Source organism: Sitophilus oryzae, unplaced genomic scaffold (assembly GCF_002938485.1).
Source record: "Sitophilus oryzae breed Bouriz unplaced genomic scaffold, Soryzae_2.0 scaffold_1167_pilon_pilon, whole genome shotgun sequence".
NCBI lineage: Eukaryota > Metazoa > Arthropoda > Insecta > Coleoptera > Curculionidae > Sitophilus > Sitophilus oryzae.
In genome coordinates, this window is record NW_022145801.1 from 2,800,006 (window position 1) to 2,850,643 (window position 50,638).

The 50,638-nt window shown below is 33.5% G+C and overlaps 2 protein-coding genes across 2 annotated transcripts; one reads left to right on the top strand and one right to left on the bottom strand.

The window, feature by feature from the left end:
- Positions 1–10,093: 10,093 nt before the first annotated feature.
- Positions 10,094–24,199, bottom strand: LOC115887984 (fibroblast growth factor 1-like). The gene is made up of 4 exons (XM_030907563.1): positions 23,776–24,199; positions 18,158–18,393; positions 17,053–17,159; positions 10,094–10,609 (listed from the first exon to the last, which is right to left on the bottom strand). The coding sequence occupies exons 1-4, from the start codon at positions 23,913–23,915 to the stop codon at positions 10,415–10,417; spliced, it is 678 nt and encodes a 225-aa protein (XP_030763423.1). The 5' UTR covers positions 23,916–24,199; the 3' UTR covers positions 10,094–10,414.
- A 334-nt stretch (positions 24,200–24,533) lies between these two features.
- LOC115888684 (wiskott-Aldrich syndrome protein family member 2) lies at positions 24,534–44,334 on the top strand. Its single transcript, XM_030908467.1, has 10 exons — positions 24,534–24,697; positions 30,739–30,948; positions 35,948–36,140; positions 38,305–38,513; positions 38,614–38,769; positions 38,859–39,016; positions 39,067–39,088; positions 39,211–39,427; positions 41,453–41,863; positions 43,098–44,334. The coding sequence occupies exons 2-10, from the start codon at positions 30,806–30,808 to the stop codon at positions 43,293–43,295; spliced, it is 1,707 nt and encodes a 568-aa protein (XP_030764327.1). The 5' UTR covers positions 24,534–24,697; positions 30,739–30,805; the 3' UTR covers positions 43,296–44,334.
- Positions 44,335–50,638: the final 6,304 nt, after the last annotated feature.

The following is a 50,638-nucleotide window of genomic DNA, read 5'->3' on the forward strand; positions in this document are numbered from 1 at the left end:
CTATATAAGGACGCAAAATCAAAAATAAAGGTAGGAAAAGAGCTTACAGAAACATTTATAACCGACAAAGGCTTGCGTCAAGGTTGTTGCATCTTCCCTAATCTTTTTAAAATATACGTTGCAGTCGCTTTAAAAAATTGGAAAAGAAAGATCCGTGGTATGGGCATAGAGATTGACAATGAATGTTTGTTCACACTTCAATTCGCAGGCGATCAAATAATAGTTGCCAATGACAAAGATGATATGCAATATATGCTAAGAAAACTTATTGAAGAATACGGAGAATGGGGCTTGACAGTTAACATAGCCAAAATAAAATATCTATTTATAGGCGCACAAGAAGGAAACTTGAACTTGGACAACGGTCACGAAATTAAGCAGTGTCAAGAGTATGAGTACCTGGGAATTACATTTGATAACACTGGAACTGACGGCAGAGAAATAGAGAAAAGGATTATCAACGCGAAAAAAATAATCGGATGTCTAAATGGAATCTTATGGAGCAAATCAATAACAAAGCGAAGAAAATTCAATATATATGAAACCATGATAAAGAGCAATCTCCTGTATGGAGCAGAAACATGGAGAATAACTGAGAGATACAAGAAGAGGATAGAGGCCGTAGAAATGGATGTCATTCGAAGATCAATGGGAATTTCAAGCCAACAACGAATAAGAAATAATACCATAAAACAACAAATGGGTATAGAAGGTACGATAACACAGGATATAGAGAAAAAGCAGCTGATCTGGTACGGACATGTAGAGCGAATGAAGGACACTAAATGGCCCAAGAAAATAATCAATTGGCAACCAAAGGGCAGAAGAAAACAGGGAAGACCGAAACTGGAATGGCAAAAAAGCGTACACAAAGCGATGAGTGAAAGAAACCTGTCAACAGAGGATTGTACGAATAGAAATTATAGGCTGGAAATTGGATATCGGACAACGTAGAAAAACGTTCTAAACCGACTAATATATATAATAAAAAAACCTCTTTTATTTTTCTTTTAGAGGCTATCGCTTCTTTCATTATAATTTTGGCATTGTTAAAATCTAACCTGTGCCCTGTGTCCCATGAATGCTGACAAATGTTAGATTTGTGTTCCCTCTCTTAAATAATCTTTATGTTCTTTATTAATTCGAACATCTAAACCCTTAAATGTCCAGTTAGTGAAAAAAAAAGTAAGGATAATATGGATGTTCCTTTATCTTAAATGCGACACACTGTGTATGGTACATATAGGTAAAGTGCCAACAACAACATGAGTCCTTTTTTAAAATAAAAGTGGCCTATTCCTTAAAAATCATATATAAAATTAATAATTATATAAATTCTAAAAAATAATCTTTATACCTATAAGTTAATGCAATGTTTCTAAGCAATCAGGTAAACATTTAAGCTCAATTTACATATCTGTTTAAACAATTATTATGTTGCAATAATTATAAATATTCAAAATTATGAGTCTTGGAATATGTGGCATTTTGTTTCTTTTAAAAATTTTCTTTTCAAAAAATATATGCATAATTCAATTATTGTAAAATACCAGTAATAAAATGATTTTGATCACAAAGTTCATTTTATCATCGATAATAAAATGCCTTTCAAAGAGAAGAATACTTATTAATATCTAAAAGATATATTTTCCTAAAATACTTGGAAATAAAACGATACACGATATACTGTACTATAAAAAACGGCGTCAGAGTTGGATTCGAAATGAAAATCGCTATGTTATCGATATGTAAAATTATATGCCAACTTGACGCGCGTTTTTTTATCATATGGTGTTATATGTACACATTGACTAAAACAAAAGTAATATTTTGTTCATAAATGATTCACTCTATTATAGATTTATGTAAATATATCAGGTCTATTTCAAAAAGATAATTATTTTGTAAAAATAGTTTGAAAATTGATTAAGAATACCTGTCTGTGTATAAATATAGTATAATGGTATCAAAATATTTGTCCTTTAGACGACTATATCTTTTTAACTAATTATAAAGAAAATTTTTGGTTTATTTTACTTTGGTTGTCATTGCGACTATACAGGGTGGTCCAAACTGTATTTCGGAAACTTCGGCAGCGTATTCTGCAGATAAAAAGAAGTAAAAGAGTCCGTATAAATGTATATCCTAAAATGCTTAGTTTCATAGATACAGGGTGTAGAAGTTTCATTTTTATTTCGATTTTTTTCAAATAGTTTCTGAAGTAAGGTCAATATTTGGATGAAAATTGGTGTCTGGGAGTTTTTTGACATGAGAAATTTGATGTCAGTATGACTCCTACTTGTAGAGGGCGCCATCTACATATTTTTTAACTGGTTTGAAGAGTAATAACTTTTCGTCCGTACCTGTATAATACTACTGGGTAAAAAATATACATTTGCGATGTTTTTTACGTAAAAAAGATCTCTTGGTAAAAATCGATACGAGTAATGGTTCTCGAGATATTTGGAATAGAAATTATCAATACCTGTCATTGACATAAATTAAACATCTGACTAAATAGTTATTAAACTAAAATCATAAATTTGAATTTTTTTTTGTCAAAAGTTCAACAGAAACTTTTTATCATCACTTTTTCAAAGAAAAATTTATGATTAATTTAAAAAAAAGAAGTTCCCAAATTTACTATTTAACTATAATACTACAAATAACTACTACTAATAACTATAATCCTTGTTTATATATACAGGGTGTTTCAAAACAAATGCGAAAAACTTCAGGGGTGATTCCTTGTTCAAAATAAAGGGTAGTTTGCATCATAAACGTTGGGTCAAAAGTCAACCATTAGGGAGATATCGCGGTACAAAGATGGCGGAAATATGTCTTATTTTTTATCTTGAAAACGAAAAGAGATAGACTAATGAAATTTTATGGAAAACTATCAAAATTAATTTTTTTTGCATGTGTTTGATAAGATTTTTCTTTAAATTTCATTAACAAGAATGATGGGGGTAGTTTATTTCAACCCCTTCCACTCATTTTAAAAAAGTGAAAAAATTACCAGAAAGTGTGTTTTCGTAACAGTAATGTTTCCGTAAAATTTCATTAGTCTATCTCTTTTCGTTTTCAAGATAAAAAATAAAAACATTATTTTTCCGCCATCTTTATACCGCGATATCTCCCTAATGGTTGACTTTTGACCCAACGTTTATAAAGCAAACTACCCTTTATTTTGAACAAGGAATCACCCCCTGAAGTTTTTCGCACTTGTTTTGAAACACTTTGTATATATCTATAATTTACTCATGTTTATTTTTTGTCGTAATTTTGTCGTTTTGACATGTATTGACTATTTCCGTTCTAAGTATCTCGAGAACGGTTGCTCGTAGCCATTTTTACCAAGAGATATTTTTTACATATAAAATCACGGAAATATATATTTTTTCACCCAGTAGTTTTATACAGGTACGGACGAAAAGTTATTACTCTTAAAAACAGTTAAAACACATGTAGGTGGCGTCCTCTACAAATAGGAGCATATTGACATTAAAATCAAATTTCTCATGTCAAAAAACTCCCAGACATCAATTTGCATCTAAATATTGATGTTACTTCAGAAATTATTTGGAAAAAATCGATAAAAATTAAAATTCTACACCCTGTATCTCCGAAACTATGCATTTTAGGACATAGTACATTTATACGAACTTTTATACTTATTTTTATCTGCAGAATATGCTGCCGAAGTTTCCGGAATACAGTTCGGACCACCCTGTATATTAGACATTGCTTATACCTATAAATTTTATAGGTATGAGCATTTCATAGTCTGTCCAACAAATCAGAGAAGATTTCGACAGACGACATCCAAAAAATGATAGAAAATACAATTTGCCATGTGTGAATTAAAATAAATAATAAACAGTAAAATAAGTAATAAACACACACAACTGGCACTGTCGGGAATCCTGTGGTTGAACAAACAAATAATATTATTATTTTTTTAATTTCGTTATTGCAGAAAAATTCTTGTATATATGTGAACTCTAAATATGAAAATTATAATTTTAAGAACTAAGAAAATATATTTTTTTGCTAGATTGGGTACATTAGATATAATATAATTTTTTGATGCCATTGTAGGAATATTATATAAATAGATACCTTAAAAAATTTTTGACAATTTTTTCTAGACTTCGAAGCGGAAATGCACTTTTGAAAAGAAGAAACAAGTCCAAAATTATATATCGTTTCTATTATTGTAGTAATCAAGGTAGCAATAAAGTTTTTTTAAGAAAAATAGATTATCAGAAGTGAAATAGTGATTAGGTCTAGATGTTTCGATGTTTCTGTTGTCTAATAATAAAAACAATTATATTGTAAAGTAATAAAATTTTTGTTTCATTAAGATTAAATGACTTTTATTTCCTAACTTTCAATTTTCTAAAAACCTTCAACTCTCAGAAATGCCCACACTGACGCACAGTGCTTCGAACATATGGCTCTAGAGGACAAAAATGCAAAACTTCTTTTTTATTGTAGGCAATTTATTCAAACTAGGTTTATTTGACACAAATTATGAGTACTCTCATTGTACTAAATGATGATGTTCTTAGTCCCACGTTTATGAAAAAAAAATCTTATAAATAATAAAAATGTGGGAGCTGTGTTCCATCTAAGGAAATAATAATTTATAGTATGAAAACGGTGTAAGTATTAAATAAATCCCTGTGATAAAAAAGAATTGGAATAACATTAGAACATGATTCCTACAATATAAGCCAATATAAGATAAAAATGTTTTTCTTTAATGAAAAAGAAACATTAATGCTATATTTAATTTAAAAAAACTTAAGATACTATAAATTTACTTTAGGACAACAAAATGCATAGATCGTAACTACTCTGATTCAGAAGAATCACTGCTGACAGAATCTTCCAAATTTATAGTATTCAAATCACAGGTAGATAAAATATCCTCACATATAAGATATTTCTGTACATAATTTTCTAATATGTTACTTTTTCGCGTTGTTACTGTTCTTTTTGTTGGTATGAGGGGTTCGGATGTCAATAGTTACCTCTTAGACCATATCAATATATTATTTTTTCGTTTTCTTGGGTATAAGGTTTCATAATAAATTGAAAGATGGAAACTATTTTATGCGACGTTTCGCTCCAAAATAGTGGGCTTTTTCAGGCACAAATGGTCTCATTTGACTGGAATGTTCATCAATATCTAATAAAGAACACATTTTGTGAAATACAAATAATTTTGAGTTCTTGTCAAGCCAAGTATTAACCAGATCGGCATTGCTTATCAATTTTACTCCATATGAAAAGTATTATAAAATAAAGTTCGTCGCAAGCAGACGCAGGTGAACTATACAAAAATTAAGTGTATGAATATGACAACAAAAATATTCAATAAATACGATATGTTTTGATATGTTTTTTTTAAATGCCTTTTTGAAGTTTGAAAACGTAAAATTTTTATACCCATTTAAGAATCATTTTAAAAAATAAATAAAAACTAAACAATCACGAACTTGTTTAGAAATAAATTTAAAGTACATACCTTGTTTAACAATATCCATAGTGGCTTTCAATTAAGTACGTACTAACTCGTTTACGTTTAACTCCATATACAGAACTACTATGAATGTTATTCTTTTCATTGATATAAGATAATAATCGCAAAATTTACTTTTAGTGAAAATATTTGCTAACAAAAAAACGCTGTTTATGAAAAATAATATACAGGATGGTTGAACATTGCTATAAGTATAAAATTACATATTCAGATATTAGTAAATTTTAACTTTTAACGATTTTTGTCCATGGGACGCAGCACTGTGTGACGGGAAAACAACTGTTTTAATTGGAGAATGTGGTATATAAAATAAAACCTTAGATGATTACAAGAAAGCGTTTTTTAATATTAATAATAAATTATTTATCAATACACAATTTAATAGACGTATATAATATACGTTGGAGGTAGATGCCGAATTCGGTTCATGTCCGAAATAATTAGACATATGGCGATTTGTCCATACTAAACTTGCCAGATGCGTGCAACTTCGTGGTTATAAATAGTCTTTATATAACTTTTTGCGGAGGGGTTAATGTTTTTTGGTATAATATAACAACAAAAGATTAACACCCTCCGCATAAGAAAACCAATGCAATCAAAACTCTTCCGCGTAACTTTGTAGATATAGGTAGGTATATTTAATTATAATTACCATATGTCTAATTATTTCGGACATAGGCCGAATTCGGAATCTGCCTCCAACATATACACTTAATAGTTAATTTTAAATATGACAATAAAATTAATAAAACTCTAAAGCTTAAACAAAATTTTAGCAGCACTATCAATATCAAAAATATATTTTTATATATGGCTCTATACCGAAATTTGTCATTTCCTGAAATGCCTAGTCGTTTCACGTAATATCGGCAAACATCGTATCGATGTACCAATTAATAGTCCAGGAGGTAATGATTTTTTTGTACTTATTTTCTCAGTGAGTAAATATATAAAAGTATGTTCGGATTATACTTAGTATTTTATCAACAATTTTATCAACTAGAATTAGTTGCTCTCTGTATACGGTCAACGTAGGTACATCTGCACTGCTTGTCTGTGAAAGGAAAAGATTTTCGTGATATTTCTCTATACATAATTGTGTTATATGTTTTTTTTTATGTAAGTGTGTTATGTGTTTTAAAAGGAAAAAAGGGATATATACCACTCCCCTCTATACCATCCGTGTATTAATGGATATGACTAAGAAAGTCCAGATTTAAATGTGAGTAACATATACATATATTTTATTTAATTGTTAACATTAGGGTAGTTTTACCAATTGTATATGTGTGGAATTCCACTGATATGTATTTTGGGTTGTTTGTTAAATTTTTGAAAAAACTTTTATTTGATTGTATTTTTTGCTCTCTTAACTTTGTAGTGTCCTGAAGATGCAAATAAATTTTGCGAAACGTCGACAAATTTAAACAAAGGACTTCTGTTGATTTCTTTCGATCCTAATCCAATTTATTAAAAAAAGAACACATTATATATTATTGGATCGACAACAATAAAAATTATAATAAAAAAAAGAATGCCTGGAGAAGCTGAATAAATTAGGGAAAGAAAATAATCTTCTACCCTGGGTGCCCGCTCACCAAGGGATAGAAGGCAATGAAAAGGCAAATGAGATGAGCAAATGATCTAGCTATAAAATGCGAACACTCTACTAACTGGACCAGAACAGTGCGTTACCTGGAATGGGAGTCCTTCAACGGTCTAAGACAAAAGTCCACCTCAGTAGGCTGAAGCTGAGAAACAACAGCGAATGCAGATTCTGTGGGGAAAATGGGGAAACACCAGAACACCTTATTACTGAGTGCACCGAGGCGACGACCATTCGTGCCATGAACTTTGGTACGGCTGATGTCGAGGATGGAGAGCCGGCCTCTGTGGAACCGTCTCAGATACTGGCTTTTATTAAAGCCATGAGACTGTATGATGAGTTATAACTCGTTATAACTCAAGAAAAAGGAAAACACAATAAATATGTAATGTCGCGGTGATTAACTCCTCTCCTAAACATTCTACATTTTCGAAGATAATATCAAAGACAATTTGTGAGTCTGGCTGAAATTTTCGGATGGTTTCACTAGATAAAAATAAAAAAAGTCCACTTATTTCTCATATTTTCCCAATATTTGAAATTTATTAAAGCGAATCATTTTATTAATGGAAATAAGAGTCTGGCACATCGCAAGTGGAGGTCAGTTTGGCTGAAAATTTGCGGATGCAAAAATCTGAGAGATTTTTGAAAACCGTCACCCTTATTTTCCCATGCTAGAAATTTAATGTATCATTTTATATTATTATCATAAACTACCTATAATCAAAAACAAGTCTGGCTGATTTACGAAATTGACAAATGAGTCAGTTACAATATTTTTGCTCTTATTTTCCCAAATTTGAAAATTTGTCACATGATAAATAATACTACAATTTCGTAGAAAGTAACGTATGGTTATCATTTACAATCACGAAAGCCTCGCCAGACTCACAAGTCAGTGAATGATGAGAAATGAGGAGAGGAAGCGGCATTGTATAATTATTGAACATACCGAATTTAGCGCGCCTGACGAGCGTTGCACGAGTCTAGCAAAGCTTTCGGGATGTTCCACAATAGGCAACCTATATTTGCAGCTGTAATTATAATATTAACTATCATCTCACAAATGTTTAGGACTGCAAAAAGTGCAATGGTTTCAATAATTTTTATTCAATTTTTCACCTGCCAGGCATATTACCCATTCTCGCAGATTAGCCAGATTATTTTTTTTCTTAACTGCACAAGATCTCTTACTAATAGAACTATTTTTATCGCTGGCAAAAAAAGTGCAGTATATTTGTACTTTCTAACGCATTTTCCGCCTTCGGAAAACCCCCTTTATATATACTGGGTGCGTTTCAAAAGTGGCTCACCCCTATAACTTTTTTATTTTTTCAGATAGAAAAACGAGATTTGGTGTGTTAGTATATGACATAAATTAGGATTGATTGACGGTATTCAATTGTTTTTGGTCACTTCCTGTTTCATCGGAAATAACTACAACTTTTTATTTTTAAACGGCACCCTCGATATTTTTTTACTATTTTCGATAGAAATATAACACTATGAATAGAATGACATATCATATATCAACTTTTGACATTTTCGCATATGGTGTATTGGAAATTATAACATGCGGTTCATAACCAAACCAAATCTCGTTTTTTTTTACTGAAACAATGAAAAAGTTATAGGAGTGAGCCACTTTTGAGACGCACTCGGTATATTAAATTTGCTTAGAATAAAATACCAAATAATTCTATTGATGTTTGGTGACTTTGACTGACTTGTTTGGTGACTAGGCATTTCAGGAAATGACCAATTTCACTGTTTCACGGCGACATAATAAATTAATAATGACTATTTTTTGATTGATGGTATGCATATTGTGACAGGTACATATAAATACTGTTTAAATTAAATATCCAAATTATACAAAATATGGACAAAAGATAACAATATAATATTAGACATGTTCAGTTATTTTTGTTCAATCTAAAGCATGGTTATAAAGTTCTACCGTAAAGTTATTAAAGCGTACAATTAATACTACTAGGTAATTTATGTTACAAACAGATATATCTGAATAGATATTCAGATATTTATCCTTATCCTTCACAGATGTGAAGGATAAATATTTGAAATGCGTTTTTTGGAATTCTAAAAATAAAAGTTGTGTAACTGACTGGTTTTGTTATAATACTCAATGGACTTTCTTACATAGTACAAAATAGATTTAGTACCTATCTAAAAATAAATGTCAATAAAAATTAAAATGTTAATGACGTGGATAATAAACACATTATATTTATTTATAAAATACATAAAATTATAAAGTTTTCTTTATAAAACTTTACTGAATTAAAAATATTCTTAATTCTGTAAATTTTGGCTTTATATAAATAGTTATGTAAAATATTTGGTATTAAAATTAACACCTGGAGTAGCTACGATATTTTATAATACGGGAAAAGACTATTTTTAAAATACTATTATTAGAAATATACAGTGTAGTCCAATGTTATAAAGTGGTTTATAACTACTATTCTGATTTATCGAAAATAGGCCATAAAATACTCTAAGAACACATAGATTTTTTCAATACTTCTCCTTTTTAAACTAAATTCACCATATAATAATACCATACGGTCGAAAAAACAGACGTCATAGTTGGCTCGGAAATGAAGATAGTTGTCATTTTACAAGTATAATTATACAGGGTGAGTCTTAAGTAAGTGCAAAATTTTTAGGGCAATATATTTTTTCCCCAGAAACACGATAATGTTTTTTTTCGAAAACGAAAAATTTGGAAAATCTGAAAATCTTTTGAAAAATTTTTTGCAAATTTTTTTGGTTTCTAGCAAAAAACATAATTTCTTGATAATATGGCAACATAGGTATTAGATTAAATTTACAACGAAGAAAACCCAGAAAAGATCCAGTGGTTCTCAAAACTTAAGCAAAAAATAATTTTTTTGAAAATTTTGAAAATAAAATTACTAGGTTATTTTGGACTTATTTGAAAAAACGGTAAAGAGAAGTCCTGTATAGTGAATATCATCGATGGTCATTTCCAAGTCAAATTGGCAACGTTTTTTTCTCGTACAGTACTTTACAATTAATTTGTATTTCTGTAGAATTTTATAAAATTACAATAAGAGTGTTACCATACACAATTACAAAAAGAGTGTTACCCATACACAATTTTCGTTTTTTTTTGGAACTTATAAAAGATATACTTTAAAATTTAAAGCAACGATTACTTGCCTTTTCAAATCTTTATAACCCAATAAGAGCTATTTTTGTAGTTTGTTTTATTCAAATCGACTTCTATTCGGTAGAAACTTAACGGCTTTTTGTCCATATTTTGTTTTAGGACCTTTTTTGAACTTTCCCGACTTCTTAATGCCCAGGTACCATCCCAGATGGGCGAAAGCTCTGGATAGGTAGGCGTTATAGGATCCTTGGAACGACTCGACGAATACAGTAGCTGGAGAGTTGGGATCTGACTATAAATATAAATAGAATTTATTCTGTGTTATAAATACAGTCGTTAAATGTATCATTAATAGATTAAAAGTAAATTTACTACCGTAATAAACTGAACGTAGTAATAAAGTAACGTAATTTTTGATTGAATAATACATTAATAGCTTACAGAATGCCTAAATGCATATGGCAAATTTGAGTTTAAAGTGACATCAGCTGCTTTTGACACACTAAGAGCTCTTTCAGACGAGGATACTGTATGCGAGATTCTGTATACGGGATACAGAATTACAGTCGAATACTATCGAGATACTCTTTTGGCATACTTTTTGTTAGGTACGAAATAATATTCTAGAATATACATACTCTAAGTATGAAAAATGGTGCACCGAAAAAAAGTACACAACTATGGAAATGAAAAGGTACTCATAACATATTTTTCCAATTTAGTGCAAAATAAATGTTTTAATACAAAATATTTTTTTCTCTTTGGTAGTCATCTAAACAAGGAGTGCGGAAATGAAAATGCGTGAGTTAAAAAGCTCTTAACTCACTCAAAATGCGTGAGTTAAGAGCTTCTTAACTCACTGATGTAGATAAAATAATATTAAAAAATATTTTTGAAGAAATTAATTAAATACAGTAGAACCCCAATTATCCGAGTCGCAATTATCCGAGCTCCGGATTAACCGATCCAATCTAAAGACCCCGATTATCCGAGGTCGCGCGTCTATGCTCCGTATTAACCGAGCTTCTAAAACATACTATATGTATATTTACATATTTCCCTTTAAAATCGTTGGGACCGACGGGAAATCGCCTTGGCCCGTGTGAGTGGTTCCCCTTATTTATATTTTTAGACTCTTCTAGCATGTAAATTTGAGTGAATGCACTTCGTTATTCTACGGAGAAGTAGTATACGTATGTACTCGCATGATTTATCTGGGTGGAGTTCTAGTTAAGTGTATACCAACTGCTTTGTTTAAATTTTCGTTTGCCGTATTATAATGGAACAAAACAAACGTAAAAGAATTGTCGTTCCTATTGAAGAAAAATTAAAAGCCATTAGGAGAATTCAAGCAGGAGAGACAATTAAAATTGTTGCACGAGATTATGGAGTAGATAAGGTAACAGTTGAAGATTGGAACAGAAACCGCACTAAAATAGAAGAATGGTGTATAAAACAAGCCTCTTCGTCTTCAAGAAGAAAATCAATGAAAAAAGGCGACTATGAAAAAGTTAACGAAGCTTTACTCACGTGGTTTACTCAGCAAAGATAAAAAGGTATGCCTCTGTCAGGTCCCATTTTACAGCAGAAAGTAATAATGATTAGTAAGCAATTTCCAGAGACATATAGGTTTACCGGCAGTTCTGGATGGCTTAACCGCTGGAAACCTGGACGGTACGGTGTACGACAACTGACTATATGTGGAGAAAAACTTTCTGCTGATGTGTCATCAATTGAAAAATTTAAACAAGACTTTAAAAAGCTAATCAAAGATTGTGGGTATACATGTGATCAAATTTATAACTGTGACGAAAGTGGTTTGAATTATAAAATGCTTCCATCAAAAACGTTGGCAGGTTCTCGACAGGAAAAATTAGTTCCTGGGCACAAAAGAAGTAAGGAAAGATTAACCATAATGGCATGTTCCAATGCATCTGGTAAGCACAAAATTACACTTATGGTGATTGGCAAGTCTGCACATCCAAGAGCGTTAAAAGACATCTCACCCAAAGCTCTACCAGTTTATTACAAAAGTCAGAAGAGTGCATTTGTGGATGCGACGTTATTTACTAACTGGTTTAAACAAGAGTTCGTGCCATCTGTGACTAAATTTTTGAAGAGAAACGGCCACCCTATTAAAGCAATTTTGTTAATGGACAATGCTCCCTCTCACCCTGGAGAAGGACTCCACGTGGGCGAAATTGTTGTAAAATTTTTCCTCCAAATGTAACCAGCATAATGCAACCAATGGACTAGGGCGTCCTCGAAAACATAAAAAATTATAGGCGTTTATATCTTGAACATCTACTAGAATGCACAGAAAAAGAAGAGGGTATTATCACAGGGATAAGATAGATTACACTACAAAATGTTATTTACTGGGTAAGCCAAGCTTGGGATTCTGTACGCGGTTCCACTATTCAAAAATCTTGGTCGAAAGTTATTGATATTGAGGACTATAATGACAGTGGCGATGATAATTCATTCCATTAAATGAATTGGCTTTGAAATGGAAAACCCGTGGAGAAATGTCCTGTACAAATTTAAACGAGACAGAAGAAGAAGAAAGTTTATTAGAATTAATGCAAAACTTAAAAGGTTGCGAAAATGTGAAATGAACAAGACGTTGATGAATGGGTTACAGCAGATGATTTAGAAGAAGAAATGAATATTGAAGAAATAGCGAACGCCTTTTGGGAAACCGAAAAATCAGATGACGATAACTATGACGAAGAGGTGGATGAACAGCCTTCCACTAAGATTACACATCAAGAAGGTTTTACTTCTCTGGAAACAGCTCTGAGGTATATCGAACAACAATCAGAGGCAACCCCAGCGGATTTGCTTCTTCTTAACAGGTGGAGAAACATGGCAGCGAGAAAAAGAAGATGCAATATGAAACAGCAGCGCATAGATACTTATTTCACTGTTTTATAATGTAGATAGAGTATCTACAAATATGTTATGTAGGTACTTATGTATTTACATGTTAAAAATGTTAATAAACCGTTTAAAGTATGTATTTGTGCTTATATTTTAATAAATCCGAATTATCCGAGTTTTCAGTTATCCGAGGAGGGTTACGTTACCTCCACGTTACCTCGGATAACCGAGGTTTTACTGTAATGCGGAAAGTGCCAAAAAAATTAGTTTGTCATGTTTTATTTGTAAAATGTTAGTTCCATAACCAACAACGTGGATAAATAATAAGTGAAAAAAAATCTCAACAGAGACACCACTCGTTCTTATACAGGGTGAGTCTTAAAAAAAGTGCAAATATTTTCAGTGATGGTAGATCTCCATAAAACAAACATATTTTCTCTTTGCTGTTTTTTCAAATAAATCTAAAACAACCGAGATATTTTACTTTCAAAATTTCCAAAAAAAAGGATTTTTTCTAAAATTTTGAGAATCTACTACCTATGTTGCCATATTGTCAACAAATTATATTTTTTAACTAAAAGCTAAAGAAATTTCCAAAAAATTCCAAATTTTCAAAAAAAAATTTCGCGGAAAACCCCCTCATAATCGTGTTTCGATATTACGATTATTGTCCCTATATATTACCCCTAAAAATATTTGCACTTATTTAAGACTCACCCTGTATATTGGTTATGGAACAAAAAATATTGTTTATCTCGAAATAATGATTTTGGTACTTAGCACATTATTTAGTTCATGTCTTCGTTTTATTACAGTTTAAACAGCTAGCGTAAAGATAGGTTTAGGCTGGTTTAGTCACAGTCAGGCTGATCGCCGCCGAACGCCGGATCGCCGTTTCATAACAAAACATTTTTAGTCACGATTAATGATGTCAATCCCGGGATCTCGGAATCCCAGGATCCTGGAAGAAAATTTGCCTCGAAAAATTCCAGGATTGGATTATATAAATACCGATTTTTCATGCCATAGAGTAAATTGCTTAATTTCGGAACTAAAGTAATTTTCGTAAAATCCGACAACGTTGCGACCTGAAAACAAAGCGACCTGTAAACTCTGAACCAAGTCAAAGACCGCTGAAGGAACAGGAGCTGGAGTATTTGGGGAAAGACCAAGGGTAAGTTTATCCTTTTCCTTGGGTAAACACTCAACCGTATTCCAGACAGAAATCTTCGCCATTCTACAATGTGCGAGAGAAAACAATAGAAGAGCTTATTCAGACAAGCTCATCAATATATGCTCAGACAGTCAGGCGGCACTTGGGGCGCTTATGAGCCCAAAGGTATCGTCGAGACTCGTCTGGGAATGCCTAGGTGAACTGGAAGCTCTGGCTCGACGGAACAGAATTAAATTATTCTGGGTGCCGGGCCACAGCGGCATCCAAGGCAACGAAAAAGCCGATGAGCTAGCTAGGCAAGGATCATCGGCATCTTATCTTGGTCCAGAGCCAGTACTGGGAATACCCAAATGTATGGCCCGTAGTGCACTAAAACTCTGGATCAGGGAAAAGCAGAATGTCCACTGGAGAAACAGACAGGGGCACAGGCACAGCAAGGCTTTTATCCAAGGACCTAGCTCCAAAATCGCAAAAGAACTGCTAATGCTTAGCAGGAATAAATTGCGGATTACAACAGGCCTCTTGACAGGACATATGGCTGTCAAGTGTTACCTGAACAAGCTCAATCTGTATCAAGGAAGTCTTTGCTGCAGACTCTGCGATAAAGATCCTGAAACAGCGGAGCACATAATATGTCACTGCGAGGCTCTGGATCGCAAGCGACACTTTTTATTTGGGAAAGCTAGGCTAGAACCGGAGGAACCATGCTCCCATCCTATCAAGGACCTGCATAAGTTAGTGCAGGGCACAGGGATAGGAGAACGGGTGCAGATATAGAAAGGGGACAAACACAATAGGCCTCACAGGTCGCAGTGTTTCCGACAGAGGACGGCCCCTTATTGTGGAAAAAAAAACTCTGAACCAGATGATTGTTTCAAAACATCAAATATTTCCCTAATTAAATCAGAGAAAGAAAAGCTTTTAATCAGACTAGAGCTGGACAATTCATCAGATACTTCTAGAGGAACCAGCAACGACAGCGAAGAGGATGAGCTTCCCATTGCCGAACTTCTGAGAAGGGAAGATAATGAACTTTTAAAGGTTAAACTGCAGAAAGCATTATATCAATCTTCAAAGCCGATAAAAAGCTAAAGAAGTAATAAGACGCGATTGTCCCACATTATTACCCAAGAAATTGAATTATTTTCAAATGGTGGTAGTCGCGGGGACGTAATCTCCAAAAAGCTTTTCAATTTTTATCAACCATTCAAGCCACCAGCGTGGAATCTGAAAGATCTTTTTCTTCGGCAAGGATCTTGTGTAGTAAGATACGTTCAAGACTGGGGCAAACTGGGGGATGAAACTTTGGACGCATTAAGCATCATTCAGAACCTCCCAATTAGTGGAATAAATTAGTGGTTTCAATAACACTTTATACTTTTTAGTTTACGATCATTCACAATGTCTAAAAAACACAATTAAAATTAATAAAATATCTTAGCAACAGTTTGCGGCAGTCTGTTGTATCCATAGAGAAAGCATAATATTTAGCTTATAAAACAATAAACTTTTGATTTCTAACCAAGGTTTTTCTTGACGGGTGATAATTAAAGGCCAAAATGACATTCCTCGCAAAAGTGTAATTAGTGGACAAGTCAAAGGTTTGTTAACTTTTTCCACTAATTGAAAATTACTACCACTAATTATGACGTTCTGAATGCTTACATTAAAATTAGGTGAACAAACTTCTACGGCTAATTGAAACTACTAATTTATTCCACTGATTTCGAGGTACTGAATTTGTAGCTATAATTTGTAGCTATAATTTGTTTGCTAAAATTTGTTTGGTGTTCATATGATTTTTTTAAAAAGTTTTTTGTTAATTTTCATGTTTTGTTATATTTATGTTATTTTTTTTTTTTGATATTAGGTATTTCATTGATAATTTTAAACCCGGGATTTGTCGTTCAAATCTCGAAAATCCCGGGATTTTGAAAACCTTTCGGGATTGACATCACTAGTCACGACGCATATTTGATTATAAATAAAACAATTGGCTTCTCTTGACACGTTTTTGACCGAGACAAATGTGCGTTCAGCCTCAGTGCTCTGTTTTGCAAATTGTGTCTTATAATATATTTTTTAATTACTTAATCTCTGATTAAAAGTTTATAGTTCATCGCTAAACCATACTAGGGCTGGCATTTCTGGTCTTGGGTGCCGATTTTCGTGTGTACGAAGAGTACGGTCAACACGCTTAGCAAAATAAGATATACTGAATAAAGACAGAAGGCAAGTATTTTCCCAAGCGCATGGAATCTAGCGTGAGATTAAGTGATTATGTAATAAAATACTTAAGTATACGTATTTTTGCTCTCTCAGACTTACTAGATTGCCATAGTGATTCACTCCTATATACATGTAAACGCCGACCCAAGGTTTCACTTGCTAAGAGGGTATAAAATATCATTTGAAAAATATTAAGTGTTTAAATTATTGCAAAAAAATAAATTATACAAAAATTAATTCTTTTTTAATACTGAAAGTGTTTGGTTTTGAAATTTTGAAAACCCTTTAGTTCAAACTGTCAAATAAAACCACATCAAATATAATAATAATTAATAAGTAATAATAAAATCGTACTTTAAAGCTTCGTAACATATTCTATCAAAAAATGAACAAGTAGGTTTAGAAAATACGGAAATTTTATAAAATATTATATAAAAAAATATCCTTACTTCAGCGTACAGTCTTCCTTTTTTGTTCATGGCAACGTACATGTTAGTTAGTAATCCTTTGATCCTCACATGCTCAGGCAATCCAGCACTAACTATTTCTAAAAAAGCTGAAGAAAAAACAAAGAATGTAAAAAGAACTATTTAAAAAAATGGTAACATCCACTGAGAACTTTAGCATTAGCGTAACTAGCAATTTATCCTGGGGTGGGCCTGGGGGGGGGCTGGGTTTGGGCCCAAAGGGGGCCTAGGGCTTTTGTTTTTTTTTAAATGAAAAATAACTTTAAAAAACACATTTTTTGAATAAAACGTTTATATGAATTTCTCTATCAATAAATTCATACACTTGGTTATCAAACCGTGTTCCCGTAGATTATTTAAATACCTACAAATGTTCTAAAAAAATAAAAATTAACACATTTTTAGAACACAACAAAATAATATTAACTAAACAAAACTAGAAAACGTCATTTTTACTGCATTTCAAGAAAATAAAAATTAATACGTAGCCAAGAGTCATAATTCAGGATTTCTCTGAGGGGTGCCCAGCAGTACCTAGGGGGGCCCGGCACCCCCGGGCCCACCTGTAGTTACGCCAATGAACTTTGGTCTATTTCACAGGAGACATAATTATTTACTTTATATAACCATTATCATTTCCAAGCCAACTCTAACGCCGTTTTTTTTTTCGATCGTATCGCTGGTTTTGATATATAATATATTGTGTCTTTGACTGAGTTTTCAATAAAAGATTTTAGAACACTGTATAGCCTACTATATCTACGCTAGAGATTTTTTCATATACATTTTACACAATCAGATCTCTGCCTTAAAATACTTTTAAGAGAGATCACACCAAAAATACGGTTAATACAAAGAAATATAAATCCTATATAAATTAAGTTTATTTTTGATGTAGATCAAGATCAGAATATATTATTATAAGAACTAAAATATTTTTAAATAATACTCAACGAGAGATTTTGTAATACAATATACAATGATACAATAATGTACAAAAATTCTCTATTTTAGGTAATTTTTTTCACTAGAAACTTTTATTGCAAACTTAGTCAGGGTGTAAAAGTTTTGATTAGCTTTTTCTTACAATGTGGATCAGCTGCATCTCTGGTTCCCCGTACTTTGCCGTCTGGATAGACGGCCAAATAATATCCCGTTTGCGAGAACAGCTGCATTTTGGAGCCCAGCTTCGGGTTTCCCCATCTCGCGTTTCTGGGATCCACATAGCCACTTCTGAAGCTGGTCTGAGGGTTTGAGGTCGGTGGCCATACCACTCGTCGTAGAGGAAAAATGGGAGATCTGGATGTATTTCCAACACCGCACCTAGAAATAACGGTGTATATCTAGTTAAAAATAATAATTATAAATAATAATAATGATATTATGCGAAATGAAGGCAGGGGTCTTTCAAACCTAGAAGATATTTGCAGAAAACAAGTAAGCAGTTTACAAAAATATTTTAACAGCAAAGAAATAACTGTACACCGAGCACTAAGAACCGCTGACTCAGGATATTCAGTCTTAAACCTAGCTAGAAATGAAATCACTGATAGATCACCACTGAGTGTAGGCGACATAGTGCAGGAATTAAAGGGCAAGGCGCTGCATGGAAAATATTTTACTGAATTGGACGCAGATCGTGTAGACAAAAGTAAATCACTAAAATACCTAACGAAAATTCAACTTACCGATGAAAAGGAGAGGTTTATATGTGCTATTCAGGATCAGGTGATAGCTACAAGATCACACAAGAAGTTTGTTCTGAAAGAAAACATAACGGACAGATTTAGAATGTGTAACCAAATTTCAGAATCCGACACATAAGTTCTGGTTGTCCCACGTTAGCACCAACAAGTTATACAGAAAGGCATAATAACTATATTGGATACACTTATTCTAACAGATAAAAACAATATTACATAATACACCCGATATACTCTGGATAAACAAGGACGAGAAAGAATGCTTCATAATTGATGTAGCCGTACCATTAGACCAGGATCTTCAAAAAAACGCAACAGAAAAAATACAGTAATAGTAAGTAATAAGTATCAAGATCTTGCATATGAATTATAGAGAATATACCAGCTCAATAAAGCCATGGTTTCACCTTTTGTAATCTCTAGATTTTGTAATGGACTTATTTATAGAGATTTTACAAAGAATGCGGAATTATTGAAATTAAATCCAAAGCTTACCAACGAGTACTTAAAAGCAGCCATATTGGGAACAGTGAGAATTGTCCGACAAGTGCTTAATATTTAATAGATCCTGAACTAGAGCAGTTCTGGTAAAAACCCCAACCCAACCGAGTTAATCGTGAATTAAAAAAAAAAATAAATAGTGTTATAAACTTATAAACAGGTATATAGGGAAGATAATCATAAAATAATATAATAAAATATAGATAAAACACCACCACTGAAACGGTTGCATATTTATGAATTATCATATAATTGAAATCAGAAATATGTAAAGCAAACTAGAACATCAATAATAACTAGATTTAACGAGCAAATAGCGCAATTAAGATATAGCAGAGCAGATTAATCTTGTGTTGCCCAACAAATTTTTAATAAAGATCATCAAAGAAAATAAAGTCCTACTCTGGGTGCCCGCTCACCAAGGGATAGAATAAAGCAATGAAAAAGCAAATTATCTAGCTAGAAAAGGAGCGAATAGTCCACTAACTGGACAAGAACCGTTCTGTTTTCCAAGCAGAAACCAACTAAAGGCGGAACTGGGAACCTGAAAGACTCTATCCGTTACCTGGAATGGGAGCCCTCCAACGGTCGAAGACACTTGAAAAAGTTCCTCACAACTTACGACCGAGAAAAATCAAAGCTTTTCCTTGATTTAAATAAAAACAATCTTTGGATTGTCACGGGATTTCTAACAGGAACAAAGGAAGTGCACCAGTCTGCTGAAATTACCGGAGAATTTCACTATTGGCTATCGGTGAAAAAATTTTTGCAATAGTTATGTCAAACCTCCTGCACCCACATATAGAAAAAATCCTTCCAGAATCGCAAACGAGTTTTCGCACCAACCGTCGATTCCATATTTTCCATCCGCCAGCTACAAGAAAAAGTAAAAGAGCAGCAGTCTAAACTTTATGTTGCATTCATCGACCTAACAAAAGCCTTCGACTCTGTGAACAGAGATGCACTTTGGGCAATTATGAAAAAGTTTGGAGTATCTAACAAATTTCTTACAGTGTGTAAAAGCCTCCATAACAACAACAAGTCAAGAGTATCACCATCATGGATCACTGAGCGATCCCTTCCTAACAAATACAGGAGTTAGACAAGGTGTCTTAGCGCCTCTCCTATTCAACATATTCATGGCAGCGCTCTCCATTATAGTGGACAGCAAACTGCAGGAGAGAGGATTGGGCATTAGATACAGATACGACGGCGCGGCGGTCTGTTCAAATAAAAAGACTCAGGGCTGCTCAGGGTAAAAACATGTACAAAATTCATCACAAAATTTCAATACGCTGATAATTGCGCTCTAGTTGCAAAAACGTTACAGCAATTACAAGAAATGTTGAACACATATACCTGAGCATACGAGGCTTTGGGTCTTAAGCCAAACATTGACAAAACTAAAATCATGTGCACCCCCCAGAACATCACAACAATGCTACAAAAATCTGAGAAGAACTATTGGAATAAGTAGCGGAATTCAATTACCTCGGCAGTTTGATTTCGGAAAAGGCAAGTATCGACTCAAAGGCAAGTATCGAAATTCAGCACAGGATTAGCAGCGCCTCAAGAGCGTTTTGGAAATTAAAAGACAGGGTTTTCTACAACCATGACTTCAGCACAAAAACGAAACTTGCAGTGTACAAAGCAATAATAATCCCCAACATGTTGTATGGGAGCGAAACCTGGATGCCGATGCCATACCGCCGACACATGAACGCATTAAACAAGTTTCAATAGAGACATCTTAGACAACTCTTAAGAATCAAATGGTTCCATCATGACTCAAACTTATCGGTCCTTCAGAAAGCTAACTGCGTGAGAATTGGAGTCATGGTTACAAAATCCCGCTTAAGATGGGCTGGTAACATATATATATAATGCAAGAGAACCGCATACCAAAATATCTGCTTTACGGTGAGCTTGTAGACTGTAAGAAGAGGCCGGGTGGACAACACAAAAGATATAAGGACATTTTCCACGAAAACTTAAAAAGGGATTAACATGCAGAATGGGTGGGAAGAAGTAGCTCACAATAGAACTCAATGGAGAAGAATTGTAAACTCAGTTAACAGCGACAACCAAAAAGTAAAGAGGCAACAAATCAATGAGATTCTTGAATGTCCGGAGTGCGGTAGACAGATAACATCACGTATCGGGCTTTTCAGTCACAGAAAAGCTCATGAAAGAAAAACGCCTTGCGTGACCATCTTCTGATGCGTGTCAAATACTCGTCAGCGAGTAATGGCATTAGTAGTAACAGGACACCGTCTCCTCAAAGAACACATATAGGCTGAAGCTGAGGAACAACGGCGAGTGCAGATTCTGCGGGGAAAATGGGGAAACACCAGAACACCTTAACACTGAGTGCGCCGAGACGACGGCTGTTGTCGAGGATGGAAAGCTGGCCTTTGTGGAGCCGTCTCAGATACTGGCTTTTGTTAAAGTCCTGATACTGTATGATGAGTTATAACTCGTTATAACTCAAGACAGGGGAACACAATAGATCTGTAAGGTCGCGGTGATTAACTCCCCTCCTAAACATCCTACATTCTACATTCTCTTCAGCGAAAAAAAAATATGCCAGTGAGTTTTATTTTATAAACGTTGATCCAAAAGAACAAATGTGCGAAACTAATTTGAACACATGGAGCTTGTTTCTAAAAATAATTCACTTTTTAAAGATACTTATTATTAATGTGACATAATATCAATATATCATTCCTCGATGACTAATATAGTTTGACCTAGTAACGTCAGTAAAATATGACTTTCTTTGAAATTCTTTAGAAGTATAGTTTTTTAATATATACACATAACAGGAACATGTGTGAATAGACAAACCCGTCAAGTTTAAACCGAGTTCATAACAATGTCGTTATAATAAAATGTAAAGTCTAATTCATTCAACAGACGCATATTTCAAACACCTATTAGGTTTGGGCCAAGTTTACAGTGTAGTATTTGTAATAATAAACTTCCCACTCAAAGATATATTGCATTTGAAGGTTTATTAGTCTGTTGATCGCTACCAGTAATATTTTTCTACACGTTGTTGTTTGCAATCTTTTAATTAACTCTTAGAGGTCGACTTTGAAGCTAAATTCATGTTTGTGATATGAACTGGTACTTTATTTTGATTATTATAACTTGAGCAGGATATAACTTTTATTTTGGGAGATAAAATAATAATTAAAAAACAATTTTTTTGTCGATTTTTGTTGCCTATTTCCAAAAATGTCTTACGCTGTCATTTATCATATTTATTCGTATAAAATATTTTTTAAATAGGACACCCTGTATATGAGAAGTTTGTTAAATATAGGGTTGCCAACTTTCATGGGAGGCACGTATAGCCGCCCATACTAAAATATGTTAATAAAAAGTTGGTAGGCACTTCTTTTAGTTTCAAAGTAAAGGAATTTTTCCAATTTTGGTCCGCGGTTATTTCCCTTATCCGCCACCTGGGGTCGCGTCCGATGGGAGTTTGGAGTTCTCCACACGGATTTTCTCAATAAACGGACTACAGAAACACGGAATATCGAAAAAGAAAAAGTAATTTTGTTGCAAATATTATTCCTAATCTTAAATTGAAAACCGCGTTTCGCTAGCTACTGTAATTTTGGAGTTACGATTTTTTAAAATTTTTAACCCCCTCCCATACCTCCTTACCAACCCCCCACCCCCACCAAAAATTAATGGCCAGATTCTCGGGTGCCACGGTATTTTTGTAAAAATTTGGTTAAAATCGGTTTAGCGGTTTTTGAGTTATCGTGTTACAGACGGACAGACGGACAGACAGACAGACACCATGAAAATATTTTGTATTTAGTATTATGTTAGCATCGTCAAAAAAATAAAAAATAAACTGAAATATTAACCATCTACTGATGATGCTAACATGGTGAAGAAAACGCGCGTCCAGTGCAAAAGTAAGGTGTATTGTAGTGAGTTATTGTTTTATTTTTCAAATTTAAATAAAATTTTTAATTAGATATCGCATATGTATGTATTTCTTATATATTCATTTGTGTATTTTTTTATAATTAATCAGTAAAATATGACATATTTTTCTTACACAATGTGCGTGTCTTTAATCTACATTGAAGGGCGTCCTACTGAAAAAAAAATAGTTTATTAAAAATTTCACTAAAAACTTTATAATTCGTCTTTTTAATTAATGTTCTATCTATCTCCATCAATAAAAAAATTATAGCCAGTTAAAAGTAAGAGAGAAAATACTAACTTTGTATGGAGTGTCCAATTCTGGTTACAAAAGAAGGTTATCTAGATTATTAGTTAAGATAAAACTTTGCGGTTTTTGCAGTCCTGCACTTATACTTTACTTTTATTAGAAACTGAAGAGTCCGTAACCTAATTTTATTTTCCAAATTTTTAATAAATGACATCTAGAAATTGACCTCGCTAAAATGATCATTGATTGAAGCGGAATTAAAATATCTTACAAGTTATTTCAATATACCTATTTTTTTCTTACCATACATCTCTTTTTCCTCTACTCGGTCTTGAGCTATTTAAGCTACTATTTGCAACCCCATCGCCTTCCTCCAAACCCGACACTGAATCGTCGTCTGAACTAGAATCACTGCCACTGACTGTTTTGTCGTAATTATTCATATTACACAATTATTTTGCCTCTAAATAAATCAACCACACCACTAAAACAGCTTCTTTACTATATAGGAGCTTTTCCAATCTGCTTTTACGCGCTTCATTTCAGACGATTTAAAAAACATGCAAAATACAACACTGGATGAATGAAAACTATTGGTTTTAATTTGAAAATTCCAGCGCTAAAAATAAACCCATAAGTATATATTCTTAAAATAAATCAAACCGATATGTGTTTATATTATATTTTGCAAACTTTTGAAACTACTTCGCCACTATCGCAAAATATTGTTCTTTAAATAAGGTAACTACATTATAAATTACTCTTGTGCAGCGCGCAATAAATTTAAATTACTTAACAAACGCGCTACTTTATGTTTTTTACGCCCGTGTCATTAATTTAATAGTGTTAGTATATCTAATTTTTTAATTCTATTAGTTTTGTTTGTTATTAGAATATTAAAAGAATAAGAATTTAACTATTCATTTATTAAATTAAAATAATTATCTTATTTAAACAAAATATTTAGAAAAAATTCATCTAAATAGACTATGCAACCAAATATACAAGTTAAAGTTTCTGTTTGTAGTGACTTTCGTTACGAGGGTGTGGTAACATTTAGTGGAAATGCAGTGTAGCTCGTCTTTGGGTGTTTCGTTTTCGCCATTTTCTCGAATTTATACTTAAAAATTGGTGTTTTTCTAATAAAAAGTTGCGTGTTCTAAATGCGGACAACACGGTACTTTTGCCTATCGAAAAAGGTGCACGTTGCAGTAGTTTTTAGCAGGTAAGATACGTTTTTATTTAAATGACAGCCAATGTTTTGCTGGCCTCTTCACCTTTCCTAAAGATCTTTGACATTTAAAATTAATATTAAATATTGTAATATTGCAAAAATAGCGATTACAACAGAAAATGTGCATATAAATACGTTTAATTGTTAGGCATGAGTGGTATTCCAGTACTTTTCAGTGAGGATAATTAATTAATTTAATGTTGTAAGTCACATAGGCATACAATATTGACTTTTTGGGATTGGCAAGTGAAAGGATAGATAATTTAATAAAAATATCTTTAAAATAATTGATAAAACATGTTTTATGTGCCTGTAAGCTTAGCTTTACAGATGTAATTTATATAAATAAGCCATCTGGTGATAGTATCGTTTTGTTTACTTTTAAATTAAGTTTTTAGGACTAAAAATAAAACTACAATTTTATTGATAAATATCCTGTTACTAAGATTACTGACTAATGTTACACACGTATTTAAACAATCTCATTGAAAATACGGATAGTTTGGTAAATTAATTTTATACAGATTATATCTATTTAGCTTTTCATTGATAAGATTAGTACTAAGTACTAGTAAGTAAACTAAGGACTTAAGTAGTATTATTCTCAGTACACTTATTTATTATAATAGTAGGTATTTCTTCTATAACATATTTTTGTCGTATATCACTGCATTGATCTTGTTTTATACCAAATGACTCATATCCTGGCAGTTGAATGCTTACTGGATAATAAGGATATGTTTAACATAACTCCACTTGTTAAGTGGATTTGTATATTTACTTAGGGCTAATATTTAACCTATTATATAAAGTATATGTTTCTAAATATTGTCATATACATATTTTTATCTTGTAAGTGTTTAAATACTACTTTCCTAATAAGAAATTGAGTAGTAACTTATCTACTTATTTCCTTTTAGGCTGCTTTGCAGTCAGATCTTAGTTAGCCATTATATTCTCATTAAAATTACGCTGGAATTCAAATTATATGTGCATAGATTAACAAGTAAAGGATTCTTCTTGATGAATATTAAATAGCTAAATAGCTATGGTAAACTATTTGTTTTTCTTGAAGAAATTAATGGTAGGTATATTTTCTGAGAAAATGACTGGAAAAATTAAAGGAAATTGCAATTCTTTCTTCTGTAACTAAAAGTAGCCATTTGTGTATCTCCTGTAGGCGAGACAATGGTTAATTGTTAATATTAAACTGCTGAATCACGTGATTTTTTTTCTTATTTACCTACGTTCATTTTCTAATCTTCCATGCTGTAACTTTATCTTATCAAATTACTAAAGTTAAATATATTTTTATACAGAAAGTTCGTTTTAAGTTACCTAACTGTTAGGTATGTATTTTTGTATTAGAAATGACGAAAATCGTACCGTTATTATTCTTTACCTTTAAAAAAATATATTAGCGAGCTGAGATCATATTAAATAACGTATGAATTTACCGTTATACCGCCATAAGATGTAATAGAACTATGTCATCAACCTGTGTAACATAACTATAATACATATCTATTCATTATTTCTGACATTCTCTTTTGCATTTATGTAGTTATACAAAATTTATCTAAAAAGGCTGTAATTATTTCTACTTTCTCATCTAGATACCTACAACCTACAATCATTGGAAATATTTATCTTTGTATGTACAGGGTGGGCCAAATTAGACGATTTTAAAGGGAAACACCCTTTTCGTATAGGAGATAAACGAAAACTAATATCGGTAGCCTGGAGCTCAATTCTCATCAAAAACATGATGGTGAAAACCGCACATCAATATCTGTTACCGTTTCGGAGTTACAGGGTGTTTTTTTTAAATGTGCATTTTTATCAAATCGTTGTAACTTTGTTGTTATGGAAAATTTTGTATTTTTATTTAAATATGTATTTCCAAGGCACCTTTTTACGTAGAATTTAACGATTTAGGTATATTTTTTTAATTAATAATAATTTAAGAATTATCAACAGAAAATTTGATTTTATATGGGACACCTTGTATATTTTTAATTCATTGAAAATAATTTAAAATTACCTTTCCAAAAGTATAGCATACTTTTTTTTTAAAATTCGCCCACTTTGAATAAGTAGTCTTTGAACGGCGCCGGCTGTAACGCAAAAAAATTGGCGCCGGGAGGCACGTATAGCCGCCCATACTAAAATATGTTAATATCTCGAAAACTGCAACTTTGACTGATTTTGATGTTATTACAAATTTTGTTGCAAATATTATTCCTAATCTTAATTTGAAAACCGCGTTTCGCTAGCTACTGTAATTTAGTTACGATTACGATTTTTTTTAAATTTTTAACCCTCCTATACCCCTTTACCAACCCCCCACCCCCACCAAAAACTAATGGCCAGATTCTCGGGTGCCACAGTATTTTTGTGCCAAATTTGGTTAAAATCGGTTCAGCGGTTTTTGAGTTATCGTGTTACAGACGGACAGACACCACGAAAATATTTTGTATTTAGGTCATTTATGACCCAAATAACTCATTTTGAGTGAAATTAAAAAAACTTTTTTTTTCCGATCCTAATAGCCTACCATACCTATTGGTATGGTCGGCTAAAAATTCTAGCTGTGAGCAACAATTAAAACGAAAATAATATTTGCAATGAGATATGTAGAATTTTATAACAATTTAAACTATATTTAACAACATTAACATGTTTAAAGTATATCTATTCACAATAAAAATAAATAGTCAACCAAGACATGAGATTTTGCTACAGGTATTCGACATGTCGACTGTCTTCTATTATGGATAGACCGGATCGTTTTTGAACATTTCTCGCAAAATTCATTAACTCAGTGGGGGTGAAAGATACCCTCGCATAACCGCTAAGTACTTCTAATTAGAGGTGTGTAGTTCGTGAAAACGAACTAGTTCCAATGAACCATTCCGACTCCGGAATGAAAGGAACTAGTTCCTGGTTTCTCAAGGAACTAGTTCCTCAGGACCTGTTCCGGGATCGAGACTGTAACCGATATAGAATAATATGCGACGGCGACGGATCGGCTAGCGCGCGTAGCCCGATGGTAGGCAGGAGTGGGGAGTGTCTATCTCCTAGAAAAGGGTGTTTCTCTGTAAAAGCGTCCAATTTGACCCACTCTGTACACAAATTAAAATATGACCATTTTATTTTTGTTTTGGATGATTAATAAATTACATTAATTTTTCTTTTTGATTTTCATATTTTCAAAATACACGGTATTTCATGTAAGAATATACAGGTTTTTTAGCGATATTTAGTACCTACTGGATCTGTGGGCTTAGTATTGGAGCTTGTAAAAATTTTAAATGTAGGAGTTAAAGTAGTTTTATTCTCATCAATAAAACCTTAATAAAGCCTAGTTCATTCACTGTTCATTCAATGTGGAACACCCTGTATATTTTGAGAGCGTTTTTTTTGATAGTGTGATAATGTACAGGGTGGTCTGAATTGTAGTCGGGAAAGTTCGTTAACATATTCTGCATACAAAAATAAGTAAAATGTTCGTATAAAATCATGTCTTAAAATGCTTCGTTTTAGAGATACAGGATGTAGAAGTTTCATTTTTATTTCTATATTTTTTTCTAGTTTTTTTTTAAGTAATTTCTGAATTAACGTCCATATTGGCATACGTACGGACGAAAAGTTACTTTACTTCAAACCAGTTAAAAACCATGTAGGTGGCGCCCCCTACAGGTAGGAGTCACATTGAAATCGAAACAAAATTTTGTCAAGTCAAAAAACACTCTGACACCAATTTTCGTCCAAGTACCAACCTTAGTTCAAAAATTACGTGGAAAAATACTAAATAAAAATGAAACTTCTACCAAAGTTTACAGAATTGCTTCTACACTCTGTAAGTATCTCCGAATGTAGAATGTTTAGGAGGGGAGTTAATCACCGCGACCTTATAGATCTATTGTGTGTTCCCCTTTCTTGAGTTATAACTCATCATACAGTCTCAGGGCTTTAACAAAAGCCAGTATCTGAGACGGCTCTACAGAGGTCAGCTCTCCATCCTCGACATCAGACTACTAAGGTTCATGGCACGAATGGTCGTCGTCTCGGCGTACTCAGTGATAAGGTGTTCTGGTGTTTCCCCATTTTCCCCACAAAATCTGCATTCGCCGTTGTTTTTCAGTGTCAGCCTACTGAGGTGTTCGTTGAGGAGACAGTGTCCTATTAGAAACCCCGTGACAATCCGAAGATTGTTTTTACTTAAATCAAGGAAAACCTTTGATTTTTCTCGGTCGTAAGTTCTGAGGAACTTTTTCGAGTGTCTTAGACCGTTGGAGGACACCCATTCCAAGTTACGGATGGAGTCTTCCAGATTCTTCAGTTCCGCTTTCACTTGGTTCCCGTTTGGAAAACAGAACGGTTCAGGTCCAGTTAGTGGAGTGTTCGCTCCTTTTCTAGCTAGATCATTTGCTTTTTCATTGCCTTCTATCCCTTGGTGAGCGGGCACCTAGAGTAGAACGAATTTATTTTCTTTGCCTAATTTGTTGAGCTCCTCTAGGCATTCTTTGACCAACTTCGAATTGATGGTTACTGAGTTGATCGCGTTAAGTGCTGCTTGACTATAAGATGGCAATTTCCTGTTTTCGATAGTTCCTTTCTAAGATAAATTGTACGCATCTTTCGATAGCATAAATTTCTGCCTGAAGGATACTGGGGTAGGTGCCTATTGGTTCGGAGTATTTAGTTTTCGGCCGAAATACTCCTATCCCTGTCCCTGCTTTGGTTTTGGAAGCATCAGTATACCACGTGATGGTATGGTCTTTTATATGCTGAGTAAACGTTTCTTTCTTCCAATCCTTTCTATTACTCAATACTACAGTGAGGTGTTTCGCAAAGTTGTAAATTCTTGGTATGTCATCCACTGGGAATTGGAGAAGTGAAATTTTCTTTTTGAGGGTGTTCCAAGCCCCTGACCTGAAAATTCTCCCATTGGCATAACTACCGACGACAATGTGCAGTGGTGTTAGGTCTAGAATGACCTCTATTGCTGCTGTTGGACATGTTCTCATGGCACCTGTGATGCAAATACATGCCAGTCTCTGTACTTTGCACAGGTTTTGCCTTGCTGTACGTTGCTCTAGTTTTGTATACCAAGCAACTGCTCCATAAGTAATCATGGGTCTCACTATCATGGTATACATCCAGCACAAAATGTTAGGGGCGCAGCCCCACCTATTTCCCGCCAGTCTTCTGCATATCATGAGAGTCTTTGTGGCTTTGCTGGTAATGTTCTTAATATGCCTGTTCCAGAGAAGTTCCAGGTTTATCCAGGGTTATTCCCAGATATTTCACTTCCTGTGATGGCAGTATTTCCTTTCCATCTAGGTATCTCCGAAACGAAGCATATTATTTAGAACATAAATTTGCACGAACTTTTTTATCTATTATTTTATTAATAGATTACAAGCAAAAAGAACAGTTATTTATATTATGAACAATTCTCTAGCATTCTATTATCAATTAATTATAGTAAATATACTAATTGTCGTTAAAAAGCATTATTATAGACCACTTTATGACAATTTGTGAGGTTTTAAAATTAAAAATAAAGATATTATTAGTTAATTTAAAAAAAAACAATATATACCACTAATTTAATCTATGAACGGATGTTTGTTTATATTTTTTCTGGTTGATTTATCTTTCAAAAAAAATGTAATTAGAGAAGTCCATTAGTATGTGTCTGTAATTTTAGTACGTGCTAAATAGCCTACAATTTTTAGTAATTGCGTTGATGATTAATTATTATATAGTCTTATTCACAAAAGATGACGATTGCGTCAGAATATTTTTATTCAGAAAATGCTTGCGGATCAAATATGTAATTGGGTTGGAAGTACAACTGTACTTCAGCCTAACGTACTTCAACGTAAAACGCTATGGTAAAACGTTTTTGAAGTATATGGTTTTTTGTTACCAAGAGTTAATCGAGACAGAAATTGTGTAGTTTTTTTGTGGATTATTAACTCATTATTAAATTTATTTAAAGATCATAATATTTATTACAGATATGAAATGGCATCGGCAGACTGAACCTGACGGTTTTCATAGTTGAGGCTTGAAGAAGACGGAAACATGCCATTTCCAAAACGACTCATAGAACCTATTTACGTCACCAGGGGTACTTTACCCGAAGAGCTGCGACTTCCTTCTGAATTGGAAGGAGTAACCAATGGAACGTTGGCCAACACCGTTAGACAACTGTCTTCATTATCTAGGTATTTACAAAAGTAACAATTAATTGTTTTAATATTATTTTAATGTTAATAATTTATAAGAAAACTTAGAAAACCAGCCCAAAAATAAATCCAGAAAACATAGCTCTTTTCGTTTTCATGCACCTTTAAATGATGCGATTTGGATTTAATATAATAAGATTGTAGTTCATATAATAAACAAAGAATAGAAAATGGAATGCAAAATATAAGCAAAGAAAAAATAAATCAATTCCGATTTATGTCATATAGTACTATATATACATATAGTATAAAATGAATAACTTTGAATTTTGACCGTTATTTTTCACCAACATGGCAAATATAAAATCCCTCTCAAAAAAGTTACTGATATTCTTTAAATTAAGTGCCTGAACGAATCAGATAGGTAACTCTTTTTACTTTCGTGAAATAGAAAAGGAAAATAATAAAACAAGTGACAGTTCTTCCTCTTCTTACAAAAATCAACACGAAATGACATAATTGTCAAAAGTAAAATGTCATCAGCTTTTGACATTTCTAAATATCAAACCAATGCCGTCTCTAATAGAACAGCCTCGGAGCGAGATTTATGACGTCACGCTACTTAGATACTACGGATTAATAAATATGTTGTAGAATACATGGAAAACAATTATTCCTCGTATTTTTGGTTTATTTTTTAAAAACGATATAGTTTACATGAAATATACATAATATACAGTTAATAAATACAATATAAAGGGAACTAAGACAACTTTCGTTGCATCATCAATGACACCATGCGTCGTTAAATACTTTGGCAAATAAACTATGAACGATGATACAAATGCAGCAAATGTTTTACAATATACAAATAATGAATAGGTACATAAGGTAATGGGTAAAATGTAAAATATATTTTAAATTTGGGGGTTTGAAAATCGATCTAATTTAACAAAAAACATTCAATATCTACTAATAGTGATGTATTATTATTTATGTTCACAAAATTTATATGCATATTTTGCAAGTATCAATGTTCGAAAAATTATATTTGCAAATAATACAATATCATAGAAAAAAGGCGTCAGCGATGGCTATGAAATAAAGATCGCTGTCATTTTATATGTAAAATTATTCTAAAATTTTTGATTTTCTTGGGATTTAGGTTCGGGAAAAACGCTGATTAAGTTTTCATTTGGTTTTTCATTTTTTTTTTCATTTGGTTTCGGCTAACATTATAGCCTTCATCAGTGTTGTGTCATATGAAAAAAATAGTGTCGAATATAATCCAAAAAATTACATATAAAATATACTAAATATATATGTTACTGTAAATGTCCGAAATGCGGTAAAACCAAGGATTTACCAAACGCAAGTGGTAGTAAAAACCAACCAACCTCACCAAATAACCACCTAACCAATGCATTAACACCCCCCAAATAACCAGGCTAACCAATGCATTAAGACCCTCCAAATAACCAGGCTAACTAATGCATTAACACCCTCCAAATAACCAGGCTAACCTAATTAGTTAATGTTTTTGGTAAATCCTAGGTTTAGCGCGCTTATCCTAGTTTTTTTGCCGCATTTCGGACATTTACAGTAACATATATATTTATTAATTAATACATATTTATTAATCCGTAGTATCTAACTAGCGTGACGTCATAAATCTCGCTCCGAGACTGTTCTATTAGAGACGGCATTGCGTCAGCATGGCCGCAAGTTGCTAACCTAATAAAATTAACACTAGAAAAGCTTGCGGGAACTGTCAAATTCAAAGTTATTCGTTTCACAGACTATACCAATTCTCATTTATCTAAAAAAAAATAAAAAAGTTACAGGGTTGGGGCACTTTTGAAAAACACCCGGTAGTAGCGTGCTGTATCTTTTAGTATACATACTAGTCGAGTAAAAACGATATGAAAATGTGTCAATATATTTTTTGGAGGTAACTACATGATATTTATACAGGATTATCAGTTAGGACTTTGTGCATGTGAAATGACTAATTACGACCTTTTGGGGGGGGGGGCAGAAATTTTTTAATCCCGGAAAATGTCAAAAATAACCATGTTTTTTTACCTGTGGTTATACCTTCAAAATTTTTTTTTCGAGAATGAAGCGACTTTTCTCAGAGATTTTACTCCACTATACAGGGTCCGGCAATAGTGCTTCGGGCATCTGTAGTAGCTCCTAGAATAAAAAAAACCTGGGAATTTTGTTTAAGTGCAAACCTAAAGTATCTACAAGAATGTATTTCAGGAAAATATTTTAACTTTTATAGGTTGGCTCAAAAAAGTGTGAGGGGATTAGGGTGATTTATTTTTAAATGGAACACCATGTATATTATTGCATTTTTGCCTTCCTTTCAGATCGTTTTTTCGATAGTTTCAGAGATATTAATAAATAAATAAAAAATATATATTTTCCAACCTTCTTTAAAAAAATATTACAAATTTAAGAACTGTCCTGAAATCAAAACTATGTTAGGTATTTCATTAGATAGTCTATACTTCCCTTGCTATAAATATTGTAATCTTAAATTATACAGGGTGTTCAAAATTCTACGCCAAACTTTCTAAAATATAAAATATTTTTTCTTTGTTTTTTTTAATGGAACACCCTGTATATTATTTTTTTTATTAAATGGAGAATTAACAAATGAACATTTTTTTGTATTTAAAGCATTTCAAAATTTTTAACGGTTTCGCAGATACACGCAGTATTATTTCATATGTAATATCCTTGTTTATATATTCTTAAAGTTGCCCAACCGACTAGACAAAATGTGCTGCCAACTGGAAGACAAATCGTGAACCTTTCGGGGCGGAGTCAAAAATATCGATTATTTTCGTTATTTTCCTCAGAGTAATGTAATAATATAGCTCCGGGTTTCTGCGAACTTTAATAGTGATCAGTTGATTAAGAAATTTAAACGAAATTTTTATTTTATTGTAAATTGTGGATTATTTTTGCCTGTTATTTTAAGAATTCTAAACCGTATTAACAAAGAAATTATTATTTCGATATGTTGGTACATTATTTATAATTTATGATAATGCTAATTGGCTGTTATTTAATATTAAAAAAAGTTACATACCTATTTTAATTTGATTTAATGCAGGTTTATTAAAGAATCATTTCATTCTTAGATTATTTTATTCTAAATTGATTGTTTAACGAATTTTACGATATTTTTTTTTTGAAAACATAAAACTTTTACATTCTTGATTAAATGTTCAAATAATTGCAACTTGCTTCAATATTATTTGACATTAAAATAAATATATTGTACTTAATACACCATCTAAATGTTTATTACACCAATTAAATCTTTATTAATGTAAAATATGGCCAGAGTTTTAAAATCAAGTTTGCTTTAACTTTGTATGTGTGAAGAATTATAAAAACTAAAAATTTCATTATTTTAACTCACACACAAATCCCGTTAAACCATAAAACTTTCTAAAAGCAGGATACATGTCTAACTGAAATAATTCAAGTACATTTTCATTAAAAAATGTATCAGGAAAATAATTTAATTAGATAATGCAAAATTATTTTTTATTCTGTTTCATATTATGGTCTTCAGTATTTTCAATATACAGGGTGTTTTCTACGACGTTCTCTATGAGTTTCTCGAAAACTACTGCAGATAGAGAGTCGGTTAAATGGGGAACTACAGTTTTGTGAGGTCATAAATATGCGCCTTTCAGATTTTTGAAAAAGTTCATGGATTACTAGATATTTCGAAAAAAAAACTTTGGCTATTTTAAAAATTGTCCCTAATTCCATTATAGTCTATTTTAATCAAAAAGTTTTCAGATAAAAGTTGTAGATAATCACATCCTTAATGAGATTGCGTCCTCCTAACGTCGCGAACGTTATTTACGTTTTTAAGAGAACTGTTTTCAAGACATGTTAGAAAAGTTAAATTTAGATAGTCGCGCATCAATAGGGTGGTTCCAATATGACTTTCATTATGAAACTTCCCGAGGGAAAAATCAACTCTATGGAAAAATCATTGAGTGGCTTTGATAAAAATTTATTATTGAAGATAATAATAATAATAGCTCCCGTATATAGCGTTTGACGCCTTGGAAGTAGCAAGGTACAGCTTGCCATGCTAGAGCCGTTCGGTATACAAGGAAGGTAATGTGGCTAGCACTACGCTTCAACCGCCTATTATTACCTCAGGATTGCGAATCCCAAGTACTCATTTAAGGCTGAGTCGACCTAGGTTCCCAAACTATTTTTATTTTAATAAAAATAGTCGGCTGATGAAATGCCGGGTGTAGGATTCGAACCCACTACCTTGAGATTGGTAGACGAGAGCCTGTACCTCTAGGCCACCGAGTACCTTCGTTTGTTAGTTTTTTATATTATTGAAGATGACATATGAAATATAAAACAGCGAATATCTGCGAAACCGTTAAATATTTTGAAATACACTAAATACAAAAAATGTTTATTTGGATGTTGCATTTAAAAAAACGGAGAAAAATTATTTTGTATTTTAGAAAGTTTGACGTAGAATTTTGAACATCCTGTATGATTTACTATTACCATATTTTTAGCAAAGTAAATACAGACCATCTAGTAAAGTAAAGTATCTAACATAGTTTTTTTTTGATTTCACGACTATTCTTGTATTTTTAATAATTTTTGTTAAAAGAAGCTGAAAAAAATATATATATTTTTTTATTTATTTATTAATTATCTCTGAAACTATCGAAATATATTTACTCATATCTTAGGATTATGTAAAGTGATCTGAAAGGAAGCCAAAAATGCAATAATATACAGGGTGTCCCATTTTAAAAAAATCATCCTTACACTTTTTTGAGCTAAATTAAATCATTTTCCTGAAAATATTTTAACTTACTGAAAATATTTTCCTGAAATACATCCTAGTACATACTTTAGGTTTGTACTTAAAAAAAATCCAAGTTTTTTCTAGGAGCTACAGATGCCCGACGGACTATTGCCGAACTGCCGAACCCTGTATTTAATTTTGCTGTATATTTGTTTCCAGACATGCGGAAGATTTATTTGGCGAATTGGCTAGAGATGCCCAACAACTCTACGAGCGATCCAACTCTTTGCAGGCCCGCATCGACCGCTTGGCCGTCAAAGTGACCCAGCTGGACAGCACCGTGGAGGAAGTCAGTTTGCAAGACATTCACATGCGGAAGGCGTTCAAGAGCGCCACCGTGTTCGATCAACAGGTAAAATGAATTATTAAAGGCGATATGTTAATTTAATGGCGACGTGGACAGATTTATATTGTTTGTGGGTACTACTTAGCGAATAATATAACGGCTAGCGTAACGTAACAGGTTTGATATTTATGGTTTGTGACTAAAGAGAAAATTCTTTATTTTTTTAGTTAGATTGGATATACAGGGTGTTTCAAAAAACATGTGCCATCTCTCTTGGGGAGATTCTTCGCATAAAAATAAGATTTATTTTTCATATCAACATAAGTCCAATTCTGCTTTGTTTCTTAGTTACAGGGTGTTAAAAACTTAATATTTTTTCGATTTATTATACTTTCCTTCAAAGTACTTTTAGCGTCTCGAGTGAAATTTTGAGGGTGAAAGTTACTGTAAATGCGACATATTTTAAAGCTAAAAAAGTGTCGACATATTCACCAGGGACGTGCATATGGGTTATCACTGGAATATTTTTCTAAAAAAGCATGTACGCCACTGACTTTTTTATCTCGTTAGCGAAATAGTGTAAGCAGTTTAATGCCGATCAAAAGTTGTCTCTTGATAATTTGTCGATTTCGGCCTCCTTGATGAGATAAACGCAATTTTATTAATTTGCCTTGATCCAAGTCTAATAGCTTTCATCTTATCTTTAAAAAAAATAATATAATTAACTTGCTAAAGTTTTTAGTAAGTACTCATTGATTCCTCATCAGAAAATATGAAAAAACCTATAAACATGGGTATGGAAATGCATAGTTTTAGAGTTACAGGATGTTAAAACTTTTTAAAATTAGGTTTTTTGTAATTATCTTAAATACCATTATTTTTTTATTTGAAATTGCTGTAGGTTGGACTGATAGTAATAATAACTAATTATAAAAATATTTAATAATAAATTATGTAAAATATGTAATTTATTAATTTTATTTTTATTTTAATTTTATTAATTGTGATTAATAAAATTGCGTTTATCTCATCAAGGAGGCCGAATTCGACAAAATATTTAAAGATAACTTTTAATTGGCTTTAAACGGCCTACACAATTTTGATATCAAAAGAAAAAAAGTCAGTGGCACACATGTTCTTTTTTTTTAAATATTCCTGTGATAGGTAACCCATAAGCACGTCCCTGATGAATTTTTTTGACGACACTTTTTTAGTATTAAAATATGTAGCACTTATATTAACTTTTACCCTCAAAATTTCATTCCAATCACTAATAGTACTTGGAAGAAAATTATAATAAATCAAAAGAATAATAAGATTTTAATACCCTGTAGCTACGAAACAAAGCAGAATCAGACCTATGTTGATATGAAAAATAAATCGTATTTTTACATGAGGAATCTCTCCATGAGAGATGGCACATGTTTTTTGAAACACCCTGTATAAACAATTGTTGATTCAAATTCAACCATTGGGAAGCACTACAAAGATGGCGGAAAAAATAATATTTTAATTTTTTATCTTAAAAACGAAGAGCGATAGAATAATTTAATTTTGATTGAGTATTACTGCTATGAAAGCACATTATCTGCATAATTTTTCACTTTTATATAATTATGGGTTGAAATAGCCTACATCTTTATTATTCTTGTTTACTAAACTCAAATTAGAGATGGGTTGTTATTTAACTATCTGTTATTTTATAACAGTTATTTAAAAATAACATAGCGCATCCCTTGTTCTAAAAAAATACAGATATAAAATAACGACATGTAGAGATCGACCGCTTGTGATACGAAGTCGGCGCTCTGCATCGCCACAAAATTTTATGCGGCTCGAAGCAATTCCAAAAAATAACAGGAATGAAAAATCTCAGTTATTCGATAACGGTCGGTGGTCCAGATACAGCGGAGTGGGGAATGCACTACGGCGAACGTTGCTGCATCGGTCGATGGTCGATGTTGGGCTCGTAACAGTATAGAGATACCGTATATAAAATAAGCATTTATTTTATATACTACGTTATTTTTTAACCAGTTGCGAATATAACGCGTGGGGGTCGAGGTAACCGGAGTGGGGAAGTAACGCTGCTTCATCGGTCGATGGTCGCGGTTGAGTTCGCAACGGGTTAGAGAATGACGTATAGAAAATAAACAGGTAACTTGGATAGGTTAGGTTAGGTTAGGTTACTCCCATTGTATGTTGATGTGTCTTTATTTTATTTTTTCAGGTGTTTTCGAGAGGTACAATGCCTACCGCCATGCTGGAAACGTACAGTTCCTGCGATAGGCCCCCACCTTTGGACAAACTGAACTGTTATCGGGACGACGGCAAAGATGGTCTGAAATTCTACACAGATCCAAACTATTTCTTCGAGCTGTGGCGTGCCGAAATGCTGAACGACACGGAACGCGTCATGCACGATAAGGGCAAAAACAGGTAAGTCATTATTTTAAAGTATATATTTTTAGTAAGGATTTGTTTGTATACTTTAGTAGTTTTGCCTGAGATAGTTCAATTGTAATTTTCATTTTTACAGGGGTCATAGAGGAGGAAGGAGTTCTGCCGATGGTGCCCAAGGAGGACCTAGGCATAAAAAGCGAGTCAGGGCACCCCAGAATACTAGAGAAAGGCAAAAACAAATTGCTAGAGAACATGGAGAATATATTATGCCTCAACAGAATACAATTTATAGGTACATCTGTTTTTTTTATGTGTATTCTTCATTAAACATTTTGATTTAAATGTATGTGTATGTGTATTAAATAAAACTTTTTATAATAGGACTCCTCATCAAATACCACAGCAATATCAAGAAGTTGATGGTTATATTCCAAACCAAGATCAAAGACCTCCAAGACCCAATTCAATAGAGATTAGGAGATCGTATCAAAGAGACGTTGAACACATAGACGGTTTACATTCGCCTACCCTGTATCAAAATAATGGTCAAATTCTAATTATGATGAGCAGAGCCTATATCATCATGGACTATATGGACAGGGACCTTTAAGGTAAGTAATCATACCTAGCATGCCTTGTTATTTTTATGTTTCAGTTTATAGGTACATTTTGTTTTTCAATATTTAGCCATTATACTTTGGATATACTGAATAATCTACATTTGTCCCTCTAGCTCTGAATCGTTATACGCCGGAGGCACCCCCACAAGAAGCAAATCGCGGCCTAGTCAACCCCCTCCAGCGCCCCCATCGAATCAAGGTACGCCGACTTCAGGTACTCCAACTCGAGGTAGGATCCCGTCTTCAGGTCGGGATCAGTTACCGCCGCCACCTCCTCCACCAGAGCCTACTTCGCCACCGCCTAATGGGCTACCACCCCACATGTTACAAGTACGTAAACTTTAACTGAAAAAAGATATTTTCTTTGCCTAACCTAGGGTGTAATATAATTCAAGACTTGAAGTAAATAATTTTCAAGTGTCAAAATCAGTATTTTGAGATAAACAACATTTTTTGTTAAATAACCAATGTATAAGAATGGGCGGTGTCTCTGTTGGGAATTTTTTTCAATACAATTCCGTGACACTTAAGGTGCCCATTCACATACAGTTTGCCAGCAGTTGTAGGACTGTACGATCTGAACTGAATCAGTCCGCACACAACAGATCTAAACTTTGTCAGTCCACACACAATGCAGTTATAGTCTGTCCACACACAATGCAGTTATAGTCTGTCCAAAGACAAGATCCTTGACAGTGATAGATGTGTCTGTCATTTTAATTTCAAAGTAGTTTATTTTATTTTACAAAGAAATAAGTTGGTACAACTGGAACACATAGCAAGAAATTAATATATTTAAAATTTGACTGATAAGTGATTACTTCAAAATATTGTGAAAAAAAACTGTATAAAACTGAAAAAATATAATCCAGTTATTTTATTTAAAAATACGGTATGTGTTAATACAAAACACACAAGAACAAAACACCACTTACCAAAAAAATATAAAAAAGAACTATTTCTTACTTTCAAGCTTCAAGAAACTTCCCGCATTTATTATATTTATCAATATAACTTATGTACAAATACAAATTTGTAATATTTCACAGTAACAAATAAAAGAAACTATTTCATTAATAATAACACTTACCAAGTTGTATAGCTTATCTGAAGGTTGATTGTTTAACTTTAATCTTAATTTTTTTAAACCAGTACCTTTTGACATTATTTTTCTGCAGTATTAATATCCATTATTTACCTATCGTGTGATGTCGATATTTTTTAGCTACTCCAGTAGTATATGTTTAGTAGGATCCTTGTAGCATATACGAGTATTTTCTCTGTGGTCTACAGTTAATTTTCCCACGATTTTTCCTCCACTTGACTTCAAAAGACACAAAACACACGTAATAACACGAATCAAAATGCATCGTTTTCCAAAACGCAAATATTTGACATGAGTTGACACAAAATTATAACCTATAATTTGGCAAGACTTTGACAAGTCTCAAAAATCTAAAGGCGTGTTCATACGTATCGGCGTCCATTTGTCGTTCATCGTTCCGTCAAACCAATAAAATTAAAATATGATCTGTCATTTTTGAAATAAACCAATAAAACTGGTTAAAAACAACAAGAGACGACACATGACGGATTTATATTTAAATCCATCCATAGTTAACTTAAAAAATATTAGAAACTTTTTTTAGTAAAATAATTTGATTGGTATGGGGCGTCATCTGCTTTTTTTCTATCATCGTCTGTCTAAATCTTACCTAATAATAATCAAGAGAGATATAATCAAGAGTTATAAACAGTGGGCGTAGCGTGAGTTAGGGGCGCCCGGGGCGGAGAGCCTCTAGGAGGGAGGTTTGCCGCCCCTACAGAATCCGTCCGCCACATTTATAACAATTTTTTGTTGTCCCGCAGGTATTTGGAGGGTCGCCGCCCGAGGCGTACCGTCCCCTCCGCCCCCGCCTTGCTACGCCACTGGTTATAAAAAATTAAATACTAGAGACTTTTAACCAGTGTGTGAGATGATCAAAATTTTAAAATTCAAAATTTTTTATGATTAAACATCAACAAAAAAGTCGTTCACCGCATATAATGCTCTCGCCAGTAAGTATGATTTGCGAAATGCGGGAAAGAATGAAAGCGACTTGATATTCAAAGGCAGATGATTGTACATTTTTTTGCCATTGTACAGTATTGAGCCTTAACATTACCAGCAGATGATTAAAACTGGAAAATCATCATCTACTGCTGATGCTAATATGGTTATCCAAATGTGCGTTCAGAATCTAAACTAAAGTGTGTTTTTTTAGTAGAGTAATTTTTCGTAGTAACTCGTTCCATATTGATTTTTTTTAATAAAATAATTTTATCTTTCTATAATAACAATTTATGTAATTCCAGCATCGAATGTCAGAAAGCCCGCACCGATCATCTACCCCCGAACTTCCGCTTAGTCCGCCACCGATCAACCACAACCAGGACCTTCCGCCGCCTCCGCCGGCGCCCACCCAGCAAACGCTCATCCAGACTAAACAGGCCTCGCCCCCCAAGCAACTCGCCGGCGGCCTCAACAGTTCTCAGGTCAACCAGTCGGCGGGCGTGGCCAGTCCGCCAGCCGCGCCCGCGGCTCCACCTCCTCCGCCGCCGCCGCCAATGCCGACGACTAACATCCACGCCCCGCCCGCCGGGCCAATGGTTAACGGGGATTTGATAAGGGCGTTGGCAAGTCCGCCCAAGCTGACGCCGGTCAAGGACAGGGTGTTGGGCAAGCTGGGACCGCCTCTAGCCGATCCAAGGAACGATTTGTTGAAGGTAAGTTACGACGTCTTCCGATTCCTAGTCTCTATTGTTGCCTATCTTGCCAGAGATTTGCGTCTAATTGTTTTTGTCTTCTGTTTCTCGATCTGTTCCCTCTCTCCAGCTTTTTCTTGGTCTTCTTCTTTTGCGCCTACCAGTGGATGTGCGATTCACAATTTGTTTTGGCAGTCTATTATTGATGGTCATTCTTGGGCGTGCCTGTACCATTTAAGTTGATTTAGTTGGTTAGGTTAGGTTAGGCTAGGTTGCAGTTGGTTAGACAACCTTGACAAACATAAGTTGCAACAGAGACACCTTAGAGAACTCTTAAAAATCAAATGGTTCCATCATGTCTCAAACGTATCGGTCCTTGAAAAAGCTAACTGCTTGAGTATTGAAGTCATGGTTACAAAATCCCCCTTAAGATGGGCTGGTCACATATGCAGAATGCATACCAAATACCGCATACCAAAATCTGCTCTACAGTGCACTTGTAGACGGTAAGAGGAGGCCGAGCGATCAAAGCAATGAGATTTTTGAATGTCCGGAGTGCGGTAGAAAGATAACATCATGTATCAGGCTTTTCGGTCACAGAAAAAAAAGCTCATGAAAGAAAATGCCGTGCGTGACCATCTTCTGATGCCTGTCAAATACTCGTCAGCGAGTAATGGCAGTATAATGTATATTATAGTATAAGTTGGGTTTTACTTTTATATTTTCCACTATAAAATGTTTGACGCCTTTAATTAATCTGATCCTTTCGTTCGTAATTTTCTCCATCCTTAATTTCCCGGCTGATCGTCCCCAGAAGTCCATTTCTGTTGCTTCCAGCATCTTTTATGTGTTCTTCTTTAATTGCCATACTTCACTGCTATAAGTTATAACGCTTTTAACAATACTGTTATGTATATTTTGTTTGTTAGTCTTGGATATGTTTTGGTCCCATAGAATGCTATTAAGTAGGCTAATAATTCTTCGTTCTTGGGTATTTCTTTCTTGGATTGCTTGCTTCAACTCAAGTTTTAGTTAGGTTTACTTCAAGACCCCAATGTTTGTATCTTTCGATGAGTTTTTTTTTTGACATAGTATATTGTAGATCTTCATAATCTTGAGCCAACACTATTTGATCATCCGAGGAACATAACGTATATGTATAGGGTGGAATCGCCAGTCATGTTTTTAATGCTTGTTCAAAAAGAACAAGCAAGTGGTACAAAACGCAAGTGTGACATAATTATTTCATTTCCAGGCGATCCGAGACGGAATAAAACTTCGTAAAGTGGAGAAAAACGAACAGCGACAGGAAGTGGACAGGGGCGTGAACGGTCTGCATGACGTGGCCAGTATCCTGGCCAGGAGGGTCGCTGTGGAATTCAGCGATTCGGATTCAGGAAGCGACAGCGAGTGTGACTCTGAGGGCTGGGGCGAAAACGAGTCGTCCGTGTGACATAGGAGGAAGCCCAGCGAAGTTAGCCAGCAAGTGTATTGAAGTCTGCAACAGTGTTTTTGATTGGGTATAAACTCGTAAGTTGGAATTCAGTTGAGGTTAGGTTGGTTGTTTCCAAACAAATTCTTGAAAATTCCGGACATATTGACAAGATTTGAAGTTTCATTTGAATAGAAAAATTATATGTCAAACTTTTTGATTTAGCACTATTACTCCACTATCTATTAGATACAAAAACAAATGGGTATCTAACAAACATAACTCACCGAAACTTCGAACTTGTGTAAACAACTACTAAATTTGACATAACAATCTTCTTACAAGTGTTAAGAAATCAAGACAGATCATACCACAGAGGTATTAATTTAGTTGCCAACCAAAACGCGTAAAAAGTATGACGAGCTAAAACGTAACGATAATTAAAAATATGTATAATATTGTACAGACAGCTTAAATTTAATGTATTTATTACATAATGTAAGATAAATATATACAGACTCGATTTTAGTGAAATATAAAGATTAAAATTACATTTTGAATAGTTATGATTCAATATAACAAAGATATTTGTAATTTTCATAACATTAAATCAGTTATACTACTAGACAGTATCTAAAAAAATAAATATTTTGTAACAATACAGACTAAACAATTATTAATTACAGGAGCAAATCCTTTTGAATTATTTATTGCTTTAATGAGTTTTAATTTACTCTGATCTTTCATTATATTCTTGTTTTTTTTAACTATGAGGCATCATATACAATTTGTTTTCAAACAGAACTTTTTGAATTTTCTATGTTAAGCAGAACAAACACTGTTAAAAGTCTGTAAACAACCATCGTACAACGTTACGTCATTATTATTTAATAATATCCGTTTTAGGGCGTGTCTCAGATCAGTTTATATAGTTTAGAAATTTTAAAGTACGTTCCGTAATGAGGAAAATGCATGTTTTTAAATAATGGTTTTAAAAAATAGTTCATATAATTACAAATTGAACAAAAAAAAATCGTTGATATCGGTTAAGAAATGCATCTGATATAAAATAATTAAATATTGTTAATTTAAATGGCCGGGCAAACGTTCTCTACCGCGCCTTGCCGCTGTGACGTCATCCGCCGTTCTTCTGGTTGAGTGGAGCCAGACGCGGCTTATTTTACACAGTTTGCTTTTAAACGCTGTTGAATCCGAGTCAAAATTTTAGTTATTTGTGTTAATTAATACATAATTAGTAATTGGTGATATTTATAAATCGTAATGGATGAGCGAAAACTGAAAAAAATGGTCCAAGGCCATGAGAAGAGATGAAAAGAAAAACGTTAAATTATCCTCTATTTTTACGATTTATTGTTGTGAAGATCATTTTGATGTAAGTTCATATATTTATGTATATTGTCTTACATAGGTATATGAAATTTGAATGTACAGGGTTATTCATTATATTTTGACACCCACATCATACAGCCTTAACTTCAAGTTTTAGAAGAAAACATTAAATAAAAAAGTTGCATGGTTTGTGAGAGCCCCCCCGTTTTAGAGAGAGGTCACTGACGTCGAGTTGCCTTGGTTCGGTTCCTCGGGCGCCATCCCAATGTTTAAAGTGTTTGAGAGAACACTAGTGCCAATACGGGTAGCTTTTATACAGTGGAGATACCAGGGAGTGATGAGATGAAAAGAAAATAAAACACACAATTAACTATAACGTAACACTAGGCTTTTATTTAACTAATTAATTATGTACAAAAATAATCCAGGAAGGTTCACGTCCTCGAATCGTAACAAAAATAAAATGTATATTTAAAGACCCATAAAGTAAACTTTACAATAATAAAAATAAAATCAATGTTTGGTACCTCGCAAAACCAAATTTACACTAACAACCGTGTACCTCTAGAGTTTTGATCGATTATTCCCGAGATGCAACTCTCTGACTGATTCTATCACGCGAATTCAAAACGCGTTCCCGAAATGACGTCCTATTAAATAAGATGACGCGAGTTCCTGATCGACGTTGAATTTAGCGGCGTCCTAATGAACACGGACACGTAAGTACCGGAGCAACGTACTCTACTATGACGCGATTCTCTAAACGGCGGCGACGTCGTTTCAGGCGTCCCGATGGTCGCAGCTAAACATTTCTTGGAACGGCGTCCGTTTTGACAACGTAACACGAACCTCGGATCGGCGTCGACGTTAAAAACGTCCCGTGATATACAAACGCGAGTCCTGGATCGATCGCAAAATAATCGGCGTCCTGTGGGATAATCACACACGCGAGCCCTGGATAGATCGCGAAATTAACAGCGTCCCGCGAGTCCTGGATCGATCGCAAAAATAATCGGCGTCCTGTGGGATAATCACACACGCGAGCCCCGGATAGATCGCAAAATTAACAGCGTCCCGAGGGATATACAAACGCGAGTCCTGGATCGATCGCAAAAATAATCGGCGTCCTGTGGGATAATCACACACGCGAGCCCCGTATAGATCGCGAAATTAACTGCCTCCTGTAGGATATACACACACGCGAGCCCTGGATCATGAAATTAGCGACGTCTCGGCGAGTTGTACGTCGTTTCGAGAAACGCAGGCCGCACACACACCGCCCGGTCAGGACAACCTCGGGATTTATATCGGCGAGACCCCGTTCAGCGTCACTGATGCAGGGTGTCGTCCGGACGACACACCTAGAAAAATACGCGGGCTACAGAACCAGCTTCGGGATTTGGGCGAAGTCCTGTGTTAGCTCCGTGAACCTTCGCGACCCGTGCGTTTACTGAACTGCCCGGACTGTCCCTTAGAAAGACGAATTAATTATTAGCCCGTAATTAGCTTTCCCGAGAGGTACACTGAGCCGGAGCAGATGTCAGACAACCTTTTCAGGACATCATTCCTGGCGACCTGCCCGTAGCACAGCGTAGTCCCTTTTTGCCTGCTCGGCAATCCTGGACTGTCCCTTAAAAAGATGAATTACTTATTAGCCCGTAATTAGCTTTCCCCGAGAGGCACACTGAGCCGGAGCAGATGTCAGACAACCTTTTCAGGACATCATTCCTGGCGACCTGCCCGTAGCGCAACGTAGTCCCTCTTTGCCTGGACGGCAACGGTTGTTCTCCCGCGTTTTTAATATCCTAACAATCCCGTCAACTAACTCCCTTATCCCTATAACGCAACCAGGTAGTCGAGTAAACGCTTAATAACAATAAAATAATACGACCTACCCTCGATCACTTTGGCGGTGGGTGCTTACCTTATACAGTACGGCGGCAGGCGGCTGGCAGCAGGACACTTGGCAGGGCACTCCAGACTCGAACCTCACTGGTTCATGTGCGACCACTAACTAACTCCGTAGTGCTAGTGCGGCCGAGGTACTCGACTACGCTCCCCTCCACTCAACCTGCACTGGTACGGAGAGCGGCGCAAACGTCTCGGTTTCTCGCACCGAACTACAGCGACCAAAACCGATCAAAACTCTCTTACAAAATGGCAATTAAATATAATTCAACAATAGAAACACTAATGAAGTTCATTAAAGAAAATAAAGTCCCTGCTATTCTAGTACAACATCAACACAATATACAGGGTGTCCTAGAAATTTTTATGAACTTCATTACAGGTTTTTCATATACTCTATTTTAAAATTAATTCTAGTTATACAGGGTGTCTCAAAAAAGGTGGTCCAGAAAATTGTAGGTATTTTTCGCTTTTCAACTGTCAATATTTCGTAAACATTTGAAGATAGGTATAGGATATTATACATGAAATATATCTAGAATATCTAGAAATTTCCGAAGGATCTAAAAATATATAGGGTGTTTCGCTTAAAAAAGTAACTTAATTTTGGCGTTTGCTTATGGGACACCTTGTATAATATTTTCATTACTGATACACAATTTATTTCCTATAATTTCGTAAAAAAAACAATCTTTAAAAATAACAAGGATAAGGGGGTGTCAATATATAAAAAAATTTTCTTTTTCACGCTATGCTCTGGAGTTATTTTTCCACGTACTAAAGAAATATTTTTGTCTCTTTTCACTTCTACATAACCTACAGCATTATCTCCATACGTCTCCCTACCTGATCTGACAAATAAGTTTATAACATTAAAATTTATAACTATATAAAAGTTCGTAACAGTAGGTACCTACTTATACTTAAATATGCCTCAGTACTACAAAGAATAAATGTTACATACCTCTCTGTTTTTTGTCTCTGTCCTCGTAATTCAGCACCAATAAATTGGGAATTTGTATTTATAAAAGCAGCCAATATAAAAGCATCGACTTTTGGCAAGTTATCTGATTGTGCTTTTACAAACCCGGAATCTGCCATTACTTAAAAAATTCTCAGAACACACAACACATACAAATAATAACTGCACAAAAAAGCATAAAAAGCTCCTTCAATCAACGCTAAAAGCAACAAAAATGTCTTAGTACGCCACCTAAATACGTACATAAACGGAACACGTCTGGCTGCTGCTGGCCATCGCGCGTCGACGAGAACGGCGGGTGACGTCAGACCAACAGAATATCGTTTCAATTCGCGAGGCGTCGCGCGTCGTTTGCGTTATCCATAGTATTTTAATGGCGCGTTTTATAAAATTGTGGTACTGCTTTCAAGAAAAAAGTTTTTTTTGCATTTACACGTATTTATTCTAATAAATTGAACAGTTTCTGGCGAAAAATAAAATATATGCATCTTCCTCATTAGTAATTGAGTGCGTTCCGATTTTATTAATTTTAAGTATGTATATTTGGACTTTATTCATTTTGGTTGTATTTAAATTTATAATTTTAGACTCACATACCAGTTTAAGTAACAATACATGGTATGTTGTAACATTGGATGATGGTTCTACAGACTATAGATAATCAAGTTCTTAAAAATAAGTTAAAGTAGAAACTTTAGTAGAGTCACTTTTAAATTAACCTTTTTTATTGTTATATAAGTCCTAAAATTGTATATAATAAATTCTATGAACTTTGTGCAGATTGGGGATCATGTTGCATAAACTAAAAATATTTATTAATGTATATATCAAAAATATTTTTGGTGTTGTAAACATTTTTGTAAAAAAAAATTAAGATGTAAGGAATGTCGAAATTGTTGGCGTAATCATATTTTTTATTGGATAAATTAAACGTATGCAAGGTGTAATAAGCGCGAAAAAATCTGGTTATTTAAAATAAATTGTGTATTAAATATAAAATTTCTCGACTCTCCTTTGCAGCCATGCAAATGGGGCACTGATCTGTACACTAAATTTGTAAAAAGGCTACATTATTACAAAAACAACAGTATGATATATGATATTACATCATACAGACATTGCTTCTAAAAATTTAAAACGAAATTGAAAAATTTTATACAAAAAACGATTTATTTTTTAAAAGACTGAGTCACTTTCCGATTTCTTTCGTACTTTTTCATTTACACCCTGTATATTAATTGTATATTTGGAATGGAACTTGACAGCTGGCTTAGATGTAAAGTACCATAACATGTAATATATTGTAACAAAAATTAATGCAGTAACGAAAATATATTATCAAAAATCTGTTTAATTGGTAAAAATAAATGCTAACAAATAAAACAAAATAATTAAAATAAATTAAGATATCCCAAAAAAGGACTGATTAATTCATAAAATAGATTTTTTTGGTAATTCAATGAACTTATATTTCTTGAAAAATTTTTCTTTAAACAAAATGTAAATATAGTCATGTTTATATTGATTTTTATCAAAATTACCAATAAAAAATATTTTTCTAATAAATTTTAACTTTTATTTAAGTACTGAGATTAATAAAAGCATAGTGTTGTTTATAAATTGTATTAATGTATAAAATTAAAACGCTAGTGGATAAATAAAATGTCTAGATATGCTAAAAATGAAAATAGATTAAATTTTGCTTTAAAGAAATTGAGTGCTGTGAATATATAAGTTGGACGCAACAACATGCTTAAGATATTTAAAAATACTGTATATACAGAGTGTTTGCAAAAAAATAGTTTTATTTTATAGCGAAAACTCAAAAAAAAAATATTTACTCTAAAAGAAATTAGGCCACTAGTGATTTTGTATTGCTAAATCAAAGATGAAGCCAATTAATGCTAACACAAGATTATTATATAAAAAACTATGAATTGCTTTGTTAAGGTAATATATATCTGTACCATTTAGGTAATTTTATTATCCAAGAAAGGCATAAAGAAATTGTGTAGTTAACGCCATACCATTATACAGGATGTCACCAGCATATAATGGGTTACAAGGTATGCTGTGAAAGTATGGTTTACGCAATTTGGGACATCCTGTATACAGATATTTTTAGGATAAAGTAATTCCAAATAGTGTATGCCAAATTTTCAGTATTACACACGTTTAGGGGTGGAGATCCAAATGGCTTTTAAAATACATATTTAATGTATATACTGTACGATTTTTTTTTCTTTAGAATTATTGTGTATATTATGTAAGTTTTGTTTCTTTTTTAAAGCTATATGTGTACAGTTTGAACTAATGTAATATTATGTTGTTTGACAGTTCAACTTTCCAGTGTTTCTAAAGTAAAATCAGGAAATCTATTGTTTATCAAAATAAAAGTTTAAGAATTTTTGTGAAAAAATAAATTTTTATTTTGGTAATCACTATGTTTCTTAATCATTGTTTATATTTATATGTATAGTAGGTAGTTTTAGGCCCTACAAATACTCTTGTTTATTTTGTAATTTTATTTAAATATTATAAAGTATATTTAATAGTAATAAAATCAAAGTACATTATAAGTGACTTTTTTTATTTTATTCAACTTTTACCATAGTATAATAATTCAGTGTGTTTTCCCTATACATATTATTTCCTAATCTAGTAGAAGGAAGTAAAAATATAACGTTTACTACTTGGTTTTATACCTATATTCCTCTCACAAATCAGATTTTTAACAATAAAAATGTGCTCATATTTGAAGTGCCACTTCCGTTTGTCTGTTTGTCCGTCTGAGGACTCCATTCGGGTACCTCTATCCACGTGCCAAGTTTGGTTCCAGTCGATCCATAATTAAGAAAAATCCTGATGATTTCGTCCATTTAGAGGCATCGGTCGGTTCAAAACGTCTAGGGCGTCATCCTGTAGCCCAATCTCCAATTATGCCAAAATCGACCCACACTTCAATATTAAATCGTTAGTCCCACCCTGATGAAGATGTAAACGAAACGTCGTTCCTACTTTGCAGGGTGGGACCATGTGAACCACCGTCGCTCACATAGCCTACCCACCAAATTTGGTCGCGATCGGGATCGACATCAACTTTTGACGTTTCTTACGTCAAAAC

What these genes read in the sequence shown, in the direction of transcription:
- LOC115888684 (XM_030908467.1), top strand. Translation starts at nt 30,806, where the DNA reads ATGCCATTTCCAAAACGACTCATAGAACCTATTTACGTCACCAGGGGT. An exon ending in TATGGACAGGGACCTTTAAG is followed by an intron (nt 39,089 to 39,210) that starts GTAAGTAATCAT and finishes TTGTCCCTCTAG; the next exon opens with CTCTGAATCGTTATACGCCG. An exon ending in CAAGGAACGATTTGTTGAAG is followed by an intron (nt 41,864 to 43,097) that starts GTAAGTTACGAC and finishes TTTCATTTCCAG; the next exon opens with GCGATCCGAGACGGAATAAA.
- LOC115887984 (XM_030907563.1), bottom strand. Translation starts at nt 23,915, where the DNA reads ATGAATAATTACGACAAAACAGTCAGTGGCAGTGATTCTAGTTCAGAC. An exon ending in AGAGGAAAAAGAGATGTATG is followed by an intron (nt 18,394 to 23,775) that starts GTAAGAAAAAAA and finishes CGTTATTTCTAG; the next exon opens with GTGCGGTGTTGGAAATACAT. An exon ending in AAGGAAGACTGTACGCTGAA is followed by an intron (nt 10,610 to 17,052) that starts GTAAGGATATTT and finishes TTATATTTATAG; the next exon opens with TCAGATCCCAACTCTCCAGC.